The 60948-nt window shown below is 45.6% G+C and overlaps 1 protein-coding gene across 4 annotated transcripts; it reads right to left on the bottom strand.

The window, feature by feature from the left end:
• Positions 1 to 18720: 18720 nt before the first annotated feature.
• Positions 18721 to 44565, bottom strand: RBM14 (RNA binding motif protein 14). 4 transcript variants are annotated; one of them, XM_040328805.1, is made up of 3 exons: positions 44029 to 44564; positions 28483 to 29464; positions 18721 to 20018 (listed from the first exon to the last, which is right to left on the bottom strand). In XM_040328805.1, exons 1-3 carry the CDS (start codon positions 44369 to 44371, stop codon positions 19817 to 19819), a joined length of 1527 nt encoding a protein of 508 aa, XP_040184739.1. In that variant the 5' UTR covers positions 44372 to 44564; the 3' UTR covers positions 18721 to 19816. The 4 variants fall into 4 exon arrangements, with proteins under 4 accessions (XP_040184739.1, XP_040184737.1, XP_040184740.1 ...); XM_040328803.1 differs by having other exon boundaries at positions 18721 to 20021; positions 44029 to 44563; XM_040328806.1 differs by lacking the exon at positions 28483 to 29464 and having other exon boundaries at positions 19885 to 20021; positions 44029 to 44565.
• Positions 44566 to 60948: the final 16383 nt, after the last annotated feature.

Here is a 60948-nt window from a genome sequence, read left to right as displayed (position 1 = left end):
AGGGGGCAATATAACTATGTGTGCTGCCATTTCTGAGAATGGTGTGGCCACTCACATCCCCAGTCTTGGCCCATACAATACACAGAAGCTCCTCATCTTCTTGGACCACCTTCATTTGGATTTGATCCCTGAAAATGAGAAAGGTCTCATAGGGCCTCACCTACCACAAAATATAATTGTATGGGGCAATGTGAATTTTCACCATGGCCCGCTTATCAGGGCCTGGTTCACTGCTCATCCAAGGATGGATATGGTGTTCCTACCACCTTACTCTCCTTTCCTCAATACTATTGAGGAGTTTTTCTCCACTTGGAGGTGGAGAGTGTATGAGCATCGGGCTCAAGATCAGAGGTCCCTGATCCATACAATGGACGCTGCCTATCAGGATATTACAGGAGATCAGTGTAGGGGATGGTTGCAACATGCACGCTGTTTCTTCCCTCGTTGCATCGCAAGGGAGAATATACGATGTGATGTTGACGAAAATCTGTGGCCAGACAGACAGTAGCGTGTGGATGGGCAGGAGGGTGAGGACGGTGGACAGGAGAGGGAGGGTGAGGACGGTGCCCAGGAGAGGGAGGGTGAGGACGGTGCCCAGGAGAGGGAGGGTGAGGACGGTGGACAGGAGAGGGAGGGTGAGGACAGCGACCAGTGAAGAGATGTTACAGTAGTTGTAAAACTCCAGCTTTATTTACAGCATTGTAGGCTACATGTAATTTTCCTTGTTTCATGTTTGTGCATTTATATTTCCGTATATATTATGCTGTATACATTTTCTTTTTACTCTGAAGTATGGAAGTTACCGTATTTATCGCGGTATAACGCGCTCCCGCGTATACCGCGCACCCCTAAAGTTGCCCCGAATCTTTTTTTTTTACTTACAGTTTTGGTGTCTTGCGCGGTGTCCATCGGCGGCCTCGTCGGGTCCGGCGTCCGTCTGCGGCTTCGGGTGTCCTCTTCGTCAGGTCCGGTGTCCTTCTGCGGCTTCGGGTGTCCTCTTCGTCGGGTCCGGTGTCCTTCTGCGGCGTCCTCACGTCCTCCCCGCTCGTTTCCCGCGCCGAGTTTGAATACTGCGCCGACATATACCGAGCGCAGTACACTCTTGTATCGTCGGGCAGGCTCGGCAACTCTCGCGCTGACGTCCTGTATGCTCAGAACGTCAGCGCGAGAGGCGCCGAGACTGCCCAAAGATACACGAGTGTACTGCGCTCGGTATATGCCGGCGCAGTATTCAAACTTGTGGCGGGAAAGCGGGTATCGGCGTATACCGCGCACCCACGATTTTGCCCTGATTTTTAGGGCAAAATAGTGCGCGGTATACGCCAATAAATAGGGTACTTTGTGTGTGAATGATAATGGTTACAATACTGTAAAGTAATTTTTCCTTGGCAGTATGAGTGCAATGTGTGATGTCAAACCTTGGAGGCGACCCTTCCCCCAATTTTTTTTATTTTTTTTCAGTTTTATACACAATTGTATTCAGTTAGCTAGACAAAAACTGTACAGTAACCATTGTCAATGAAGGACTGGGCTAAGACTGAAAGGTGGACATGAGGGATATTTCAATGGTCCTCTGCCATAGAGAGAAAACATCTAAACATTTTGACTTGCAGTGCTTACACAATGCCAAAGGGATGAAGCATTTTGGGGGCACTGACTATTTGAATGAGAAAGAAATTTAGTTTTGACACATGAGTGAACTGTTTTGGGAAAGATATGAATTTTTGAAGGTGAACCATGGTGTTGTGCCGAACCATCCAGGTTATTTTGGAAAAAGTACCAAGAGAGCTGAGAACGTCCGGTCTGTATCAAGAAATGAGCCAAAGCAATTGAGAAAAATATTTGCCATTTTGAGGGCACTGACTCTTTATATGGGAAATGAATACGGTTTTGAAGCAAGAGTGAACAGTTTTGGGAGAGATATGAGCTTTTGCATGTGAGTTTTAGTGTTGTGCTGAACTGTAAGACTGTTTTGCCAAATGATCTTAGAGTTTTGAGAATGTCATTTCTGTTTCAAGAAATGAGCTAAAACAATAGAGAAAAACTGTAAATAAAGGCTTAAAATATGACCCTTCTAAGAAACTCAATAAATTCACCACTTTTATTGATGTCCAAAAATACACACGTATACTTCATTTCTAATCCTTACAATTCCTCCTCCACTTACCAAATTGGCGACACTGTGCACTCAGGTCTAGCCAATCCTTCGTTATTCAATCCCCCAGGCGCTATTGCTCTGTCGATAGCCGTGTTCCGAGAGCTGGTACTTGGGGATCTTGAACCCTTACCTAATAAAATAATTCAGGATAACCCTGATATTAAGACAGGGCTTAAAGGGTCACTAAAATAATTTTTTTTTTTTTAGCTAAATAGCTTCCTTTACCTTACTGCAGTCCTGGTTTCATGTCCTCATTATTTATTTTTGCTCTGATGTTGCTGTAATTCTGCTCTGTTCTGGACATTTCCTGGTTGTCCGTTTCCTTTGGACCACAGTACTGAGAGCTTCTAGTTTCGTTTTCAAACCCTCACTTCTCTATGGCTCTATACAGCACAGAGGCAGCATAACATGCAAAAACGAAACTGAAACTAAAGGTACATTATATGATTGTTTTTTTTTATCTATTTTTAATCGTTTTAAAAAGGAATCAGTTAACTATTATGTCTCTATACCCTGTAAACAGTAATTTAAGCAAAAAAAAAAATGTCCTTTACAACTCCTTTAACCACTTGCCTACTGTGCACATACACCCCTTTCCTGCCCAGACGAGATTTTAGCTTCCGGCACTGCGCCGCTTTAACTGACAATTGCGGTCGTGCGACATTACTCCCAAACAAAATTGGCATCTTTTTTTGCCCCGACAAATAGAGCTTTCTTTTGGTGGTATTTGATCGCCTGTGCGGTTTTTATTTTTTGGGCTATAAACAAAAAAAGTTTAGGCCGATACGTATTCTTCTACATATTTTTGGTAAAAAAAAAAAAAATTGCAATAACCTGGTTTGCGCAGAAGTTATATTGCCTACAAAATAGGGGACATGAAAAAATGTTTTCTTTTTTTTACTAGGAATGGCGGCGATCTGCGTTTTTCTTCGGGACTGCAACATTAAAGCGGACACATCGGACACTTTTGGGACCATTGACATTTATACAGTGAACAGTGCTATAAATATGCATTGATTACTGTATAAATGTGACTGGCAGGGAAGGGGTTAACCACTAGGGGGCGGGGAAGGGGTTAAATGTGTATCCTGGGTGTGTTCTAACTGTAGGGGGAGTGACTGGGGGAGATGACCGATCTGTGTCCCTATATACAAGGGACACAGATCGGTCTCCTCTCTCCCTGACAGGACTTGGAGCTCTGTGTTTACACACAGAGCTCCACATCCCTGCTCAGTTACTGGGCAATCGCGGGTGTTCGCTGTGTTCACAACGCCGGCGGCGCACGCGCACCCTATAGGTCATATGACGTCCTGTCGGAACAATAGAGCATTCCGCAAGTGTTTAAACTCCGATGTGAACTTAAAGATCTCACCATCCGCCCCGCTGATAAAGGGGGCGGTATTGTGATCTTGGATAAGAGTGCTTACTATGACGAAATGTCACGTATTCTTAGCGACACCAATACCTATCGTTTATTGATCAAGGATCCTACAAGGGACTATAAAAAGGCTCTTACACTTCTAGTCAATAAGGGATAGAACTTAACATTCTGAATAAGAAGGAAAAGGAATATCTTATACCTACCGTTCCGCGTATCCCGATCATGTATTACCTTCCAAAAGTACACAAGGATCCCATTTGCCCTCCAGGTCGCCCCATCATTAGTGGCATTAGCTCAATTACATCCCGTATAGGGAAATACAATGATTTTTATTTACAGCCATTAGTTAAAATGATACCTTCGTACCTCAGGGACACTAAAGCTACTTATGAGTCTGCTACAGCAGGTCGAACATACTGATAATTTGATACTAGTGACAGCTGATGTAACGGCACTTTATACCTGCATACCCCATGACCTTGGTCTTTCTGCAGTCCAACTATTTTTAGCGGACAGCGACTCTAGTCCTAGGCTACAACAACAGTTTATCATTGAGTTGTTGCTGTTCGCTACTAAGCATAATTATTTCTGGTTCAAAGGGTCCTTTTATTTGCAAGAAGAGGGCGTGGCCATGGGGGCAAAAGTTGCTCCCATGGCCATCCTCCTATGGCATGGTGATACTGCATCTTTGAGTGAGTTCATGACTACACTCAATAACAACAATAGAGGTATCGAATTAAAGTATGACGCCAGTACCACCTTAATTCATTTCTTGGACCTTGAAATTTCAATCCGAAACCAACAACTGGTCACGAAAACATTTTTCAAACCCACAGACAGGAACGGATATATTCCAGTAGATAGCTGTCATCATGCTTCCTGGTTAAAATCTGTTCCTCATGGCCAGTTCTTGAGATTATGGCGAAATTGTACTGATATTGAGGACTATAGGTACCAAGCCTCTGTCCTCAAATCTCGTTTTGAGGAGAAAGGCTATAATCCTGTAGATATAGAGGAGGAAATTGTAAAAGTGTCTCTATTGGATAGGAAGATCTTTTGCTATTCTGATCAGAAAGCAAAACCTAACGATAGACACAAATGGTCATTTATAACGTCTTTTTCAAGACAACATAAACAGATCAAAGATATCATCACTCGACAATGGAAGGTCCTCAAAAACGACAGATTTCTTGGTCCTGTTCTGCCTGATAGAGCTGGAGTCATCTACCGTGGTGTGCAACCTCTAAGTGGAGCCATTGCTCCCAATGTGGTTGACCCTCCAGTGAGACCTGTCTTTTTTGAGCACCTTAAAGGGTCACTAACGGAAAAAAATGTTTTTGCTGAAATGACTGTTTACAGGGTATAGAGACATAAAAGTTAACCGATTCCTTTTAAAAATTATTAAAAATAGATAAAAATCAATCATATAATGTGCCTGCAGTTTCACGTTCGTTTTTAAACTGGTTCCATGTTTCTGTGAAGTAGAGAGAGACACAGAACAAAAACAAACAAATCCAGGGCAGTGTTTTGTTTTTAAAATGAATCTAATTGGTTCTGAGGAGTTTTAGACACACAGCTTGGACCACAGTGAAAACCTGCCATGAGATTTTTCATAAGGAGCCAGACAAGCAGGAAGTGTGGAGATCAGAGCAGAATTACAGCTACTTCAAAGCAAAAAACGAACAATGAGGACATGAAACCAGGACTGCAGTAAGGTAAAGGAAGCTATTTAGCTAAAAAAATATTTTCCTTTAGTGATCCTTTAAGGCTTACCATCCCTGTAAAAGGTGCAACGTGTGTATTCATAATAGCTGCGGGAGATGCAAGTCTGTAAGCTTTGAATCCACGAGCACTTTTCGTTCATATCAAATGAAATGTTTTGTCACCTGTTCCACCCAATACATTGTTTACCTCATCACTTGCCTGTGCAAGAAGCAATACATTGGCCGCAATATTAGGACGTTTTCAATAAGAGTCAACGAACATATTGCAGCCATAAAGAAAGGAAAAAATAATCATAGTGTATCGAGGCACTACCTTAAATGTCATCAAAAAAATCCCCTTGGTTCAAAATTTCAGATCATTGATCGATTTTCGCCCCATTGGAGGGGCGAATCTAAAATCAGGGGAGTTTCTATCATCGAAACGTTCTGGATATATCAGCTAAACACGTATGTGCCCCATGGAATGAACATAGAGTGGGACGTGAATGCCTTCATTAATCAATCTTAGAAGTTTGCTTCACACCCACCCATTTGTCCATCCCTTAGGCCCCATGCACACGAGAAGCAAATGCAAACTCATCTAAACACAAGTTTTCAAACGCAAAAAACGGCGTTTAAAACGCCCATTTTTGCCGCGAATTTCGCGGCGTTTTACCGCGTTTGCGTTTATAAGCATTTGGTTAAGAAACATCATAAGACCCTCCCTAAGCTCAAAAAACAGTATTATTTAACCATTTCAGCTATTTTGTGAGACCAGAGCAGCTGAGAGAGCAGCAGTGTACGTGTATTTAGCGTGTCACTTGCCACGTCACCTGCCAAGTTGTGAATTGTCCACTTGCCACGTCATCTGCCACGTCACCTGCCACAAGTTGTGGATTGTCCACTGGCCACGTCACCTGCCACAAGTTGTGGATTGTCCACTTGCCATGTCACCTGGCCACAAGTTGTGGATTGTCCACTTGCCACGTCACCTGACCACGACACCTGCCACAAGTTGTGGATTGTCCTCTTGCCACGTCACCTGCCACAAGTGGATTATGCACTTGCCAAATTACCTGGCCACGTCACCTGCCACAAGTTGTGGATTGTCCACTGGCCACATTACCTGGCCACGTCACCTGCCACAAGTTGTGGATTGTCCACTTGCCATGTCACCTGGCCACGTCACCTGGCCACATCACCTGCCACGTCATCTGGCCACAAGTTGTGGATTGTCCACTGGCCACGTCACCTGCCAAGTTGTGAATTGTCCACTTGCCACGCCACCTGCCACAAGTTGTGGATTGTCCACTTCACCTGCCACAAGTCGTGGATTGTCCACTGGCCACGTCACCTGCCACATCAACTGGCCACATCACCTGCAAAGTTGTGAATTGTCCACTTGCCACGTCACCTGCCACAAGTTGTGGATTGTCCACGTCACCTGGCTATGTCACCTGCCACAAGTTGTGGATTGTCCACTGGCCACGCCACCTGCCACGTCAACTGGCCACGTCACCTGCCACAAGTTGTGGATTGTCCACTGGCCACGTCACCTGCCACATCACCTGGCCACGTCACCTACCACAAGTTGTGGATTGTCCACTTGCCATGTCACCTGGCCACGTCACCTGCCACAAGTTGTGGATTGTCCACTGGCCACGTCACCTGCCAAGTTGTGAATTGTCCACTTGCCACGTCACCTGGCCACACCACCTACCACAAGTTGTGGATTGTCCACGTCACCTGGCCACAAGTTGTGGATTGTCCACTGGCCACGCCACCTGCCACGTCAACTGGCCACGTCACCTGCCACAAGTTGTGGATTGTCCACTGGCCACGTCACCTACCACAAGTTGTGGATTGTCCACTGGCCACATCACATGCCACAAGTTGTGGATTGTCCACTTGCCACGTCACCTGCCACATCACCTGCCACAAGTTGTGGATTGTCCACATCACCTGCCACAAGTTTTGGATTGTCCACTGGCCACATCACCTGCCACAAGTTGTGGATTGTCCACTTGCCATGTCACCTGGCCACAATTTTGTTTATTGTCACCTGGCCACGTCACCTACCACAAGTTGTAGATTGTCCACTGGCCACGTCACCTGCCAAGTTGTGAATTGTCCACTTGCCACATCATCTGCCACAAGATGTGGATTGTCCACTGGCCACGTCACCTGCCACATCAACTGGCCTCATCACATGCCTCAAGTTGTGAATTGTCCACTTGCCACGTCACCTGCTTCAAGTTGTGAATTGTCCACTTGCCACGTCATCTGCCACAAGTTGTAGATTGTCCACTGGCCACGTCACCTGCCGCAAGTTGTGGATTGTCCACTTGCCATGTCACCTGCCACAAGTTGTGGATTGTCCACTGGCTACGTCACCTGCCACAAGTTGTGGATTGTCCACTGGCCACGTCACCTACCACAAGTTGTGGATTGTCCACTTGCCACGTCACCTGCCTCAAGTTGTGTATTGTCCACTTGCCACGTCATCTGCCATGTCACCTGGCCACCCCACCTGCCACAAGTTGTGGATTGTCCACTGGCCACGTCACCTGCCGCAAGTTGTGGATTGTCCACTTGCCATGTCACCTGCCACAAGTTGTGGATTGTCCACTGGCCACAAGTTGTGGATTGTCCACTGGCCACGTTACCTGCCACAAGTTGTGGATTGTCCACTTGCCATGTCACCTGGCCACGTCACTTACCACAAGTTGTGGATTGTCCACTGGCCACGTCACCTACCACAAGTTGTGGATTGTCCACTTGCCACGTCACCTGGCCATGTCACCTGCCACAAGTTGTGGATTGTCCACTGGCCACGTCACCTGCCACAAGTTGTGGATTGTCCACAATGCAATGCAAGCAATTACATTTTTATGTTTTTTTTATGGTTTTTCATCATTTTCCATCATTTTTGAGATTTCTAATGTAAAAAAATAGGTCACCTTTAAAAACGCCTATAAACGAAATCGCGGCAAAACGCCGGTACCGCGATTTGCGTCTAAAACGCAAAAGCTGAAAGCGTCTGAACCCAAAATTTTGGGTTTGGAAAAACGGCCCTAAACCCAACTGCTTTGAAACGCCAAAAAACGTGATTGTATGCATGGACACATAGGATAACATTAAATGTGTTCAGGGGCAGTTGAAAAAAATGCCCAAATGCCTCTGAACTCGAGTTTAGCAGCGTCTCGTGTGCATGGGGCCTTAGTTCTCGATCTCTCTATACCTACCTTTACTTCATTCACTTTTTATTATTACATATATAACATGTCTGTCATATATTGGGTATTCAATCGCTGGCCAGTGGGTTTCTCTGTTCGCCTTGCAAGGGATGACATATATATATGTGTGTGTACTCTGTTGGAAGCATTCTTTCATGTGTTGCTGCCACCTACTGGTGATTCTATTACTGTGTTATGTTACTATGTATGCATGACCTTTTGAGTGACAGATGGATTTATGTATTCTCCTCTGACTCGCTCTATCAGTATTGTAATTTTATAATTTGTCTTGATTCATTTTCATTGAGATACATAATACTGGCCAAATAGTATTAATGTGCCCATATGATCCATGCTCGTCCAATAGTGCTGCTCCCCCCCCCCCCCCCCGTCTGACGTATTCGGCATGTATTTTGCACTATGCAGAATGGAGTAGTTTCGGCTGCACACGCTGGCTCCGACGAACTCCGGGGCGTGTCGCTCTGTTGAGACATGAGCTCCCTTTGTGATGGACGTCCGCGGTGATGCGAGTGTGGCATCCACACTGAGGGTTCTGGTGTGATGGGCCGGATTTGATGATGCAATGACGCTGAGCGTCGATGGGCGGGCATTTCTGACGCAATGACGCTGAGCTCCTCGATACTACATCTGGATTGGTCATTTGCACACACACCTCCATGAATGGTTACCATGATACTGACGACATATCTGGCTTGACAAGCTGTGAGTGGCCACCCAGAATGAGGCTTGAGGTCATGTCAGGAAGTAAATGTCCTGGCAATTATACTACTATGTGAGTGGTCATTCTGAATGAGGCGCAAACTGACCCCACATCAAGAAGTGAATGTCCTGGCAATTATACTACTATGTGAGTGGCCATTCAGAATGAGGCACAAACTGACTCCACATGTCAGGATGTGAATGTCCTTACAATTATCAGTGTAACAGTATACAAGCGCAGAAGCAGCAGGCTGAGATATACCCCTGTAGAAGTCCTATAGGACGAAATGCATAGGGTTCTATGCTTGTTGCTTATTCTGCGCCTTTTTTTTTTATCAGTGATCACCATTGTAACCATCGCAGGATTTTTACAATTATTTTATCTTCTTTTTTTTTGCCTTTTGTACATTATTTTTTAATAAATATCCCTGTTTACTTTCTGACCTGCGCCATGTGGAGGCCTGTCTTTCTTGTTCCTTTTTATGCCATGCCGTAAATCCCCGGAGGAATATTTCCATTTCTGCCTTTTGCTGTTTACACCATCGAGCTGCTGGGAACCAGTGATCGTGTTTGGAGCTTCCTGATCTCTTGAATATATCGGTGAACAGATGGGAGGAACTTCCGGATTGTACCAGAGGTGCTAGAGATACCATTACTCTTACCTTTGCCTACTTGACCCATTCCTGAGGGGTTCTGGGTCCACGCCACATAGTAAGAGTACCCATCTTATACCTTTTTGGATTCATGTTTATATCTTTATTGGTTTCTACCATCAAGTTTACCAGTATTGTTCCATGTCCCACATCTCACCTTGTTTGCGAGGATCGTTCTTGATTAACATCGGCAACCATTTACATGGACTCTCTCCTGAACTGACTCATGACTATTTGTATTAATATTTTTTAGTATTTGACTATATTCACTGTCACTTGGTCTTATATGCATATATATCTGCTGCCGCATTTATACACCATTTTCCTTCACATATTTTGTGTACATTTGGTTGCACCATTTTTTGTACATGTTCACATCATGACCACACAGGTCTAGATTGATTCATTAGCGCAGCACAATTTTATATTTTACTTTTCTCACATATTTTCTGTATGTTGTGTGCTAGCAGCTGCCCATTTTCCCTTTAGCAGTGCGGTTTTCTCCCCTACTTTTTTCTCATTCACATCTAGCATAGTGGGAGCGAACATTTTGTCTCATTTTTCCTTTGACACACATAGGGCAGCCTGTAGATTTCAATTGGCTGCACTACATGTAGCTAATGGGATATTTTGGTATTTTTTATTGCGAGTTTTGCCCCTTGTTTTTTCACATGGCAAAAGGTTTGGTGTGCCGTTAACAAATAATGGTACTGAAAGCGCAACTAGTCATTTTAGGTGTATAAAGGTGGCAATACACTATACAATCTGATTGTACAATCTCCTTTAGATCTCCCATCAATTATGTAGTGCAAGGGCTTGCCTGATTGGATACAGTGTGATTGGCTATATCTATCCATGATGTGAAACATGTTAGCTTTTTTTTGTCCCCTATGTCCACTTTCTACGATTGATTGCAGTGTTGCATGAATTTTTGGATGTTATACAGCTTTGGATTTTATCCTTTGTTAATTTTGTTTCAATAAATCGCCTATCAGAGTGCGGCAGTCCAGGAACATTTAATTTTTTCCACGGATCAGCGCAGAGTCTGCACCTGTCAGTACTACAGGGCGGGAGCGCAGCATAGGTCGCAGGGCTTGGAGCGGTACTCTTTTCCAGTGATTGGCTAGATAGCTACCATAAAGGAAAAAAATAACTCAGTTATTGAGAAATGGAGAATTACCATGTACCTGTCTGCTGTTGTGCGAACGCTCTGGCTTCCAGAATAACCCCGTGGCAAAAACTGGGACTGCAATCCAGCCATCCCTGTCTGTAACAACCGCAAGCACTCCAATACCATGAATGCTATTTTCAGGTACCTAATGGTAACTTAGCCATCTTTTTTGCCTTTGTTTCCTTTAAAGTCAAGGATGGATATATATTTGTCATGATGTACCCTTTTGCCTTAGACTCAAGTATTCTGACTTGGCCTTGCACGGGTTAGCTGTCTGTTGTGGGCTCTGAAGGCTCCCAGATAAAAAAAAAAATCTGTCATGCCAGCTCGCAAGCCTATAATTAAAAATAAATAAATAAAGTTACCTAGTTGGAGTATTTTGATACCGGTCATACTTGACCACTAAAACCACATATTTTTCTTTATCTAGGCCAAACAAAACACCAGGATTAAACCCTATATAACCCCATTTAGTTTGTGTGCATGCTTGTCGAGTGTTGACTTATGTGAGTTGGACGTCACGTTTCTCAATTTCAACTTTTATTCTACTGTGTCTGCCATTTATCCCATCAGGGATTTATGGGCAAATATTTTTTTTTTGGGATTTCCCATGAATGCCAAGGTACTGTTTTTTTTATAGCTTTAAGCGATTCAGATATTTACCATTAAAAATGTTATACTTACAATTTTGGTGTTAAAACTATGTACTTACAAATTGTTTATATTTTAGATAACAAAAGTCTTTACGTGTTCCTGAAGAAGCCTAATTAGGTGAAACATGTAGAACAGCAAGTTTGTGACTTTCACGGAAAGAGTGCACTGTGTTGTATCTTTTTTTCTTACATCTTTCGATAACATGTGTATACATGAATAACAATTTACATTTTTAATGAAATACTCTTTATCTTGTAACGTTATGTTTAAGCACCCTTAAAATCCCATGCACTTCCCCTAATGGGGCTTTTTTACATATTTCTTCTGGGGACGTAGGCGCTGAGTCTTTCAAACAATATCAGTGTTTGCTCTATGTAACATTTAACAGAAAATCAGACTCTGTGGTCAGATCAGACAAAAATTTTCAAGCCTGCACATCATTTTTGTCCAACAAAAAATCATAATCAGCTGTCAAAAGCAGCATACCAACGATCAGAAAATCACCAGAACGTTCATCCGACAAAGTATATCTTCAGATTTTCTGACCGTGTGTACGGGCCTTTAGTCCACAGAGTTCAATATTGAATTGGCCCACCCTTTGCAGCTAAAACAGCTTTAACTCTTCTGGGAAGGCTGTCCACAAGGTTTAGCAGTGTTTCTGTGGGAATGTTTGACCATCCTGACAGAAGTGCATTTATGAGGTCAGGCACTTATACGGACAAGAACGCCTGGCTCACAGTCTATTCCAATCCATCCCATAGGTATTCTATCTGGTTGAGGCCAGGTTGTGTAAGGCAGTGTTTTTCAACTCCAGTCCTCAAGGCACACCAACAGGTCATGTTTTCAGGATTTCCTTTAGCTGAAACGACTGGTGATTACTAAGGCAGTGAAACTGATCAAATCACCTGTTCAAAATAATGGAAAGCCTGAAAACATGACCTGTTGGTGTGCCTTGAGGACTGGAGTTGAAAAACACTGGTGTAAGCCACTCAAGTTACTTAACCCCCAAACTCACTCATCCATATCTTTATAGACCCTGACTTATGCACTGGTGCGCAGTCATGTTGGAACAGGAAGGGGCCATACCCAAATTGCTCCCACAAAGTTGAGAGCATGAAATTATCCAAAATGTCTTGGTATGCCGACACCTTAAGAGTTCCCTTCACTCAAACTAAGGAGCCAAGCCCAACCCCTGAAAAACAACCCCATATGATTTAAAATAGTGCGCAAAGCATGGCTGAGATGCCATTAAAGTTCATGTAATAGCAGGCGTCACAATACTTTTGGTAATACAGGGTCTATCATACAGATGTCATGGGAAGGTTTTTTTTTTTTTTTACAAAATTTGACTTTCAAAAGTAGTAAATATTAGTGGTGCTTTAAGATGCACTTGGCCATAAACCAAAATAGAAAACAATATATAGATATTGCATTACAGTGCCTTGAAAAAGTATTCAAATCCCTTGACATTTTTTTTGTAGGTTTTCAGATGTGCCATACTCTTTACCATTTTCAGACGATGGATTGAACAGTGCTCCATTAATTGTTCAAAGCTTGATACAAAGCGTGTTCCTTAACCTTCATGATGCCGTTTGTTCACCAAGGGTCTCTAGCACACCTTTGGGGGCTTTACAGAACAGCCATATTCATACAGAGATTAAATGAAATTACACACAGGTTAACTCTATTTACGCGACTCCTGAAGGCAATTAGTTCCACTAGATTTTAGTTAGGGGTATCAGAGTAAAGGGGACCGAATACAACTACATCACACTTTTCAGATTTGTTAAAGACACTTGTCATTTTCTTTCCACTTGACAATTATGTGCCACTTTGTGTTGGTCTATCACAAAAAAATCCCAATAAAATTTACATTTTTGGTTACAACATGACAAATTTCAAGAGGTATGAATAATTTTTTAAAGGCACTGTATAATCAACTTTAGTTTTTGAATTGCTTGTTTAAAACGAAAAATGCATCCCATTATATGCATGTCCCCACCACTAGTCTGTTGTGGTGTACTGGCACCTCTGCAGTGAAAAAAAAAGCGCAAAAAAAAAGTACCCGTGTCTAGTCACGACCTATGACAATTGCTGCAAAAAAAATAGGATTTTTGTACTCACCGTAAAATCCATTTCTCTGAGTTCATGGACGGACACTGCAGCCTTTTGACCTTAGTGTTATGTACCTTCCTTCGAGGAGTTGGGCAGAAAAACATCACTTTAAGTGTTAACAACAACACTTTCCTCATTACAGCTCCTCCCAGGGGGCGTGGTCCCCCGGTATAACTCACTCAGCAGCTCCAGTTCGTAACAAGCAGTACAAACAAAGGAGGGGTTGGTGCTGTGTCCGTCCATGAACTCAGAGAAATGGATTTTACGGTGAGTACAAAAATCCTATTTTCTTTTCCGTTCATGGACAGACACAGCAGCCTTTGACCTTGGGGACGTCCCCAAGCAGTGTCAAAAATATTTTGAGGGGTGGGAAAACAACACCGCAAACCAAGCTACACCCCCCCAAACAAAACCTGCGTTACTCAACGGAGGAACCCCAACCTTAAACTGCCGCCTGTAACACCTTGCGGCCGAAGGAGACATCCGAAGATGCACTCACATCCACCTTGTAAAATTTTGAGGTGGGGTGGATTGACGACCAGGTCGCTGCCTTACACACCTGTAACACAGAGGCTTGATGACAGAAAGCCCAAGAGGCCCCGATCGAATGCGCCGTAACCTGAAAGGGAGGCGCCCGCCCCTTCAGGGCATAGGCTTAAAGCACAACCTGTCTGATCCACCTAGAAATGGTGTCCGACAAGACCGCCAGACCTTTTTTCGGACCAGTTACCGACACGAACAGCGAGTCCGACTTCCGAAGCGGCAGCAGATAAGTACACACGTAGGGCCCGAACCACATCCAGGGAATGTAAAGTGGCCTTCTTCAGCCGATGACACAAGGATGGTAACACAATGTCCTCATTAATGTGAAAAGTGGAAAAGACGGCTGCGCCGCAGCACCACCTTATCCTCATGGATAACCAAGTAAGGAGCCTTGCAGGACAATGCCACCAGTTCAGACACCCGTCTGATCTATGCAATTGCCACCAGAAAAAAAACCTTCTGGGACAGAGTCAACAAAGGGATCTTTCGAATGTCCTCAAAGGGAGCGTCTTGAAGCTCCGAGAGGACTAAATTCAAGTCCCGTGGAGGGGGCACAGGAGGGGCCACATGCCGGACCCCTGCACAAACGTACGCACCAAGGAGTGCGCTGCCAAGTAGACAGCTAGAGCCTGGTCCACTCCACGCTGTAAGAACAGCAGAATCCGGGACACCACGTATGTACGGGGGTGCCATCTCATCTCCTCACACATAGAGATGTAAGGCCTTCCACGTACGATGGTAAATCTTCCTTGAAGTAGACTTCTGTGCACGCAGCATGGTAGAAACCACCGAGCCTGATAGGCCCCGGTGCTTCAGCACCTGGCCGTTAAAGCCAGTGACGGTAAAGCAGGGTGGAAGATCAGACCCTGCAACAGAAGATCTTCTCTCAGGGGTAGACGCGAGGGGGCGTCTGCCACCAGACGCACCGCGTACCAGAAGCGGTGCAGGCAATCAGGATTGTTGGAATCCCTTTGGCTTCCACTCTGCGCAGCAGGCGGGGAAGAAGCTTATAACAATTTGTCCAGATATGGAACACAAGGAAACACTTTTGCGGTGCGGGCCGGCTTGCGGAACCCAAAAGGGACCGGCCCATCCGATGCCTCTGCCAAATCCTTAAGTTTCTGAGTATCACGCACCGCAGAAATAAGAGCTCCAACAAATCCTTATCATTCACTGACCCTGAAGCAGAGTCATCCTCACTGTCCGCGTGGGTTAAGCCTGCATCATCTGACATGACAGAACCAATAGCAGGGTATGATTTTGTGTCAGAGACATCCCCAGAAGCAGGCTCAGGGAGGGGGCGCTTTTTACCCCCCTTTTGGCCACTTGTCGCTTCAATGCTGGCGAGAAACGCCTTAAGGACAGCCGTCATTGCCCCAACAGATGCGGCAGGGGCACCAAGGGTTAACTCAGGCATTGCTGGGGAAGAAGCTCCTGGTTCAGGCTCCATGACGCCCCACCGCTGTGCCACCCTGGTACTGCAAAGCAGAACAACCCACCGGTCACCTCCTGGCTGCAGAAACAGACGGCAGGGCCCCCCCCCAGGGAACTCACCACCCCACCCGGTTGCAGTGAGAGCTGAAAACGCTGAAGTGCTGGCTGCACTGTGTCTGTCCCTCAGTGATGATTTGCGGGCTTTTGCAGCGCTATTTCAGGCACTAGAGGCCAAGACACTGTGACAAAGCCATAGAAACCGGTCATATGTGTGCCCTGGAACATGTAGTTCCCCGGCTGCCCCTGGAGCAATGGGGGCCCGTCGTGGACGACCCAGAGCTGAGCTGAGGGCCGGCACACGCTCGATGGCCGAACAGGGGGGGGGGGGGGGGATCACAAGAGTCAAGACCCAGCCTGTCACCCAGTCGGCAGTTGATAGAAGAATCTCAGGATTCAAAAAATGCAGGAACAAAAATAAAAACGAAAAAAATAAATAAAAAAAAATATTGCAAAAAAATTCCAGGAGTATAGGGACTCCAGAAGCCATGTCCTCTCCTGACATTCGTTAAAAAAAAAAACTGGAGCTGCTGAGGCAGAGTGTGGGTTATACCCGGGGGACCACGCCCCCTGTGAGGAGCTGTAATGGGGATAGTGTTGTTAACACTTAAAGTGATGTTTTTCTGCCTAAATCTCTTGGAAGGAAGGTGCATAACCCCAAGGTCAAAGGCTGCTGTCCATGAACGGACGAGAAATCACACATTTTCGGTGGCCATTCTTGGCAAGATTTTTTATTTTCCCCATCAGCAAAATGCCGATAACCCCATTTCCAGTGGTTGATAGTGGCGCATCCCTAGTAAATAAGCCTTAAATGTCTTGCGTCAATACCAATAAGGGGTTCACCTTTCATTTATGCAATTTAATTTGAAACCTTCCTTCAGTTTAGTTTGTATGTCAAAGTGGTATTAAACCCAAAACCAACATGTAATACATCACAACTTACCAATACTTACCGTATAAGTAGGTTGCTGCATTCATTTCCAGCTCCCCCCCCCCTCTGTTCTCATCTGATGATCTGGGAAGTAACACCTCCTGTATTAGAGTACATCCACTCTGGATGAATGAGACAAGGACAGCAGCAGTGTCAGTCTGGGGGGGAGTCGAGTGTTGTGTTAGGTGGTGTACTAGACAAATTGAAGCCACACCACCGTTTTTTGGGCTAGAGATTTCACATGAACAAATAAAAGTTGATCATTGTACATAGTTTGTGTCTACAGCAACAGGACAGCTTGGTGTGTGTGTGTGTGTGTGTGTGTGTGTGTGTGTGTGTGTGTGTGTGTGTGTGTGTGTGTATATATATATATATATATATATATATATATATATATATATATATATATATATATATAGAGATATATAGATATATATAGAGATATATAGTGTATATGTGTAATATAACACACACAAAATAAAATAAAAGGGTGTATATGTGCGTGGCATATTAGTATTAGCTCACTAATAATATATACCCAATGTGGGCAGTGTCTCTGGACAAATCCCAAGAATAGAAACATTTATACCACTAGAACTTTATAACCATGAGGTAAAAAGAATCAGGAGACAGATGTTGGACTCCGTGAAATCACTCACCAACAGAACTGGTGTACATGACAACAATGTAAGGCAAGTTTACACCATCTCGGATCATCTCCTGGATTAGATGGGGAGAGCAGACAAAAATGCCTAATTTTTTTAGCTGCCCAGAATTTAATAATGTGTTTTTTTGGCTGTTTATGCTCTAAACATAATGGTCCCTAAAACAAATTTGAAAAAATAAAAATAAAAGAACACCAATATGATACAGCAATGAAAACGTTTATTTTTTTCCCCTTTACCAAAAATACAAAAAGGCATGTTTTTATGGTCATGAACACATGCAGAAAAAAAATAAAAAAGTTCTAAATAAACATGCATCATGAAAACTAGGGGGAAGTGTTAAACTAATATTGATACTATTATTTTGAATCCTGTGCATTACAATATGTAGCACACGATACAGAAGAGACGCCATCAGCTTCTGCCTAGTTACACATACTTATTGCAACTCCACTTAGCATTTAAATCCAAAAGAAAAAAAAAATCATTTACTAAAAATATTGCCATTTAAAAAAATAGCAGTTATAAATGTTTTACAACAGTGCTACAAGCCTCTGGTCCTACCCAAAATCCATTCACATATGGACAAATCAAATACTGGTACCCAGAGCTTGCAAACATCGAGCAGAAAAGTAATTACACAAAATGCCATCTGCATTTTTAGCAAGAAAAAAAAAAAAATGTAGCAGGTGGAAAAATAAATCTGGCTAGCCATTTACACCAGACAAATCGCGCGCAAAAAAAAAAAAAAAAAAAGATAGCATAGTCTGCATTTATGGTCTGCCATATTCTCATGTATGTCAAATCTATTAGGGCCCTTTCAGACAGATGTGTCTGTGTACAGGCTCCGCTTTGCTCAGCAGGGAATCGCTCTGTCAATCCCCACAAGCAGGCAGAGGACAGGTCTGTCTCTGCACACTGTGCAGGGACTGACCTGTCAGAGCGCCGCTCCCCCCTATGGGGGCGGGGGAAATCGGATGCCTTAGACCAGTGGTCATCAACCCCATTCCTCAGAGCCCACTAACAGGCCAGGTTTGCAAGATGACTGAAATATATAAAAGGTGATACAATTTGCTGCTCAGTGATTGCAGTATTCTAGTCTGCATCTCCACAAGGCAATACATAAAACCTGGCCTGTTAGTGGGCCCTGAGGACAGGGTTGATGATCACTGCCTTAGACGTTCCAAACACATCTAAAAATGGCCATGAAGCACAGATATGTAAATGATGTGGAACCCAAAAGACTTGTTAAAAAATGGCAACACAAGCTTACCACATACTGAATACAGTCAAGTTTAGCCTAACAAAAAAAAAAAAAATAGGTATAATCCAAGTGGGGTCCAATAAATACTTAAATGTCAATTTCTGTGCAATCTAGGCCAAAATGTCTGTTCCAATCGCATCCCTTTAAAGACTGTAAAGAAATCAGTGTTGGCATGTGCATAACTTACTTACCACTAAGAGCCGGTTCACACAGGGGCAGCACGACTTTGGGGGCGAAACCGCATGGCGATCTCAATACGACTTGCAAAATTACTTCTGTATTGAAGTCAATGCAAGTCACCCCCAAAGTCGTACAAGAACCTTTATCCAAGTCGGAGCGACTTGCGTCGCTCCTATTAGAATGGTTCTATTGAATAGAGAGGAGCATGACTTGTCAGGCAGCCGAGTTGCCCCTGTGTGAACCAGCTCCAAGACTGTGGCAATAGATGACATTACCCATTTGTGGAGATTTAATTTGTTGGCATATCAAGCAGTTGCAGATTTCAACTGTAGAAACTCACAAAGTCCATAGCGTGTCCAATGAGATCTGCCAAAAACAAACAAAAAAAAAACCTTCCAACAGGCGGACTTGATCAGAAAGCCTGTGTGAAAGGGGCCTAAGGCATTATAAAAGACAGATGTTCAATGTCTAGAATTAAGTATTGTGACGCTTCTTTTAGCAGCTATGTACTCCGCCTGCCCATTTGAAGAAATGCCCTCCTTACTGCTTGGCCACTGCTATATATTCCACACTTACAGGTTACACTGCCACATGTTATGGGGGAAACCAGTTGAATCCATCTGAGGCTAGTGAGCAGCAAAGTAGAAACATTTCAACAAGCCACCAAAAGGGTAAGCATTAATGGCTTTTAGCAGATATATAAAATTCTATACAAGTGACCCTGTGTGGTCATGTGAATACTGTAATCTAAACATGTGTAAAAATGTGAAATCTGCCTTATACGATTTATCCTTATATACCATTGACCAATTAGATTTCAATGCCTATTAAAACAGTTCTACAGATTTAAAAAAAAAAAAAAAAAATGTAATTGGAAACCCAAAATTTTCTGTATCACCACACAGAAAGATACCTCAATCTACACACAATTTCAACCACGCTTTAAAGCCATTACAAACGGCGTGGATAGGCAGATAAAGATGGCCCTCTCATTAAATCACTGTAAGGGTATGAAGAGTAATCGGACTGCGATTCAGTCATGCGACGGAAGTCCAGCTGGGATTTAGGTGGTGACCGGCGGAAAGGATCCTGCGATTCCTGTGTTAAACGGCGATAGTCAGCTAATTCTGAATAACGGCGGTCAGAAGCAAGCCTGCTGTCAAAACACAAAAGGAAGTTTTAATGAGGAAAAAACCTTCAGCAAAAAAAAAATAAAAAAAAAAATCTGTTAAACATCAAGGCTGTACATTAGGAAAGTTAAAGACTTTATACAAAAATGTAAGTAAGTGATGACGACATTGAATCCCTCTACTGGGTAGCAAGAGGATGAAGAAACCACACTACAACTAAGCTACTAGCCTTTAGCAAATATTTATACCTCTGCAGCAGGTGAAGTTCTGAAACATCTAAGCATTTACGATTTTATAAACAAAACTATAGGTCCCTTAGTTCTACACTTCAATATGCAACGTCATAGTTTTTGTTCTGCCTGTGCCCTGCTGGGGAGATCCTCTCCGGTCATATCTTGACACAAGAAATAAAGGGAAAACCCTTAAAGTGATTGTAAAGGATCATAAAACACAAACATGTCATACTTACCTCCACTGTGCAGAGCGTTTTGCACAGAGTGGCCCGATCCACCTGTTCAGGGATCCCTCTGCCTGAGACTCCTCCCCACATCAGATAACCCCCTAGGAAACGCACTCTCTGAAGGGGGTTACCTTGCGGGTGTGCTCCAGAGTCCAGCATTTGCATCCACAGACACGAATGCCGGACCTCGCCCCCCGGCGTCATCGGATTTGATCGATAGCAGCAGCCAATGGCTGCGCTGCTATCAATCTGGGAGAGGGAGAGAGACACTAGAGGAGATGAACAGGCTCAGGTAAGCAAAATATGGGGGGCTTGTGCCAGGTGTTTTTTCACCTTAATGCATTAAGGTGTTAAATTATGAGGGTTTACAACCAATTTAACCACTTCAATACCGGGCCAATTCTGACATGTAAAAAAAAAACAAAAAAAAAAAAAAAACTTTAATAGAAAATTACTTAGAATCCTCAAATATTTTTAAAGCAAAGGCTCTAAAGAATACAATTGTGGGTGTTGCATTTTTTAATGTCACATGACATTTGCGCAGCGGCTTTTCAAATGCAAATTTTGAAAAAAAATACACATTATCGAAAAATAGAATACCACTTTTTGGTCAAATATAAATATTACACCACGCAAGAATACCAAACCGGTCTGACTTTAAAATTGTGCACGCTCATGAAATGGCGACAGACGATACTTTAAAATTATCCATAGGTGACGCTTTAAAAGCATTTGCAGGTTACCAGTTTAGGTACACACGAAGTCCGGTGCTTGAATTACTGTTCGCTCTGATGTTGGCGGGGATACCTCGTGTGGTGCGCGATCACTGTTTACATATACATGTGGTACTGACGTGTGCATTCGACACAAGGCGACGGGGAGCACGGGTGGCGAAAAAAGTCGTTGCTTCCCAATACGGACGTCACACAGTGGGAGGAACAGCTTTAGTTCCTCTCAGGATTGGATGCCGCATCGTTACTGGACTTCCCAATCGCTTGTGAGCGCATGGTAAACTTGGCGATTGGAGGGGGTGGTGCGACCCCTTTCTGCCACCTGTAAAAGTATTCCAGTGGCTGACCAGTCTGAGTACTTTTACATATAACATGTTTCTTCTTTTTTTTTCTACAACACCGGGATCCTGGTTGTAGCCTCAACCACAGTCCTGGTATAACCGCTTCCCTACCGCAACTGTGGCCAGTAGGGAAGCGGTTACAGTATAAACATGTCCTTTACGTGCACTTTAATCAGCAGGCAAGCACAGAGACGCCTAGTTGAGGTGTTCAGTTAATTTGGCAAAGCAACAGGGGTGGGGAGCGTGAAGCACAATAAGAGTGGTCAGAAAAATGTATCTGGTTGAAAAAAAAAATAATAAAAAAAAACACAAACACACACCAGAATTGGTAAAGATCCTAAGCAACTCTGCATAGAAAAGGCGAAGAGGTCCATGGGTCATGTACTAAGAACTAAAAATAGCAAGGCACAGACAACACTAAAGACTTGGTGGAGCCTTAAGTACCAGGACAGTACAAAAAAATGCCAGTTTGCTCTAGCTTCACTAGAGGGGGATTATGCACAAGAGCATTCCTGTATATTCAGCTTGCCACAATTTTAGCATTCTCTTTTTGCCTGTGACAAACTAGTGATACAGGAATGCCTAGGAGTCACACCTGGTAACACGCAGCATGGAACACCAAAAGATATATGGCAAGAGGAGAGCAAGAGAGGGCAGAAATATTGCTGGGCCAGAAGGTAAAGATTAGTGGGCGGAAGAAACGCGATTCACAGTGATTGCCTTAACCCTTTCATGCCTATGTATGACATTTGGTGTTTACAAGTTAAAATCCATATTTTTGGCTAGAAAATTACTTAGAACCCCCAAACATTATATATATATTTTTAGCAGAGAATCTAGAGAATAAAATGGCGATTGTTGCAATATTTTATGTCATACGGTATTTGTGCGGCGGTGTTTTAAACACAACTTTTTGGGAAAAATTTACTTTCATGAATTTTAAAAAAATGAAAAAGTAAAATTTTTTTTTTGCATAATGTGAAAGATGATGTTATGCCGAGTAAATAGATACCAAGCATGACACGCTTTATAATTGCACACACTCGTGGAATGGCGACAAGCTACGGTAACTAAAAATCTCCATAGGCGACGCTTTAAACTTTTTTTTACGGTTACCAGGTTAGAGTTACAGAGTAGGCCTAGTGCTATAATTATTGCTCTCGCTCTTACGATCGCGGCGATACCTCACATGTGTTATTTGAACACTGTTTTCATATGCGGGCGCGACTTCCGTATGCGCTTTCTTTGCTGCGCAAGCTCGCGGGGCGCTTTAAAAAATTTTTTTTTTGTTTTATTTATTTATTTTTTCTAATATTAATTTTTTTTTTTTTACATTTTGATCACTTTTATTGCTGCCACAAGGAATGTAAACATCCCTTGTGACAGCAATAGGTGGTGACAGGTACTCTTATGGAGGGATCGGGGGTCTAAAAGACCCCCGAGCCCTCCTTTGCACTTCAAAGTATTCAGATCGCCGAAAACGGCGATTCTGAATACTGTGTACTTTTTTAAATCCGGCGCCATTGGCATCTGAGAAACCCGGAAGTGACGTCATGACGCCGCTTCCGTGGTTTCAATGCGGACACTGAATCAAAGCTGTTTACGGCTTTGTTTCAGAGCTCGCCGAGACGCTGGAGGCGCCGGATCGTGGATCGGGTCTCCCGGTGGGACGGGAGGCCCGGTCAGAGCGGCGGCGGGAGGGGGGGGGATGTCCCCTCCCGCTCCTCCGGCATAAAAACCGAGCGGCTTTTAGCCGCATCGGTTGTTATGTTTGGAAAGCCGATCGCCCGCTCTAAACAACGGTACCGGGATGATGCCTGCGGCTGCAGGCACCATCCCGGTATAACCCCTGAAAGCCGAGGACGCATATATGCGTACGCTCGGCGTGAAAGGGTTAAATGAAATGCATGGCTTACGAAGCCAAAAAAAAATCCAACAGAAGGCAGCACTCACTGCATCTACCTACACTATGTAAAGTCACCAAAATAAATGTGTTGCGCTGTCCAAAGCTCCAATCACACCCAAGCGATTTACTGGAATTTTTTTGGCCATTTTTTCTGCCGCTTTTTACAAGCATTTTTAAAAAAAATTTAGTGCATTACAAGCGTTTTACAGCTTCAGGCATTTTTGTTTAGCTTTAGCCAATATAAAGCACTAGGGAGGGAGAGGAAATTAGGTGTGGAGAGCTGATGTTGGTGCAGAAAACAAGTAACAAAAAAATGTATAAAAAACGCTCAAGGTCAGGCATTTCTATTGAAGCCTATGGAGCCAAAAAGAAGCTTGAGTACTTTGAGCTTCAGGCGACAGAACACTCAGATGTGAACATGAGCCATTGAAATAGTAGGATTTTAGAGCTACAAGCTGAAAATCGCTCGTGTGTAAACGGGGGCTTAGGCTCCATTCACATCTAGGTGTTTTTCTGCTCTAAGCCTCAGCTCTAAAAATGCCCAACAAGTCAAATGTTAATTTTAATGGCTCCTGTTCACATCTGAGCGTTCTGTCGTCTAAAGCAAAACCCATTCGCACAAAAAAAAAAAAAAAGTACATGAGTTTTTTTTTTGTCAGGTTACAAGTGTTTTAATTCTTTTACATTGGTGACCTTTTGAACTTCAAAACGCCTGTACAAAAACACAGCAAAATCGCCAGAATTAACGCCTGTAAAAAAGCAAGGCCTAGATGTGAACAGAGCCTTATACATGAATCCAAGAGGTGCATAAAAACGGCTCACATCATAATAAATCCAAATAAAATAACATTTCTGGGTATTTCCAGACGCACACAGAGCACCCTTTCCAGCACTTTTGATTTTCCGCTTTCTATGAACTTTTGGGGATTTGTTCATTCAAGTGAACCTTTATAAATTGGGATTTAATTATTTGCGCCGTTTTATGCACCATATCATATTGGATTCATTTGGTACATATTACACAGCGCAACATTTTGGTGAATCTCTGCAGGGTTTGCAAACCAAATTTAACCACAAACTTTTTAAATCCTTACAGATAATCTATGGCCAAGCATAGATTGATGGACAGCACAGTGAAGCATAAGCTGCAGCTGCATGAAGGTTAAAAAGAAACCTTCAGTGTGCAGCTCCCCCGCTTCTACTTATCTGAGCCGGATCCAGCAATGTACGCGAGCCTCTTTATAGGCCAAAACACAGCAGCAGGAACAACCGGCTCCCGCTGCTGTCAATCACAGCCAGTAAGGAGAAAGAGTGGGGAGGGGGCGAGCTGCGCACTCAGACACAGAGGCGCATCAGGAGAAACAAGCACAAGTGCCCTGAAAGTAGGCAGCTTGCCAAGCAAGCACTCAGCGGGGGGGGGGGGGGGGGGGGGGCAGAAGCAACTTTAAGAGGTTTAAGGCTGCTCTGTGAAAATAAAACTATTTCACAACGCAGGTATGACATGGGGGGGGGGGGGGGGGGACTGAACCTTTGCAAACACCTTAAAGCGGAGGTGCAGCCACATTTTTTTTAAAAGCCAGCAGCTACAAATATTTCAGCTGCTGAATTTAAAAAAAAAAATGGACACTTACCTGTCCAGCGCGCCCGCGATGTCGCCAGACGAGGCTGAGCAATCGCTTGGTCCTCTAATGCTGCTTCACTGCCCGGTTTTCTTACTGCACATGCGCAAGTAGCGTTGCACGCCGTCACGGGGGGGGGGGGGGGGGGGAGAGGAGAGAGTTTTGCCTATAGTTCTACCTTATGGGGGGGGGGGGGGGAGTAAGAACACCTTCATCTACTGACCCCCACCCTTAAACACTTACCCAACTGAAAAATTGGGACTTTGGACTTTTTAGGCACAGTGATTTATAGACGTATATACAATATATATTTTACACACACACACAAATAGAAAAAATTATTACTCTAAAAACCCACATTTCATATAGTCAAATAATACCGCTACTGTACAAAACCATATATCTACAAGGAGACTTGGAAGGTACAATGACATCATTCCATAGTAGATGAATCCGAGAGAATGGTTAGATGACAGCAAAAAAACAGTATGATGTTGAAAAATTGATCGAATAAGCTGGACATGTTGCGCGTGCAATCACGCTTCTTCAGGAGCATTACATATTAGCCATCAAAAGACTGGAGAGGAATAAAAAATATTGAATACATAATACAACAGAGATTATAGAATATATATATATTACATATACACACACATACACCGTATTTATCGGGGTATTGCACGCACCCGCGTATAGCGCGCACCCCCAACCTGGAAGGGAAATTTCAGAAAATACTTACAGTTTGAATGCCCCTCGTCGGCGTCTTGCCCGGCGGCGGCCTCGGTGTGTCCTCCCGCGCTGTCTCTGAGTCGAATCCCCGCTTCCCGCGCTGTGTTTGAACGCCGCCGCCGACATATACCGAGCGCAGTACACTCGGGCACGCTCTGCTTCTTACGTGATCGCAAGCGAAGCCGAGCCTGGCCGAATGTACTGCGCTCGGTATATGTCGGCGGCGCAGTTCAGCGCGGGAAGCAGGTATCGGCGTATATCGTGCACCCACGATTTTCCCCTTATTTTAAGGGGGGGAAAAGCGTGCGGTATACGCTGATAAATATACACACACACACACACACACACACACACAATGAGCTGCCGAGACCGTTGCCAACACTGACTAGGACCAGGTGGTCATGATAAAGGCCAGAGAACAATAAGGGCCCTTTGACACGGGGCGGATCAGTAATGATCCGCCTCCGTGTGCTCCGTAAGCTCAGCGGGGATCGCTCTGTATATCCCGGCTAAGCCGGCGGATGACAGGGCGGTCTCCGCACACTGTGCGGGGACCGCCCTGTCTTTTCTCCGCTCTCCCCTATGGGGGGGTTTGGATGAACACGGACCGTGTGTCTGTGTTCATCCGATCCGCAGACGGAAGAAAAAATTACATTCTTCCGCCTTCAAAATCGGGTGTTTGCGGAGGCGGGCGATTTTATCCGCTGACACCCGCAATCACATAGGGACCGATGTATGTCCCTTTTTCATCCGCAAAAGGATGGATGAAAAAGCGGACATACGGTCTGCACGTCTGAAAGGGCCCTTAAAGTCTCTCCTTGCTGACCAATGCTAGTCACTCCCTGTGCCCTTCTCCTCCACTTGCCGAGCATCGTTCTATTGCGCAGCCACGAATTGGCAGGGACGCATGCGCAGTGGCTGGTCGGTCGGAATGACTTCACATCGGCAGCACAGATTTGCTGACTGCAGACGGGACATGCATTCAAATAGCACGCTGCCATAGCATGTTCCTTCAGCCGTCAATCAGGACAGATACTGACTCGCTCGCTCGCCAGGGTTTTTTCTGGCGTTTTAGTTGACTGTGATGCTTATCCCTGATAGGGGTATCAGCCCAAGAGACACCCTTATTTTTATATGTCTTTTAGGCTTCCTACAGGAGACACGAATTGCTCACTCATCATTGCGGATCTAAAATGTTATCTACTTATGGGCACCTAAGATTAAACTAATGACATTTGAATATGGATTAGCTCCTTTATCTCGTGGCTTTTGTACCATTCATGGTCTTTCTACCCATTGTAGTGCCCTTACTATTAAACTGGTGAGTCCTCCCACTTCTATACTACTGTGATAGTTCCACATGCCCCATTAAGCCACTCTGTAAATTCCTCCATTTGCCATTTATCTATTATATGCTTTATTTTAGGCAATCAGCCTTCGGCTGCTAGCCTTCCAGCGATTACCATTTTCTACTACCCCTGCGATTCAACACCTCCTCCCTGACGCTATCTGCATATTTGGTTTTTATATCATTCTTGCTTTATATCCCATATTTTGAAGTAGCCCTGCTGTTCTTTCTTATTTCAAACTTGTATTTCACCAGGCGTTTGTTGTGGCAGACTGATGTACCACCAACACTACTACCTTTGGACCTGTATTCCAATTTATGGATTGGATATACACTGCAATTTTCATTTTGAGAGACTGTTTCCATCTCATTTTATGATGTCTTGCACGTCCCCATAGTGACCAATTGTTCTCTGGCCTTTATCACGACCATCTGGTCCTAGTCAGTGGCGGTCACAGTCTCGGCAGATTATTTTGTTATATATAATGTTGTATTATATTAAAAATATACATTTTTATTCTTCTCCACTCTTTTGATAGCCAATATGTAATGCTCCTGAAGAAGCATGATTGCACGTGTAACATGTCAAGCTTATTCGATTAATTTTTCATCATACCGTTTTGCTGTTATCTAACCATTCTCTCGGCGTCATCTACTACGGAATAGCGTAATTGTACGTTATCTCCTTGTAGATATATGGTTTTGTACAGTAGCGGTATTTGACTTTATGTATCTATATCAAATGTGTTTTTTTTTTAGTGCATGTGTTAATTATTTTACATGTTTCATTTATCTGGGTCACTGCAGATTGAAGTCCAACGTCCCAATTTTTCCATTTTCAATTAAAAGTTTTAGGACGCGGCACCTTTCTACCTTGTATCTACAGTACCACTCTGTAGCATGATACAAATGTTTCATTCTACTTACTTGACTGAATCACTGATCCAACACTCTCTCCTCTGTCTCACAGGAGGCAGTGCACACAGCAGAAGGCCATAGGCTCCTGCTGCTGTTGGTTAAACTTGTGTGGGGAGAGAGCAGGGGGCGCAGCTTACCAGCAGTGTGTTGACACAGTCCGGCTTGGGAGCACACGGGTACCCCCTTAGCACCCTGCTTGTTGGAGGGGGCATCGGAAGAAAAGGGGCGGTAAAGGACTGCTCAGTGCAATGTTGTTGCACAAAACAGGAGAGTATAAAAATATTTTTAGTTTATTAAAAAACACCACACCATTTACTATCACCTTCAAACAACCCTAAAACAAGATTATGCATTTCTACAACAGATAATTATGATTTAGCCAGAAGAGCATGTATCTGTACTGCTGCGCGTCGGCATAGTAGTGGAGTTACATACCTTTTATAACTGTCAATCGTCTTCTTGTAGTTGTCGGTAGCCGAGCTTAGCGGCGGTGAGAGGCGGGTGCGCTCGTACATCGGCGCATCCACTGAAGACGGCAGAGACGAGTAAGCAGATTGCATTCCAAGGCCACCCATCTGAGTAGTATCATAGACGGAACTCTGCTGTGGACGATAAGCACTGGCCAGTGCAGCGGACGACGCATATGAGGAACTGGTAGAATGTGACGGATAAAGACTGGACGAGGTCTGAGAGTTGTAAGACGCTGCCGCTGCAGGTAGATGGGACCCATAACTGGCAGACAGAGACGATCCTTGAGTGCTATAGGCTGTAGAACTTTGTGAGCCATATGAAGGCTGTGTTTCTGTCCCAAAAGCCGAGGACTTGCTGTCATATCCACCTTGATTGCCGTAAGCAGATGCAAGTGCACTGGCACGGGTTCCATATGCAGAAGATAAAGACGACGACTGACTACCGTATGCAGCAGACAATGATGAAGTTGGTTGATCCCCATAGGCAGATGGTAAGGAACCATAGCCTGATGCTGAAGCACGGAGTTTTGATGCAAGTGAAGCAGAGGACTGTGCAAGACCAAAGGGCGACCTCGTAGGTGATCTTCTTAGGGGACTGCGATCTCGAGAATAATAAAGAGGAGAAGGTGGGCGCATTCTACTGTCAAAAGCATAACGTGCATTATCACCGGAATAATGCTCATATGGCGATTTTAAAGCAAAGGATGCATAGGCTGCTTCAGCTGCCCTCCTACGATTATATGCCTCAGAACGGTTCTGTGGATTTTCTCGAATATCATGAGGCCTACGTGCGCGATTATTATGAGCATTACCATTAGCATTCATAGGCCTTGAAACTTTATTTGACATCTCCACGTTAATCCGTTTTCCTTTTATCTCCTTTCCATTCAGATTCTCGATAGCTGCCCTAGCGTCACTTTCTTTCTCCATATGAACGAACGCATAGTCTAAGGTAGTACACAATGGGAGGGGGGGGGGGAAAAAAAAAAATTATGTTATAGACATTGAAATATGCTGAATATCATTAAATGTACAAGTCTGATTAGGTTACCTGAAGTTTTAAAAGAATCTTGTTTTGATGCAGAAACCACATTTGTAAAACCAAACACTGAAGTTAAAATGGAAGAAAAAAAAAACAGGATGTGAAGATTCTTTTCAAATTTCAGGTAAACACCAAACTATTCTTTATTCAAATGCTTTAGAAGGCAAGTTAAAAACGGAACACCAGTCAAAATCGTCAAACAGTTCAGGTACATATGTGAACTGTTTATCTTCCAAAATATTTGTAATGATTTTAAAACCATGCCTGCAATTCATTTGTATTTATCATACTACTGAAATCTGTGCCACCTGGCTGCCAAAAAAAAAATCAGTAACCTTTATTAAAGCGGAGCAGCTGCTGACTTTTAATATTAGGACACTTACCTGTCCTGGAGTCCAGCGACGTCTGCAGCAGAAGACGAGCAATCACTCGTCTATCTGCTGCCCCCACTGTCATCCTCTGTGAGGGAATCAGGAAGTGAAGCACTCCGGCTTCACTGCCCAATTTCCTACAGCGCATGCGCGAGTCACGCAGCGCCGTCCTCACTGGTCCCCGCTGTGTTCTGGGAGCCGAGCGTTTCCCAGAACACAACGGGCGGGAAGTGACACTGCCCGCAGTGAGTGCAAATACCCGTCTTTGACAGGTATCTGCACCCCCTCCCCCCTGAAAAGTGTCAAATGTGACACTGGAGGGGGGAGGGTTCCGATGAGCGGAAGTTCCACTTTAAGGTGGAGATCTGCTTAAGTAGTCATAAAATAGGTGAATACTTACACACAAGTTCTTTCCCAGCACTAAGGCTCCATGCACACTGGCTTAAAAATGTTGCTTCTACAGGAGTTTTGTGTTCTGCCTGTAGAAGCAGCTCAATGTTGTCCTATGCACATTAGGACGTTAAGAGGCCTATTTTTAATTTAACGTCTATAGCCGCCGGCTGTATCACGGGAGTGCGCCCGCAAGCCAAGCCCCTTGGGAGAGAGCTTCTCATGAAGGGGGTTAGCTCTTGCGGAGAGGAGCCGAGACAGTCACAAGGGACCCCAGAAGACGAGAATCGGGGCCACTGTGCAAAACGAACTGCACAGTGGAGGCAAGTATAACTGTTTACATTGGTGACCTGTACAAAATCACTGCAAAAACTGGTAAAAAAAAAAAAAGCTTTTGAAACGCTCAGGTGTGAATTCGGGTCCTGAATTATCTGTCCCGATACCACTTTTTCAAGACTGAGTACTGTTTTAAACACACTAGCCCAGCTACACCGGGGTCTTCAGTTCAAATTGTGTTTGTTTTTTTTATTATTTTTACAATTTCATCTTTTAAATATTAAAAACTTGTTTTAGCCCTGTTGGGGGGGGGGGCTTTGGCGAGATATCAGGGGTCTTAACAGACCTCTGACATCTCCCCTTTAAAACAGAGAAAGGGACTAAGGACACAGTTTACCCAGTCCCTATCTCTGCAGCCTCAACTCAAAAAATGAATGTACAGGAGACAGAGGCTCCTCTCTATAAACTGAAGCATCATAAATACAGGTTACTATATTTCAGTTGTATGAATGGACAGAGTCAGTGATCACTGACTGTTCATTCGGAAAAGGTAGGACACGGGTTTAGCGGCTCCTACCTCTGCTCTTCATCCTGATCGAGGGCGGAGGAGGATATGGAGGGGGGGGGGGGAGAGCAGCTGCATGGAGGGTAACTTGGAGCGCGTAGGGGGAGAGCAGCTGCACGGAGGGTGAGAGCAGAAGAGCGGCGGGGGACACCAAGCGCAGAGGGGAGAGCAGCAGAATGGAGGGGGACAGTAGTAGAACGGAGGGCGACACAGAGCAGCAGAACAGATTGGGGGAACTGGAGGATACAGGAACAATCAGCGCTGATCGGTGCGGCTTTGGGGGGGGGGGGGGGGCGGTGAGTTACAAGCACTGATTTTTTTTTATTATTATAAAAGATAATGTTACGCCGAGTAAATTGATACCCAACATGTCACGCTTCAAAATTACGTCCGCTCGTGGAATGGCGTCAAACTTTTACCCTTTAAACGTCGCCTATGGAGATTTTAAAAAAAACTCTACAGGTTGCATGTTTTGAGTTAGAGGAGGTCTAGGGCTAGAATTATTTCTCTCACTCTACCAATCGCAGCGATACCTTACATGTGTGGTTTGAACACCGTTTACATATGCGGTCGCTGCTCATGTATGTGTTCGCTTCTGCGCGCAAGCTCGTCGGGACGGGGCGCGTTTTCTGGCTCCTACGTTTTTTAGCTGGCTCCTAGATTCCAAGCAAATTTGTCAACCCCTGTGCTACACTGTACCCAAACAAAATTGGCGTCATTTTTCCCCCACAAATAGAGCTTTCTTTTGGTGGTATTTGATCACCTCTGCGATTTTTTTTTGCGAAACAACTAAAAAAAGACTGAAAATTTTGAAAATATTTAAGTTTTTATTTTTTTCTGTTAATTTTTTTGTAAATAAGTACGTTTTCTCTTTCAATTACGGGCATTGATGGGCACCGATGAGATGGCACTGATGGACATCGATGAGGTAGTACTGACGGGCACAGATGAGGTGGCACTGATTGGCGGCGCTGGTATGCGGCACTGATGGGCACACATAGGAAGCACTGATGGGCACTCATGGGCGGCACTGGATACTTATGGGTGGCACAGATGGGCACTGATAGGTGGGCACTGGGCATGGATGGGCACCGTGGGGTGGCACTGATTTACCCATGTGTGCCAATCATGTGCAAGAATAGAGCAATCCGATTTGATTTTCATCACAAAAAGTGATAATTTCCAAATGTGGAAATAGGTTTGTAAAAATGCTGCATGTGCGGGTAATTGCACTGGGGCTGTTCAAAATGCTTTTCTACTGGCAGAAAAAAAAATGCAGCTGCAAAAACACTCCCAAATCCTCATGTACACTACGGCTGCTGATAAATGGATGTTTAGAAGCAGTTGACCATTTTTTTCAGCGGGACTCTCCTCTATGTTATCTTATCAGTACATGTACACAGGGTAGTTTGTAGTAGTTTCTGGGCAGTTGAGTTAGGTTAGAAGCATTTTTTGGAATGGGTTCAAGCGGATGTTGAGGCATTTGAAACGTCAAATACCTGCAACAGCTTGTAAACACTGCTAAATGCGGTAGCTCGCGCTTACAGACACTGTCTGCCTCTAAACTCCCCAGCCTATAAATTTAGTATGCATGGACATATTGAAAACATCAAGAGGAGTTTAGAGGCAGAGAAAAGCTCAAACACCTGTAAAAGCAGCATTTTTGTGCATGATGCCATACAGAAGTACAGGAGTGAACAGCCTGCCATCACTGGCTGTAGGCCCCATCTGAGATAACTGGGATGCAGGGAATTATTTTCTGGAGAATTTATGCCTGAAAATGTCCGTGTGCATGATGATGAGGCCATAATTGAGCCAATTTCCAGGGAAAAGGAAGAGTGAGGAAGAAAAATAATATTCAGATTTGGTGTTAAAGTGGCAAGAACCAGCAGATATCTGCAGCTGGAATCACAGCTGCAGCCAATAAAAAAACAAAAAACTTCAATGACAGGCTCACAGCATCCACCGCTGTTCACATATAGCTGCAAACCACAGGGTTACCTGCCGTCAGGGAGATACGTTCGAGCCTGGCAAAGTCAGCTACGTCCAGGCAGACATCTGTCCCCAATAGCAGGCAACTGCCTTGTGTGTGGTGGCCACCATCAGCCTGTCTTTAGTTTATACAGGCTGAGCAGCGGCAGGTATTCGCACGCCCCTTTAATTCCAGGCACAAGAGCCCACCGATTCTTGCCACTTAAATCTGGTGGATGCAGCTAAATGGACAAAGGCAATTCTGTGAATCAGGAGATGGGACTAAGCTATGATATTTAAATAAAAAGTCCATATACTATTAGGCATATAATTTCAATGACCTTTGTTTTATGAACTACCCATTGATTTTACATGCAGGTTTCATAGAATTTCCCAGGTTTGAGAAAGATTTCATTAAGCTGCTTGCCGACCAGTCACTGTCATATGGCGACAGGTTTGCTCCCCTGCGCGAATCGCCATAGCTGCACAGCGGCCGCTTTAAGGTGCCCGCGGCACGATGCCGATGCATGTGGCCGCAATCGCTCATCAGAGCCAGAATGGGGGTCAATGTAAACACAGATCCCGGTTCTGTAATGTAAGTAGAGAGATCTACTGTTCTTAGGGATCAGGAAGTATTGCTGATAACCGCCATTACTATAAAAAAGAAAAATGCAATATATGCCTCATTTTGTAGCTATAAAACGTTTGTGCAAACCAATCAATATACTCTTATTGCAATTTTTTTACACATCGACCTAAACTGATGAAGAAATTTGTTTTATATTTTTTAGAGTTGTCCCGATACCAGTATCGGTTTAGGGACCGATACCGAGTATTAGCGGGAGTACTCGTACTCCCGCTAATACCGCCGATACTAGAATAGAATACTTCCCCCCGCCCCCACCGCCACGTTAATCACCGCGGCGCGAGGAACATTACATACAGCTTTCGTTTGAATAGCTGTTTTCCCCCGCCGTGCATAGACACTCCCCCTTGGACGGATCTGTCCAATCGCGAGCAAGGGGGAGTGTCTCTATACACAGCGCGGCAGGGAAAACAGCTGTTGAAAAGAAAGCTGTCTGAAATGTTCCACGCGCCGCGGTGATTAACGTGGCAGCGGCGGCATCATAACAGGTACGGGGGACATTGCTGGAGGATATACTGGGGAGTCGGGACATTGCTGGAGGATATACGGGGGACATTGCTGGAGGATATACGGGGGACATTGCTGGAGGATATACGGGGGACATTGCTGGAGGATATACGGGGGACATTGCTGGAGGATATACGGGGGACATTGCTGGAGGATATACGGGGGACATTGCTGGATATGTGGGGGGACATGGCTGCATTTGTGGGGGGGACATGGCTGCATTTGTGGGGGGGACATGGCTGCATTTGTGGGGGGGACATGGCTGCATTTGTGGGGGGACATGGCTGCATTTGTGGGGGGGACATGGCTGCATTTGTGGGGGGGACATGGCTGCATTTGTGGGGGGGACATGGCTGCATTTGTGGGGGGGACATGGCTGCATTTGTGGACACATTTAAAAAAAAGTATCGGTATTCGGTATCGGCGAGTACATTAAAAAAAAGTATCGGTACTTGTACTCAGTCCTAAAAAAGTGGTATCGGGACAACCCTAATATTTTTGAACATAACGGGAGGGGCACACGTAAATTAAAGCGACGCAGTGCTGCCTCGCAAAAAATGGCCTGGTCGGAAAGTAGGTAAATCCTTTTAGGGCTGAAGTGCTTAAGCTATTTTCTTAACAGGAAGTGCAAGTTCTCTCCTGCAACACTAAGTTGGTCATCTGCAAAAGAAATAAAAGGATTGCTCTTCTGCTGCAACACAAGGGTGGAGAAGAGCTAGCCACTCAATGGACGCACAGATCTGATTGCAGAGACTCTGCACCCACCACCCGGAATTGTCAGACTGACATGCAATTGGTTCCATGTAGCTTTTGCATGTGTATCCTCTATGGGCTGCCTGCATTTAGCTCTGAGGTGGATGCACATGAATTTGGCAGCAGCATGGCATTATTCACCATTCTGTTTGAAGAGGAACCGCAGTCTGCTCACATAATTTGTAATAAAAACATCTTTGCCATTCTGAAGCTTCCCTCCAACCACTTTGCATATTTTATCTATACTGTGATTCTGTACTTACCAAATATGCTACATAAATCTCCCTATACCAAGGCTGGTTGCAACCATTTTAACAGTGGGCAGCTGAAGCTGCTGCCTGTTAACTTCCTGGATTTACAGACCACCCCAGCTCTGCAGCTCTCATTGGCCCTCATGACTCACCCCCACCCCCGGCAAACTCATGTGAGTGAGGGAGAGAGCTGTGTATGCCGTCATAAGCCTAGGCTTTTTACCAGACAAGAAAGAGGAAGTGGTCTGTATAATGTATTTACTTGCAGAAAAATAATATGTTTTACTATCCCAAGTTAAAACAAGGGCAGAAGATTTAACCACTTCCCCACCACGCCATAGCGAAAATACTGCTACAGCGCGGTCGAGTTATTCTGGGAGGACGTCCCTCCAGAATCCTTCACTCGCGCGCCCCCTGGGGCGCGCTCCCGGAATCATCTGTGAGCGCCGGGTTTAGAAGACCCGGCGCATGACAGATCGCGGTAAATTGCCGCTGATAGCGGCCGTTTACCACGTGATCGCTCCGTCAAATGACAGAGCGATCACTTGTAAACAAACCGGCGTCATGTAATGACGCCGGTTCCTCCCTGTACCGTTCGGTACAGTGTGAGAGGAGGGGGGGAGTGGGTGTCAGCAGCAGCAGCACTGTGGGCTTGATCTGTGACTATTGCAGTCACAGATCCAGCCATCCCTCCCTGCGCAATACTCTGCAATAACACCCCATACTGTCTGCAATACCCCCCCCCCCCCAACTCTGCAATACACCGAAAGCTGAAAATGTATCTGGTTAGGAAGGGGGTTTAAGTGCCCAGTGGTCAAGAGGTTAATAGATGTTTTTTTTTTTTTTACTGAAGGTCTGCTTTGAGCCCTCTATAACAGTGGTCATCAACCCTGTCCTCAGGGCCCACTAACAGGCCAGGTTTTATGTATTACCAGAATACAATACTACAATCACTGAGCAGCAAATGATATCACCTGTGATGCATTTCAGTTATCTTGCAAACCTGGTCTGTTAGTGGGCCTGGAGGACAGGGATGATGACCACTGCTCTAGAAGGGTGATCATTTATAGGCATTAATACCAAAGGTTGGAGGATCAGAAAGGACTTTATTTTTCCACTGTTAGAGCACATAGGACCATGCTTTAATATCTTCCTCGGGATTAGTTGGGGCCCATAGACTGTATATGGAACAGCCCTCAAAATTTTCACTCTGCTGCGTGGCACACACCTGCCAGGAAGATGTCGGCGGGCTCCTCCTCTTAGCTTGGCTGCCCTGTCTTTCTCTATGCATTCATTCACAACAGAAGAGTCTGCTTCTCTCATTTTGCTCATATCAGGTTCTTTACCGACACCTGTAGCTGATTCCTGCATGTGCATTCCTTGTGTGAGTGCTGTTTGTATTCTGGATGGTGATGGCTGCAGCTCCTCTGAGTCTCAGGGACATGCGTTAGCTTTGTGGAAACAAGCTGGGACCTAGACCCTACTTTAAAAGTAGGGTATGGGTGTATAAGGGAGGGGCCATTTGTGTACATGGGGACAGAGTTGTGCGTGTCATGTGTGCATCAGAGGGAACAGAGTGTGTACACAGGTGAGGGGGGGGCTGCCTGCAGGATAGCCAGTGGGTGGATTTGATGGGATGGGCAGTGCGATGGCCCTTGGGGGAATATGAAAAAAAGTGTGTGTGTGTAATGTGTTATATATATATATATATATATATATATATATATATATATATTATATTATATATATATATATATATATATATATTACACACACAGCCAGCAATCGCCAATCATATTTAATAAATGACTGATGAATAAAAGGCTAAAATATGATCCTTTACATGGCCATGTTTAGAGGCAGAATAAGGTGCAGGGCAAGGCTTGGGTGGAGCAACTGGAGACGAATAAGGCTGCATTCACACCTGAGCGTTTCAGTCGCATGTTTTTACAGCAATTAAAAAAAAAAACAGAACAAACGCCTGTAATCTGCTCCAAAGAAGCTCATGTTCTATTTTGAGCTTAGGGTGTTTTTCCGGCATTTTGCTTCAGGTGACAAGACACTCAGATGTGAACAGGTGCCATTGAAATAAATGGTATTTTGCAAGCTGAAAACGCTTAGGTGTGAATGCAGCTTAACTCTTAAGGCCTGGCTAGTAGCTCAGAACTGAATTTTGAGCCCTGGTCTGAAGGATTCTTTTTACTTAAAGGGTTTGTAATCGCTTCCTTTACCTTAATGCAGTTCTGTTTTCATGTCCTCATTGTTCGTTTTTGCTCTCAAGTTGCTGTAATTCTTCTCTGACCTCCACACTTCCTGGTTGTCTGTTTCCTGATAACCACAGTACTGGGAGCTTTCTCTCTGTGGTCACTAATCAAGGAGATGCGATTACTGTGTGTCTAAAACCAATCAGTTTAGTTTTCCAAACCATCACTGCCCTGTGTTGGCTCTGTACAGCAGAGAAACAGGAAACGTGCAAAAGCGAAACTAGAACTACAGGTACATTATATGATTGATTTTTTTATCCATTTTTAATCGTTTTTAAAAGGAATCAGTAACTACTATGTCTCTATACCCTGTAAACAATCATTTCAGCAAAAAAAAAAAAAAAAAGTTTTATTTACAACTCCTTTAAAGGAGAAGTTCACCTTTCGTAACATGTTACACCCATAATCAGGGCGTAACACAATACGAACAGACCGGTCCCTGCTCTGACAGCTAGCAGGGTATCTTCTCCCCGCTGTGACATTTCAATAAAAAAAAAAGTGATCACGGCTGAGCGGAGCTCCACCCGCATGACTCATTCACAGTTCTCTGAATGGAAAACTACAAGTCCTGACAGCAATTGCGGCTGTCAGCTTGTAGTTTTCAATTGACTACCACTCATGTCATACTGTCAGATTGTATCCGCTTGCCCATATGATGTACGGGCACACATACAGTGACACCCGCATGGCACCAGCTGGTGCATTGCTTTAGAGCCGTGGTTCTCAACCTCAGTCGCCCAATACCCCCAACTGGCCATGTTTGGGGAATTTCTCTTAGATAAAATAGCTGTCCAAAATACCACGCCATCGACTTAAAGCACCTGTAGGAAAACCCGCAAACATGGCCTGTTGGGGGTACTTGAGGACTGAGTTTGAGAACCACCGATTTAGAGGTTTCAGAAACTTATAAAAAAAAAAAAAAAAGAAGAAGAGGTGCATTTATTTTTTGTAAATTCACCTTTAATCTTTTAACCACTTGCCGAACGTCCTCCGCAGACTGCAGCAAGGCGGCTCAGCCGCGCAAACGGATATACCTGTACTTCGGTCGGTGCATGAGATCGTGTGGGCGAGCGCAGGTACGGCAGACTCAATGTACAGAGGCGGGGGGGGGGGGGGGGGGGTACACGGAACAAGGCGGATCCCCGTTTTGACAAGAGACAACATGGATCTCATGTTCCCAGTAATCAGGAACAGCGATCTGTGTTGTTGCCAGTAAGCCCATCCCTCACACAAAACACTCCTAGGGAAGTTAACTCCCTGATCGCTCTCTAGTGTTAACTAGAGCTGCACGATTAATCGTAAGAAAATCGCAATCTCGATTCACCCCCCCCCCCGCAATCTCCAGGATGGATGACCCGCAAATTTCAGGTGCGGCAGAGGAAAGTCCCCGGCTTCGGCCTAGCTCCGGAGCGGCTGCCATCTTGGTACACCCGGCGGCGGCTGTCTCGTAGAAAGTGATGTTTCGGCGCCATCATCTTGCTCCACCCCACACTCCTGCACAATCAGGGAGCTTCTGTAGGAAGAACCCACACTCCTCCCCCTTGTAAACGTCATGCAGAGGGGGCGGGCTGAGGAGGATCTGTGTCCACGTGACTAGCCTGACTTTCGGGACCCCGGCTGACAGTAATGCGTAAGTACCGACCGGATAGCGGAGGTGACGCGCACAGGAAGGGGCGTGCAGGTGGGGAAGTGCCTTGTACACGGAACTTCGAAGGAGGATCTCATCCCGGGCGGAAGGATCTAGAGAACGGATCGCGGAGAGATGGGCTTCGAGAGGCCGTGGCAGTACAACTTCCCCCCTTTCTACGCGCAAGGAGTTGTCATATGATTGGTGATAGGAGGGTCCCACGGCCTGTGTGATTGGGGGGTGTCTGAGGAGCCCAGTTTGGGACGGAGTTTTGGATTTTGAGGAGTTCTTCCTGTGTGATCCTCTCCCCGCATCTGATACAGGGAAGGAGGATTGGCAGCACTTCCTTATTGTATTTTGGGATGGAGAAGGGAATTGTCATCACGTCAGGTTTGTGTGGCTGTTTGAGGAGATTTCCCTTCACTTCCTGTGCCAGAGACACCACAGGAAGTGCGTGGCATGAAGAGCGGGGTAGATGGAGAAGTGGCTTGGTAGGAGCTTATGTGGTTAAATACAGTATATGTAAATATGACAGACTGTTTACATGTTAAATTTTAAAAGCAGCAGCAAACCTTACAAGCGTGATAAATGTGGCAGAACACCTCTGATTTTCACATTTAGTTAAATGTGAAAATCAGAGCTGTTCTTTCACATTAGCAAGCATGTAAGGCAGGGTTCGACGAATTCCGGGCGCCAGGTCGCCGTTGTGCCTAGAATTATCAACCTGGCGCCCGGGGCAGCAGAGCTGGGGTATCCTGTGAGCGTCAGGCCCTTCTTTGGACCAGCCACCGACAGTGCGTCTGACCTCCAAAACGGAGTCGTAGCATAGCACGGATAACATCCAAGGAATGCAAAGCAACCTTTTTGGGGTGCAACAGGCAAAGACATAAGGACGGAAGCACAATGTCCTCATTTAAAGGGGTTGTAAAAGGTAATTTCCCCCCCCTAAATAGCTTCCTTTACCTTAGTGCAGTCCTTCACTTACCTCAGTGCAGTCCTTCACTTACCTCATCCTTCGATTTTGCTTTTAAGCCTAGGTTCACACTGCTGCGAATTCAAAATCGCGGTAAAGTGCGCGATTTTACCGCGATTTCGCAGCTGCGATTTTGGCAAGCAATTTAATGTAAATCGCGGCCCGAAATCGCAAAAAGTAGTACAGGAACTACTTTTTGAAATCGCAGATGCGGCGTCGCACTGATTAGGACAGTGCCATTGCCGACAATTGCCGCCGATTTGAGATGCGATTTGACATGTCAAATCGCATCTCAAATCGTTCCAAATCGTACCCAGTGTGAACCAGGGCTAAATGTCCTGATTTCTTCTGAGAAATCTTCACTTCCTGTTCTGTCTAACTCGACACAGGAATTCGAGGATTTGTGTGGAGTGTCGTGCTCGCCCCCTCCCTTGAGGGGGGAGGGTCGAGCAGGAGAGTCAGGATGCCCACTAACACACAGCTCCTTTATCTGCAACCTAGAGAGCGTCCTGACTCTCCTGTAGACCAAGGGACGGGGCAAGCACGAAACTCCACACCAGGGAGAAAGCCTCGCATTACCGTGTGGAGTTACAGACAGAAGAACAGGAAGTGAGGATTTCTCAGAAGAAATAAGGACATTTAAAAGCAAAATCGAAGGATGAGGTAAGTGAAGGAGGACTGCACTAAAGGTAAAGAAAGCTATTTAGGGGGAAAAAAAAAATTGTACCTTTACAACCCCTTTAAGTGAAAAACCGAAACTTAGAAGAAACGAAGGCTGGGTGCATAGCACCGCCTTATCCTTGTGGAGGAACAAGTATGGGGACTTACAAGACAAGGCCGCCAACTCCGAAACCCTCCCGATGGATGCAATAGCCACTAGAAAAGCCCACTTTCTGAGAGAGTGTCAAATGGGAATCTCTCCGATAGTCTCAATCGGAGGTTTCTGAAGTGCCGAGAGCACCAGATTCAAATCCAATGATGGTCGAACCGGAGGGGCCACATGTCGAACTCCTTGCACAAACGTACTCACCAGTGAATGAATCGCCAAGGGTCGTTGAAAGAAGACAGCCAAGGCTGATATCTGCCCCTAATGGTGCTTAACCACTTAAGGACCTTGCCTGTTTTTCAGATTTGGTGTTTACAAGATTAAAACTTTTTTTTGCTAGAAAATTACTTAAAACCCCCAAACATTCTATATATTTTTTTCTAACACCCTAGGGAATAAAATGGCAGTCATTGCAATACTTTTTGCCACACTGTATTTGCCCAGCAGTCTTACAAGCGCACTTTTTTGGAAAGAATTCACTTTTTTGAACTACAAAATAAGACAACAGTAAAGTTAGCCCAATTAATTTTTTATATTGTGAAAGATAATGTTACGCCGAGTAAGGATACCCAACATGTCACGCTTCAAAATTGCGCCCGCTAGTGGAATGGCGTCAAAATTTTACCCTTAAAAATGTCCATGTTTAAAAAAATTCTATAGGTTGCATGTTTTGAGCTAGAGGAGGTCTAGGGCTAGAATTATTGCTCTCGCTCCAACGATCGCAGTGATACCTCACTTGTGTGGTTTGAACACCGTTTTCATATGCGGACACTACTCACGTATGCGTTCGCTTCTGCGCGAGCTCGACGGAGCGCTTTAAAAAAAAATCGTATTTTATAAATTTTTACACACACAAAAAAAAAAAAAAAAGGGAACACTTTTATTCCTTTAATAGAAAAAAGCATGAAAGGCCCTCTTAAATATGAGATCTGGGGTCAAAAAGACCCCAGATCTCATATTTAGACTAAAGTGCAAAAAAAAAAAAAAAAAATTGTCATTTGAAACAAATTACAAGAAAATATTGCTTTAAAAGAAGCAGTGACGTTTTGACGTTGCTTCCGCCCTGCTATGGGGACGGGTAGGGGCCATCTTGCCCTTGTATCCCAGCAGAGCAGGAGGGGGACCCTCTCCCGCCACCGATAACGGTGATCTCGCTGCGAATCCGCCACGGAGACCACCGTTACCGTTTAAATGACCGTTCACCAAAAAGATGGATATCTCGGTTGTGGCAGCAGCTGCTTTAAAAATAAAAAATGTATATATACAGTGAGGGGTCCTTAAAGCGGGAGTTCACCCATTTGTAAAAAAAAAAAAATTTTCTCCCCTTAGCTTCCTGCTCGTTCGGTCTAGGGGAATCGGCTATTTGTATTAAAATATGAGCAGTACTTACCCGTTTTCGAGCTGCATCTTCTTCCGTCGCTTCCGGGTATGGGTCTTCGGGAGCGGGCGTTCCTTCTTGATTGACAGCCTTCCGAGAGGCTTCCGACGGTCGCATCCATCGCGTCACTCGTAGCCGAAAGAAGCCGAACGTCGGTGCGGCTCTATACTGCGCACCGACGTTCGGCTTCTTTCGGAAAATCGTGACGCGATGGATGCGACCGTTGGAAGCCTCTCGGAAGCCTATCAAGAAGGAACGCCCATTCCCGAAGCCCATACCCGGAAGCGACGGAGAGGATGCATCTCGTAAACGGGTAAGTACTGCACATATTTTAAAATAAATAGCCGATTCCCCTAGTAAAAACGAGCAGGAATCTAAGGGGGAAAAGTGCCCTCTAAGGGTGAACCCCCGCTTTAAGTGGTTAAGGCTCCATATACAATAGATGTTTTTACAACTGCTCCTGAACGATTTAACTTGACAGACAGTAACCCATGTTTAAAATTTCAGTTTTGCTGCGTTAACATGCCACGTCTGTTTAGAAGTGTAAAAAAAAAAAAAAAAAAAAAAAAAAATGGCCAAAAAACGCCTATAAACAAAACGCTGCTAACCGCGTTTAGGCTCCATTCACACCTTGGCGACAAAACGCCCGACACGCTGGAAGGGCGAATTTCCATTGCTGTCTGAGATGGTTCACATCTCACGCCTGAAAACAAGTCCCAAACCCTTTATTTCAGGCGGCATTGGCGTTCGGCCATAGACAGCAATGGAAATGATTTGTTAAAAAAAAAAAAGTTAAACGAATCGCGGCAAAATATGCCGCGTAACTTGTCGCCTAGGTGTGAATGCAGCCGTAGCATCTGAAATGTGGAAATCTTTGGCATCTGAATCCATTTTTTTCTTTCAAAGTAACACTGCTAAACGCAACTGCCTTAAAACAGCAATAAACGAGGCTGTGTACATGGTCACATAGATAACATTGAATGCGTTCAGGGGCAGATGAAAAAAGCATCCAACTGCTTCGGAAACTTCAGTAACGTCCCCCGAACATTGGGCCTTAAAGGGGTTGTAAAGGTTCGTTTTTTGCGACAGTGCCGTATCACAAAAAAAAAAAGCCTGATCATTGAGGTAAATCCTTTCCGATCCCTAATTGGTTAAAAGCTTCACGTTTTGCAAGTTTTAGGTAAAAGGTGCACTAAATTGTATTTTTTTGCTTTAGCCAGTGGAAAGCTAAATTGAGAGGCAACACGCTCCAAAAATAAAAACCCTACACAGCGTGCGTTTTCAGACACCCAAGTCTATTGTGCGACTCCACCCCAAGCAAGCTCATTTGAACGACACAACGCTAAAGTGTGACCGGCACCACAAGATACAACATGGAATCCTTATAAGCGCTTCAAGTCACCGCGATGGCCTACAGTTTACATGAAAACGCAGTCCACTGGATGGTATGGGTGTATTCTCGGGTTTACACAAACTACATTGTAGTCGGTATTTACCACCAAAACAACGCAAATCTCATCTGAAGGCCTACACGTAAATAAATACAAACGGCGTCTATAAAAATGCTAACGAATCACCATTTTTCCCGAACGCTAACATATCGAACAACGCGATGAGGTATACAATACACGATGCCGCCATCTTCCCTCCTCCCCCTCAAGCCGCCATTACCTTTCACCACATCACACTCCACCACACTGCCGTAGGCCTCGAACATGGTGCGGAGTTCAGAGGCGTCGCAGGCAGTGCTAACATTGCCCACAAAGATCTTCCAGGTATTCTGAGGTCGTGGCTTAGACAGCTCCACCACCATCCTCTTCCCGTGCAGCTCCCGCCCGTTCAGCTCATCGATGGCTTTCTTGGCCCGTTCAGCGCCCCTCATATGGACGAAGGCGTACTGCTTCATGACGGCGCAACTTACTACCGGGCCGAACTTCTGGAATAGGTCAGTTATCTCTTCCTCCGTGGTGCGGTCGTCCACGTTACCGATAAAGATCTTCAAGGTCTCTTTCATAGCGGGGAACTCAGAAAGAGGTAACCCTGCAAGCGCGAGCTTTACTCACACTGCCAGGCGTACAAAATGGCGCCGCGCTCACTTCCGGACTGTAATGACGCGACGAATCCTCCCACCGGCCGGATATTGTATAACAAAAGCGGATTATTAGGGTTCTGCGTGCACACCCTGGACTGTATTGCGAGCTCACGTCTGACTACACACGTAGAACAAAGATATCACACTAGGCACATATAAGCCTCTGGAAAAGGCGGGTAGAAACAGGAAATAATGTAACCAATCAGGTGACGGAGAAAGCCCATGTGACCCCCGTCCGCCTATGTAAAGAGGAAGCTAATAGGGGTAGATAAAATGTCTGAAAACGTATTGGTAATGTAGGATGTGTGAGTCATACGGTATATCCCAACTGTTCTTCATTTGGAGGGACTGCCTCTTGTATTGTTTATAAGAAAACTAACAAATGTTACAGAAAACAATGTAAGGGAATTTGAACACAGATACTGATGGTACAAACGTCAGATATTCCTGGCAGAAAAAAAAAAATGAAATGGTCTGTATCAGCACTTGTGCGTATTTACGCATTCACACCCGTAAAAAATAATCTAGCATTTTTTTTTTTTAAATCTAGGAAATTGTTATATGCATGTACAGTATTTGCACGTAAACACATGACATTTTTTTTTCAAATATATAATTTTTATTAATGCCCAACATGGGCAAAGACAAGGCAGACAAACACATACAAGGGGACACTCAAAAAAAACAATAACAAAGAGAAGGGGGGGGGGGGGGACATCATCACAATATCACAAGGAGGGAGGAGCAAGGCAGGGTCTGGTGACTTGTCCTTAATGTTCCTTCACTGACTGTGGCAGGCGCAAACTTCCCGACGGAAGAATCTCCGAACCTCGCCCGGCAATCCAGGCTCATTCTTTAACTTCCACTGTGGATTGGAGGATGTTAAAAAAAAAAGAGCCAGGAGGCCGAGCGGCACTTACCTCGAAATCCACGTCGCCCTTGATGCCGGCCGAGGTTCGGAGATTTCCGTCAGCAAGTTTGCGCCTGCGCAGTCCTTGTAGGAACTTTCCGTAAGCTGGAACTGTCTCTGCACATCAGATTGCGCATGCGCTGGAACTTCAAGATAGCTGGAACAAGCACGGCAGATCCCGGCACAGTCGCAAAAAAAACAAACGTATTGTATATCAATAGATTAGCGTCCTCACCTGGCCATGTCCAGGCCACGTCCCCCAAACACATGTTGGCAGGCTGAACGCAGGGAAGCCTGTATTTGTAGGAGGAGTCGGAGGTATTTAAACCCGTCCTCCTTCTGGGCGTCGGTTTTCTGGTGTAGGAGGGGGCCGTGTCATGTCAGCGTCAGCAGAGGTCGGCTTTGGAGGGAGAGGGGTCACCCGCCCGCCTGCCCGCTCATGGCGGGCTCACGTGTTGTGCTGACCCACCTGCTTCTCCCTGGGCGAGTACCAGGCGGGTATGGGGGGGAGCGGGAGCCGCCTTCCACCCTGGGCTGTATGCGGGCTCACACTGCAGTTCTCCGGGCACACAAGGGGGGGTCATCCAACCTCCCTCCCACTCCTCCGGGATGCAGGGGGACCGCGTCATTTCAGGTGTCCATGTGGAGCTACAGGTCGGCAGCGGGGGGCTCACGGAGGTTCCCCTCACGCCGGCAGCATGGAGACCTGACTGCCCGCCGCTATCCCGTCCGTACATGGTGTTTCAGGGGGAGGGGGGAGCCGCTCGCAGTCCGGTCCCCACACCGGGTCTATAGGAGGGGAGGCCCGCCTCCTCGATTCCCGCATGTCTCATGGTCCCTTGCAGGTGCCCCCCTTCCAACCCCACTCACTTATCTCCTCCAGGTTCACGCCGGCAGCAGCGGCATGGCCGCTCATTTGTCCTCTCCTCCTCCCGGGGTTCACGAGGGGGGGGCGCAGCATCCATCCATCCACCCACGCTGGTTCACGGGGGGAGGGACGCCGCTTCCATCCATCCATCCACTTCTCCCAGCGGCTTAGTCATGTTTCCAAGTGTTCCCAATGTGTCTCTAGGCTACGATAGAGGTAATACAAACTATTTGTTTTTTTGGAATTGGAATTTGCTGCATCAATTTGAATAGGATGAGACAAACTCAAATTATAGTAAATGGCAGAGAACGTAATCATGCCCGAACCAGGGTATATGTGAGAAAGTTTTCAATGGCAGATTATAGGAAACCTGTAGAAATCTCCAGTAATAATTACCTGTCTTGTCAGAAGTGCAGGGCATTGAGTATATGGAATGTATTCTACATTGCATCACCATTAGCAACCATTAGGACGTTCGCTTTCATTACCTAACTTGTACTGGAAATTACAACAGTAATGTGAATGGTTGCTTGGTAACACCTCATTTATTACTTTCTTAAGGTTATATAATGGACTCTTGGCTAGTCATGTTCTCCATGTATACATTTTCAATGCCATTAATTTTTTCATGCGTCTACGTTTTTTATGCGACTACGTTTTTCATGCAACTACGTGTCTCATGCGACTACGTTTCTCAGGCTAGTCATGTTCTCAATGTTTACTTTTTCAATGCCATTCAGTTTCTCATGCGACTACGTTTCTCTTGCGACTACGTTTCTCTTGCGACTACGTTTCTCTTGCGACTACGTTTCTCTTGCGACTACGTTTCTCAGGCTAGTCATGTTCTCAATGTTTACTTTTTCAATGCCATTCAGTTTCTCATGCGACTACGTGTCTCATGCGACTATGTGTCTCATGCGGCTACGTGTCTCATGCGGCTACTTGTCTCATGCGGCTACGTGTCTCATGCGGCTACGTGTCTCATGCGACTATGTTTCTCATGCGACTACGTTTCTCATGCGACTATTTTTTCTCAGGCTAGTCATGTTCTCTATTGTTACATTTGCAATGTCATTTCAGTTTCTCATGCGACTACGTTTCTCATGCGACTACGTCTCTCATGCGACTATTTTTCTCAGGCTAGTCATGTTCTCAATGTTACATTTTCAATGTCATGCAGTTTCTCATGCGACTACGTTTCTCATGCGACTACGTTTCTCAGGCTAGTCATGTTCTCGATGTTCACATTTTCAATGTCTTTTCGTTTCTCAGGCGACTGTTTCTCAGGCGACTGTTTCTCAGGCGACTAGGTTTCGCAGGCTAGGCATGTTTTCAATGTTTACATTTTCAATGTCTTTTCGTTTCTCAGGCGACTGTTTCTCAGGCGACTAGGTTTCGCAGGCGACTAGGTTTCGCAGGCTAGGCATGTTTTCAATGTTTACATTTTCAATGCCATTCAGTTTCTCATGCGACTACGTTTATCCTTACGGGTCGCATGGTAGTTCTCAGGCGACTACATTTTGCATGGTAGTTCTCATGCAATCACGTTTCTCATGAGGCATATCCTCATGTGTTTAAGTTTCTCATGCGTTTACATTTCTCATGTGATTACGTTTCACATGGTAGTTCTCATCAGTTCAGGTTTTTTTTATGCAATCACGTTTCTCTTACGAGTCATGTCCTTGTGTGTTTACGTTTCTCATGCGTTGCGGTTTGCATGGTAGTTCTTATGTGACTGCATTTCGCATGGTAGTTCTCATGCGATCACGTTTCTCATGAGTCATGTCCTCATGTGTTTACGTTTCTCAGGTGATTACGTTTCACATGGTAGTTCTCACGCGGTTACGTTCTCATGCGATTACAGTTCACATGGTAGTTTCTCATGCGATTACGTTTCCCAGGGTAGTTTCTCATGCGATTACGTTTCTCGTGTGTTTACGTTCTCATGCGACCACGTTTCTCATGCATTATGTTGTCTTCGTGCGATTACGGGTCTTCGTGCGATTACGGGTCCTCGTGCGGTTACGTGTCCTCGTGCGGTTACGCGTCCTCGTGCGTTTACGTGTCCTCGTGCGATGACGTTTCTCATGAGAGGTAGGTCTTCATGGGTTACGTTTCTCGTGCGAGTCATGTTCTCATGCAATTTTACATTTCCATGTTTCGTTTTACGTTTCTCATGCTATTCGTGTTCGCTAACATTTACGTTTCTCTGGCAGGTTTCAGTTGTGATACAATTACATTGGTCATGTTTTCATACATTACGCTGTTCTTACGTCACGCTTTTCACGCAAGTTACGCTTTTTCATGCGAGTTACGCTTCTCACACAATTACGATTTTCATGGTATTTTTATGTTCTCATGTATATTTTGTTTCTCATACAATTATGTTCTCGGGTGTTCACGTTTCCCATGCAATTTATGTTCTCATACATTTTATTTTGTCATGTTTTCATATCTCCGTTTCTCATGTTTTTCGTTTTTGATGCTGTTCATGTTCACAAATGTGTTTGTTTCTCGTGCAACCTTATGTTTCTATTGCAGGTTCCAGTTGTGTTAGTTTCAGTTGGTAGTCTTACCATGTTCTTTTTAGATTCATGGTGTTCCACCGCTGGGGGGGGTCACCCATCACGTCTACGGGTGCTTACGGATTGAGATGATCGTTTTTAATTGGCTTGTACGGTAGCAAGTCTCCTCATCCGTTTCATGCATCTTAACATTTCATTTCTCACACAACGACCTGACACGTCTTCAGGTTCATCAGGCCTGAGTTTACGTTTTTAATTTGCCTGCTACGCCTCAGGTTGCTCGGCCTTCGCATTTCGTGGGATTGTCACATTGTCAGTCCAGCTGCATCAGTCCTACACTTACCTACATTTTATTGTCTTAGTCTGGGCATACATGTCACGTTCATAGCCTCACGTTAGTTAATGGCCACTCTCCACTGCTGGGTACCGTCACGTTAAGGGTACTGTCGGATTGAGATGTTTTCGTTCTAATTGGCTTGTGCAGTGGCAAGTCCCCTCATCCGCTTCTCACGGCTATCATTACGTTTTCCTACGTCATGTTATCTTGCTATTTACATCACTTGCCTGACACGCCTTCAGGTTCATAGGCTTGAGTGTTACGTTTTCAATTGGCCTGGTTTGCCTCTGGTTGCTCAGCCTCGCTAGGTTCTTGAGACTGACACGTTTTCAGTCTTGTGCTACGTAGTCGTTCCTGCTCTACGTCACTGAGTGTGTCAATCACGGACACCCGCGTAGGCAGGGGTTAGGGAAGGTAGGGTTTTCCTTTCCTAAGGTAAGTTGGGGCTCGTTGGTCATGTTTTGTTTTTAACGATGTTGTTCTTGTTTGCAGAATTCATGCCACGGGCAGGGAAGTCGAAGATTTTGCTGCCATCCGTCCTGCTCCCGTCACGGGGTTCCATACATGGTGGCAAGCCCTCTTGAACCTCCCGATACTGCCTTCTCTTTTGGTACAGACGAAGCTTGATCTTAAGTCCTTTTCGATTCAGCCTGGTAGCTCTTGACTCGGCCTGGGATATCCTCCAGGCGTTTCTATCTCAGTTTCCTGGGTTCTTTTCTCACAAACATTCTGTACCTATTTGCGGTTGGTTCTTTTGCCACTTTTCAACTCAACAGGTTTTTCAAGTTGGTGCCCAGCACAGTCTGGGCGCCGGACTTTCGCGGATGTACTCAGATAGGCCACCCTCCTTTCCCTGGCACTCCCTTCCCTGCTAGCACAGGGCATGACACGTAGCTATGCCTTGCTGCCTAGCTAGGGTAGCACTTCAATATTCACTCCGGGCCGTGCTTTAGTTCAGGTGCAGTTCTGCTGCTTTTCATCAAGGGGTCAGTGTTTTCGTTGTTGAGAAGTTAGATTGGCGGTAGTCAGCTTTCTTTTCCAAACATATCCCAGTTCCACATGTCTGTCACAGGCAGTCTTGCTTTGTGGGCTTGGGGTTACATACGGTTACTTTCATTTCAATCTCTTTGCGAGCTCATCCTACTGTTTATTTTTGGCCCCTTTTAGGCATACCGACCACGTGACCCCGGCACACCTCAGGTCAATTTTCCTGTTTCCCCTCAGACCTTTCTCTAGCACGATTACCTGAGACTCTGAGTACAAGTTGGCAGGCTGAACGCAGGGAAGCCTGTATTTGTAGGAGGAGTCGGGAGGTATTTAAACCCGTCCTCCTTCTGGGCGTCGGTTTCTGGTGTCCCACCCACCCACCCATCCCCTTTTTTCTTGCTATTTCTTCTTTTACTTCTACTTGGGTATGCCCCCTTTTAGGCATACCGACCACGTGACCCCGGCACACCTCAGATCAATTACCCTGTTTCCCCTCAGACCTTTCTCTAGCACGATTACCTGAGACTCTGAGTACAAGTAAAATTACTGACCATCAACAGATATTTGCAGGTGTTTTTATTACTGATCTATACACAGTAGTATAGGCACCTGTGTGTATAGTCCCTTTAAAAACCGGGCTGCATTTAGATCAGTAAAGAAAAATGCCTGCCTGACAAAAGTTTCATTGGGTGCTTTGATGTCTTTGATTAACACGTTTTGTTTTTTTTCCCGCAGGGGAAAGAGAAGTCCTTGTATTTCACACGTTGGGTAAAATCTGATGTATTACAGTTGGGAGATACAATATGTAATCTTTAAGAATTTAGACAAAATTTTTTTTTTTTGCCATTGAATAAAGGAGATATGCACAAATGTAGCACTTTGTAACTTCACTTCCACTGCCATTTTGGGATGAGGATAATTTGTTACCAATAAAGAAGTGTTCCACACCAATTTGCCAGATAGTTCCCTTTCATCTTCTAACTTTCCTCAGCCATCTTTATACCCTTCAACATGCTCATTCTAATCTTCTTTAACCACTTCAATACAGGGCATTTTCACCCCCTTCCTGCCCAGACCAATTTTGAGTTTTCAGCACTGTCGCAATTTGAATGACAATTGCGCAGTCGTGTGACGTGGCTCCCAAACAAAATTGACGCCTTTTTTCCCCACAAATAGAGCTTTCTTTTGGTAGTATTTGATCACCTCTGCGGTTTTTATTTTTTGCGCTATAAACAAAAGAAAAGCGACAATTTTGAAAAAAACACAATGGGGGTTATTTACGAAAGGCGGCGGCAAATGACGGCGGCAAATCGCATCCCACGGTCTGTTAGGGTCCGGGGATCTCAGCCCCAATGCCTGGTGTATGCGGTCGAATTTCAGCCTTGGAGGGAGCGGGTCTCCTGGGAGCCTGCGGAAGATAGCTGTGGCGGTATCTGCCAGGTCTTCTGGGCCCGTCGCTTCTGGTAATCCCCGCAGGCGGAGATTGTTTCTCCTGCTCCTGTCTTCCATGTGGAGTTGCAGCATCGTCGCAGCGTCTATGTGTGCGTCTTGGAGGTGTTCCAGAGCGGTCACTCTCTGCTCTAGATTCGCCACAGAGGTCTCCCCTGTAGCTAGCCTCGTGTTCAAGGAGCCCAGCTCCCCCCTCACATCCCACATATTCTTGCGTTGCTGGGTCTCCAGCCGGCTGACAATTGACTCTATGTCGGCCTTGGTTGGGAGGGACCTAAGGATTGCCCATATCCCATCTTCTCCTCCAGGTCTTGTGGATGTCATCAGCGGGGTTGCAGAGCTCGGCTGCTTGACGGCAGGAACATAAGAGTAGGAATCATTGATGCGGCCGGGGATGCTGGCTGGCTTCCCAGAGCCTGTTTCTCACTTGCCTCTCCACGTGTGTCCGCCATCTTGGAGCCTCCGGCTTCACTGCTTTAGTCTTCCCCTTTATTCTCCTTCTCTTTGAGTACATTCTGCAGGTGGCCAGAGGGATATTAGAGCTTAGTAGGCCCAGCAGGCCGGGAGAAGGTCGGGAGCTCAAAGCAAAAGCGTCCTCACACGGCCATGTCCAGGCCACGCCCCCCAAACACATGTAAATTTACTGACCATCAACAGATATTTGCAGGTGTTTTTATTACTGATCTATACACAGTAGTATAGGCACCTGTGTGTATAGTCCCTTTAAAAACCAGGCTGCATTTAGATCAGTAAAGAAAAATGCCTGGCTGACAAAAGTTTCATTGGGTGCTTTGATGTCTTTGATTAACACAAGTTTTTTTTTTTTCCACAGGGGAAAGATAAGTACTTGTATTTCACACAATAGTCTTCAAGAATTTAGACAAAAATTGGGTTCTATGCCATTAAATAAAGGAGATATGCACAAATGCAGCACTTGGTAACTTCATTTCCACTGCCATTTTGTGATTTGGATAATTTGTTACCAATAAAGAAGTGTTCAGCAATAGAGCCCCTGGCGTCACCGATAAGGTCCAGTGGGGAAGTTAAGGGACTGACGATTGGGGGTCTAGAGGAAAAAGTCTCCTTATATGCGGACGATATGCTGGTATATCCGGAGGACCCCCAGTCGTCCCTCCCAGCCCTGCTGGAGATTATCCGACGGTTTGGCCACTTTTCGGGGTTCCTGGTCAATTTGGACAAGCCCCTTCTGTTTCAGATTGACCAGGAGGCACCAATTACACTTTTCATCAGAGAACCGACGGGGGGTACTGGTTTTAGAAAGGGGTAAAAACGATATCGCACCTATTTACAGACAATATGTTCCGTTCCTTTGAGGAATTCCAGAGAAATTTTGGACTCCTTCCAATATCTACAGATACGACATACCGCTGCCGCACAATTCGGGCTGCGAAATATAGAGATGTGTACGTCTCCACTTAAAAAATCTTACTGACGGATCCCTCCCACACCAAACTAGTATCCTCTTACTATACGACCGCTAGGCTTACCACCATTAAACAGAGATGGCGCACAGACATACCTGAGCTGACAGAGGAGATCTGGGGTGAAATCCTTCCGCTCCAGGTGCCCTCCGTCATCTCCTCAAGGGATAAGGTGATTCAGACCAAACTGCTGTATAGATCGTATTTTACACCATATTTATTATATAGACTGAAGAGATTATCCACTCCTGTGTGCACTCGATGTGGAATGGCCGATGGCACGTTCTGTCATCTGATGTGGGAATGTGCTCCGATCAGGAAATTTTGGTCGCATTGTCATGCCTTCAGTCATAAGGCTCATCGTCTTCATAGTTTTGACTTTAGTTTGAATTAAATCAATGCTGCCATCTAGTGGACTTTGTTTAATTGCATCAGTTCTATGTTAATATAGTCAGCTAGAATAGTTCATTAATTTGGTCCAAGCAAGCTTCCGTATTTCTATCCCATGAGGCTTTGCAGCACCTCCAGAGCCTTCTTTTCCATTTTTCCTTCCAAGCAAGCACATGTCTGCTGAGTTCTATCTCACGTCAGCCATATCGATGCATCTACGGTACGTGCAACTTTGTCTCTCTAGATAGATAGATAGGGAGGCTCTAATTGTATTATTGTTTATTAATTGTAATCTGTTTGTATCTATTACAGTTTTACTCTGTCTTGTGCTAATAAAAGTTCATAAGGATTCCGCGCCTACTGGAATGCATTAGTATGAGAAGAGTTATCAGTGTGCCCGAATACACATCAGTCACGTGTAGTGAGGGGCATAACAGTAAAACGTAGGCTTCTAAACATGGCTAGCATACAGAACTTCCAGCAAAACGAAGGTTTCTAAGCACGGCCAGCATACAGAACGCCATAGAAACCAAGGCTTCTAAGCACAGCTACCACATAGAACCCCAAAGAGACATCAGAGTTATCAGCTTTCATATACAGCTAGACACCATGTCGCAGACAAAGTCAGAGCACCTCGTGACAAGATCAGAAGTTTACTCCACGAGCTCAAGGAGGTCAGTGAAAAGCGAAACAATCGCCATTGCCCGCGCAAAGGCAGAATCTGCAAAGGTGAAAGCTGACTTTGCAGCAAAAGAGGCCGAAGTAAAGGCTAGGTTTGCTGAAAAAGAGATGCAAATCGAATTAGAGAAACTAGCTGCAGAGAAGGAGTCAGCGGCTGCTGCAGCCGAGGCAGACATCCTAGAAGAACTTGCAAAGCCCACCAGTGAGCAGCGCAGCAACGTGCTAGGGGAAGAATCCGTTCCTCATGACAGTACAGAGCGTACCTCAGAATATGTGCGGCGACACGCCAAACCAGACAACTGCCCGCTTACAGCGCCAAGAGCGGAATCAACTCCCGCCATTCACACGCCTTATATCAAGCAAGAAAGTAAACCTGCACTTAGTCAGTTTTCAGCACATTCTGCATCCAGGCTATCAAAGCACTACGTCACAGTTGACCAAGTCGAAAATGAAGAACAACAAGTTAAAAGACCCAGTGACCGCATCTACTCCACAAGTTCCTGGCACAACAAAGCGCCCCCTGGCTACTCGCACAACGATCAAGGTATGTCAGATTTATTCAAGCTCTTAGCACGACGTGAACTGTTAGCAAAAGGACTTGCAAAGTTTAACGATCGCCCTGAAAGTTATAGAGCATGGCGTTCGTCCTTCAGAAATGCAATTAAGGATCTTGGTTTTAAAGCAAGTGAGGAAGCCGATCTCTTAGTCCAATCACTGGGGAATGAGTCATCAGAGCATGCAAGGAGAATCAGAGACATTAACATTAATTACCCAACCAAAGGGCTGAGCATGATATGGGAGAGGATTGACGAATGTTACGGTTCCCCAGAAGTTCTAGAAAACTCTCTTTTTAAAAGAATAGAGGACTTTCCCAAGATTTCTAACAAAGGCTACCAGAAGCTGAGAGAATTGAGTGACCTAGTGACAGAACTCCAAATAGCCAAATCAGAAGGAGACTTGCCAGGCCTTGCCTTTCTGGACACAGCCCGTGGTGTTAACCCTATAGTGCAGAAGCTACCTTACAGCCTTCAAGAAGCCTGGATTACACGAGGCTCCAACTACAAGCAAAGGCACAACGTTCCCTTCCCACCATTCTCTTATTTTGTGGACTTTATTCGCCATCAAGCAAAGGTTAAAAATGATCCTAGTTTTGACATCTCATCATCTGACTCTGCTCTCCCTAGGCCAAGTAAGCCTGCTCTAACCCGCAACTTCAAAGTCACACCTGTTGCAGTACGCAAAACAAGTGTATCTCCAGCTGAGAATCCAAGCAGAGAGTGCCCTCTTCACAAGAAGCCTCATTCATTGTCAAAGTGCAGAGGTTTTAGAGAAAAGACTCTCCAAGATCGCAGAACCTTCCTCAAAGAAAACAGAATTTGTTACAGGTGCTGCGCATCAACTTCTCACATCGGTAAAGACTGTAAGGTGAGCATCAACTGCTCCGAGTGTAACAGCACAGAACACAACACAGCTCTACATCCAGGGCCAGCGCCATGGACTCTTACCCCCTCACTCCAGGTGGAAGAGCACGGCGGGGAGCAACAAGACACAGTACCTCCTGTAGTTACACCCCAGTGCACCCAAGTATGTGGAGAAGGTTCGTCTAACAAATCCTGCTCCAAGATTTGTCTTGTTACAGTTTACCCCACAGGCCACAGAGAAAAAGCAGTGAAGCTATACGTGATCCTGGATGATCAAAGCAACAGATCACTCGCCAGCTCAACCTTCTCTGACACCTTCAAAATCAAGGAAGCAAACTCTTCATACTTACTCAAGACTTGTACAGGGGTAAGTGAAGAAACTGGGAGAAGAGCCATCGGTTACCAAATCGAATCCTTTGATGGTCAGACAACCCTGCCTCTGCCAACTCTAATCGAGTGCAATCAGTTGAGATCAGAGGAGATCCCTACACCAGAGGTGGCACTTCATCACAGACATCTGAAGGGCATAGCACACCTCATCCCTGAACTGGATCCCCAGGCTGAGATAGCACTTCTCCTTGGGAGGGACATCATCAGAGTTCACAAGGTGAGAAAACAAATCAATGGTCCCCACAACTCCCCCTATGCCCAGAAGCTAGATCTCGGGTTGGGTCATCATAGGCAACGTATGCCTAGGGAGTGTTCACAAACCAACCAGCGTGAACTCTCTCTTTACAAAGACACTAGAGGGTGGGCGTCCATCCTTATTTCAGCCTTGTACCAACAGATTCCTCGTAAGAGAGAAGCCTGCCAGTGTAATTCATTCCAACCCTTACACCGCTAATCTTCTTTGTGATGAAGACAGAGATCGTTTAGGATGCTCAGTTTTCCAAGGGACTAAAGAAGATCACAAACTTGCCCCATCAATTGAAGATCATATCTTCTTGGAAATAATGAGACAGGGATTCCACAAAAACAATGAAAACAGCTGGGTAGCACCCCTGCCTTTCAAAGCACAGAGACCCTGCCTTGCTAACAACAGAGAACAAGCTTTAAAACGCTTTTCTTCCCTTAAACGCAATCTTCAAAGAAAGCCAGAAATGAAAGGGCATTTCTTCTCATTCATGAGTAAGATGTTTGAGGATGACCATGCTGAGATAGCCCCACCTTTAAAAGACAAAGAAGAGTGCTGGTACCTATCAATCTTCGGTGTCTACCACCCCAAGAAGCCAGGTAAAATCCAGGTAGTGTTTGACTCCAGCTCTCAGCACGAAGGGGGTCTCACTAAATGATGTCCTCCTAAAGGGACCAGATCTCAACGACACACTTCTTGGTGTTCTCATCAGGTTCTGCAAGGAAGCAGTTGCCATAGTTGCAGACATACAGCAAATGTTTCACAGCTTCCAAGTCAAGGAAGAACACAGGAACTTCTTGAGATTCCTATGGTTCAAAGACAATGACCCTACTAAAGACATTGCAGAATACCGCATGAAAGTGCACGTTTTTGGTAACAGTCCATCCCCTGCTGTTGCCATCTACGGACTTAAGCTATCCGCTCAAGAAGGTGAGAAAGACGTTACACAGTTTATTGAAAGAGACTTTTATGTAGATGATGGTCTGAAATCACTTTCTTCACCTGAAGCTGCAATAAGTCTACTCAAGAGGACTCAAAGCACACTTGCCTCTTCAAATCTTAGACTGCATAAGATAGCATCAAACAGCAAGGCCTTCCCTTCTCAAGATTATGCCAGTGACTTCAAAGATCTGGACTTAGCTACAGACTCCCTTCCTATGCAACGCAGCCTAGGACTCAACTGGGACCTCAAGACTGACACCCTTACCTTTCAGGTCGACCAAGAGCCAAAACCCTTCACTCGGCGAGGTGTCCTATCCACCATCAACAGCCCATATGATCCACTCGGGTTCGCAGCACCGGTGACCGTCCAAGGTAAGATTATGCTTAGAGAGCTTACTGCAGACACATGTGATTGGGATTCTCCACTACCTCCTGAGAAAGAGACATTATGGGTAACATGGAGAGACTCTTTAAAGACTTTATCTAACCTACACATACATAGACCATACACCCACTTTCCTCCTGAAAGGATCCAGTCTAGAAAGTTATGTGTATTCTGCGATGCTTCAGTCAAAGCAATAGGAGCAGTAACCTACCTCAAGTCAGTAGACATCGAGGGCCAAATTCATATTGGGTTCGTTATTCGTTATTCCCAGTTCCCAGCCTGTAGCGCCGTAGCAGCGGCAGTGAGATGAGGGGAGAGAGCTGGGACAGCACCTGGCCGGAAGTTCTGCATGACGATTGATGGTGGAAGTTGCTGTTGAACTGGCCAGGGCGGGTGAGATGGAAGCCCTACATGCAAGCCGCATGCTTGCTACTGTCCGATCGCCCCCCCCCCCCCCCCCCGTCCTGGTCGCTTGGGGATCTGTAGTGAGAAGAGGAGACAGACGGGCAGCAGCGCCGTTCTCCTTCAGTAAAGACTTCCCCCCGCTGGCTCAGGTACACAATAGAAGCACAGGCAGGACGCTCAGTGCTGCAGCCTGCACCCTGTCACAAGAAATAAAAAAATGTACTCTAGTCTCTGCTGTCAAGTTTATATTGCACTGTGTACAGAGGGGGAACTGGTTTGTGTGTGTGGGGGGGCAGATATGTGTGTGTGTGGGGGGCAGATATGTGTGTGTGGGGGGGGGGGTACAGAGTGGGAACGTGTGGGGGGGGGGGGAGATTGTGTGTGTGTGTGTGGGGGTACAGAGTGGGAACGTGTGGGGGGGGCAGATTGTGTGTGTGTGTGGGGGGCAGATTGTGTGTGTGGGGGGGGAAGAGTGGGAACGTGTGGGGGGGCAGATTGTGTGTGTGGTACAGAGTGGGAACTTGTGGGGGGGCAGATTGTGTGTGTGTGGGGGGGTACAGAGTGGAAACGTGTGGGGGGGCAGATTGTGTGTGTGTGGGGGGTACAGAGTGGGAACTGGTGTTGTCGGAGACAGGTGTGTGTGTGTGGGGGGGTACAGAGTGGGACCTGGTGTTGTCAGAGACAGGTGTGTGTGTGTGGGGGGAAAGGGGTGTGTGTGGGGGGGTACAGAGTGGAGACTGGGGGGGACAGAGTGGGAACTGCTGTGGGGGGGGGCAGATGTGCATGGGGGTACACAGTGGGAACTGGAGGGGGGACAGAGTGGGAACTGGTGTGGAGGGGTACAGAGTGGGAACTGGTGTGGGGGAGACAGGTGTGTAGGGGGGTACAGAGTGGGAACTGGTGTGGGGGGGCAGATGTGCAGGGGGGTACAGAGTGGGAACTGGTGTGGGGGGTACCGGTTGTGCAGGGGGGTACAGAGTGGGAAATGGTGTGGGGGGGACAGATGTGCAGGGGGGGTACAGAGTGGGAACTGGTGTGGGGGAGACAGGGGTGTGTGTGTGTGTGTAGGGGGGTACAGAGTGGGAACTGGTGTGTGGGGGGGCAGATGTGCAGGGGGGTACAGAGTGGGAACTGGTGTGGGGGGGTACCGGTTGTGCAGGGGGGTACAGAGTGGGAAATGGTGTGGGGGGGACAGATGTGCAGGGGGGTACAGAGTGGGAACTGGTGTGGGGGAGACAGGTATGTGTGTGTAGGGGGGGTACAGAGTGGGAACTGGTTTGTGTGGGGGGGGCAGATGTGCAGCGGGGTACAGAGGGGGAACAGATGTGTGTGTGTTGGGGGGGTTACAAAGAGAAACTGATTGTGTGGGGGAAGGAACAGATGTGCAGGGGGTACATATAGGAACTGATGTGTGTGTGTGTGTGTGTGGGGGTTTAAGGGGAACAAAGGTGGGGGGTGCAGAGGGTAACGTGTTCAGGATGATACAGTGATGGGGTGATCTGAGGTGTAAAGGTGGTAGAATTGTGGTAATCTTAGACCTAAAAATACAGGAATTGGGGTGATTTGAGGTGTGGAGGTTCAAATCCAGTTTTGTATAAAAATAAATGCAGATCTTTTTGCAGGTCAAAAAATGTGCATTTATTTATTTTTTTCTAGAAGGTCAGCATTGTCAGTGTATCTGTTGCTCGTACAGACTGGCAGTTACACAGTTGGGCTCTCTGTATACTGCTCTAGCCTGTGGACCACGGCTGGCGTGAGGAAGAGAGCCGGTGCCATCCTCCTAGTTGTCTTTTGGCCGGGTCCAGAGGCACAGGTGCAGGCATGTGGACCACGGCCAAAGAAATAGGTGAAGAGGCACCACAAAAATCTCAGTGAGGGGCGGAGCGAATGGCACGGGGGGGGCCGTCAAAATGAGGCTTCGCCTAGGGTGTCAAAAATCCTTGCACCAGCCCTGGCTTTGACTATACGTCTGTGTAACCATTACGTGTTATGTTTATAAAAAACAATAAAAAAGTTAACCTTTAAAAAAAAAAAAAAAGGTTCCACACCAATTTACCAGAAAGTTCCCTTTCATCTTCTAACTTTCCTCAGCCTTCTTTATACCCTTCAACATGCTCATACTAATCTTCTTAAATACAATGGCCCAGATTCAAGTAGAATTGCGCGATATTTGCGGGGGAGCAGGGCAACGATTTTGCCCTGCGCCCCCGCAAATATTTTGCGCTGCCCTCGATTCACGGAGCAGTAGCTCCGTGAATTGCGAGGGCGCGCCGGGGGCGGGAATCATTTAAATTAGGCGCGCTCCCGCGCCGAGCGTATAGCGCATGCTCCGTCGGGAAACTTTCCCGACGTGCATTGCGGCAAATGAAGTCGCAAGGACGTCATTTGCTTCTAAGTGAACGTGAATGGCGTCCAGCGCCATTCACGTTTCACTTACGCAAACGCCGTGAAATTCAAATTTCACGGCGCGGGAAGGCCGGCTATACTTTAGCATTGGCTGCCCCTACTATTAGAAGGGGCAGCCTTGCGCTAAAAGTAGCCGTACGGAAACTCCGTACCTGGCTTGCGCGGGGCCTGCGCAAGCTTGTGAATCAGTGGTAGTATGCAATTTGCATACTACACGCTGATACACAATGGGAGCGGCCCCCGCAAGAATGCAGCCTAAAATCTGCGAGGCATAAGAGCCTTATGCCGCGCAGATTTTAGCCTGCAGTCGGTGTAACGAGGTTCCTGAATCAGGAGCACTCGTTACACCGGAGCAAGTAAGCACTTGCGCTGCGTAACCTATAGTTGCGCGGGCGCAAGCGCTTCTTGAATCTGGGCCAATGTCCTCTCTCCTCAAACTCATTTCTTTACCCTCCCCTCCAGCTTGCAACCTGTACATGTCTCCCTCACTTCTGCCCACTCAATATTACTGCACTTGTCACCTCCTGTTCATTCTAAGCGCACGCAATGTCACCACTTCCGCTCCACTACATCATCTGCCCTCATAAATCCCACTCCCACTCCTAAAGGGACCAAAAACGTACAATTCTGCCCAGAAAAAAACGTGTGTTTTTATAAAGGAATGCGGTCCGCTCAGAATGCGGGGATCAGGAGTGCGTTCTGCTCAGAATGCTGGGA

The sequence above is a fragment of the Rana temporaria genome, chromosome 11, assembly GCF_905171775.1.
Source record: "Rana temporaria chromosome 11, aRanTem1.1, whole genome shotgun sequence".
Taxonomy (NCBI): domain Eukaryota; kingdom Metazoa; phylum Chordata; class Amphibia; order Anura; family Ranidae; genus Rana; species Rana temporaria.
Note: the sequence above shows the minus strand (reverse complement) of the source record. Positions and strands in the feature narration are given on the sequence as shown.

Coding starts and splice junctions, on each gene's coding strand:
- RBM14 (XM_040328803.1), bottom strand. CDS start 44,371: ATGAAAGAGACCTTGAAGATCTTTATCGGTAACGTGGACGACCGCACC. Junction 29,465..44,028: donor GGAGTGTGATGTGGTGAAAG/GTAATGGCGGCT, acceptor GTACTACCTTAG/ACTATGCGTTCGTTCATATG. Junction 20,022..28,482: donor ACGATTGACAGTTATAAAAG/GTATGTAACTCC, acceptor GTGTTTTGACAG/CAGGCTTGCTTCTGACCGCC.